This window comes from Felis catus, chromosome A1 (assembly GCF_018350175.1).
Source record: "Felis catus isolate Fca126 chromosome A1, F.catus_Fca126_mat1.0, whole genome shotgun sequence".
In the NCBI taxonomy this organism is placed as follows: domain Eukaryota; kingdom Metazoa; phylum Chordata; class Mammalia; order Carnivora; family Felidae; genus Felis; species Felis catus.
The window spans coordinates 66,455,752-66,527,840 of record NC_058368.1 but is presented as its reverse complement, the minus strand read 5'-3'; the positions used below and the strand labels follow the sequence as shown (position 1 = coordinate 66,527,840).

The 72,089-nt window shown below is 41.2% G+C and overlaps 1 protein-coding gene across 1 annotated transcript; it reads left to right on the top strand.

The window, feature by feature from the left end:
- Window positions 1-33,427: 33,427 nt before the first annotated feature.
- On the top strand, window positions 33,428-68,771 carry DCT (dopachrome tautomerase). Its single transcript, XM_003980474.6, has 8 exons — window positions 33,428-34,242; window positions 43,006-43,305; window positions 45,149-45,249; window positions 45,383-45,549; window positions 47,778-47,957; window positions 49,631-49,766; window positions 62,514-62,715; window positions 66,156-68,771. The coding sequence occupies exons 1-8, from the start codon at window positions 33,852-33,854 to the stop codon at window positions 66,326-66,328; spliced, it is 1,650 nt and encodes a 549-aa protein (XP_003980523.4). The 5' UTR covers window positions 33,428-33,851; the 3' UTR covers window positions 66,329-68,771.
- The last annotated feature ends 3,318 nt before the right edge of the window (window positions 68,772-72,089 follow it).

The following is a 72,089-nucleotide window of genomic DNA, read 5'->3' as shown; positions in this document are numbered from 1 at the left end:
TCTGCCCCTCCCCTGCTCACTCTCTCTCTCTCTCTCAAAAATAAATAAACATTAAAAAAAATTAAAAACAGGGGCGCCTGGGTGGCTCAGTCGGTTAAGCGTCCGACTTCGGCTCACATCATGATCTCACGGTCCGTGGGTTCGAACCCTGCGTCAGGCTCTGTGCTGACCGCTCAGAGCCTGGAGCCTGTTTCAGATTCTGTGTCTCCCTCTCTCTGTGACCCTCCCCCGTTCATGCTCTATCTCTCTCTGTCTCAAAAATAAATAAACGTTAAAAAAAATTAAAAAAAAATTAAAAACAAATTGTGCATGCTCAAATGAAATCACATCTGTCAACACACTTTGTAGGCTAGAAAGCAGCTCTATATGGATAAAGATTCATATTATATGTCATATAATATATACATATAATAGATTTATATATGTATATATTTATGTGTAAACATATATTTATGCATAAATATATGTTTATGCATAAATATACATATTTATTCCTAAATGTATTTATTTATATAATTATAAATAAATATATTTATACATATAAATATATTTTACATATATTTATACATATAATATATACATATTTAGCATTGAATTTACAATTACTCTATCAAGAAAAAATAGCAATGGATAAGCAAAATGTACATATATTCTTGTAATAAAATAATGTTCAACTGTGAAAAGGAATGGAGTCCTGCTATGTGCTGTAGCCTGGACGAACCTTGAAAACATAATGCTCAGTGAAAGAAATCATTCACGGAGAGACTACATATCCTATGATTCGATTCATATGAAATGTCCCAGGTAGGCAAAACTACAGACAGAAAGTGGATTAGTCGTTGCTTAAGGTTGGGACAAAGTAGGGACTGGGGAGTGATAATTCCCCATGAGTATGGAGTTTCTTTTTGCAGTAATGCAAGGTTCTAAACTGTGGTGATAGGGGCAACTGGGTGGCTCAGTCAGTTGAGCGACCAACTTCAGCTCAGGTCATGATCTCATGGTCAGTGAGTTCAAGCCCCGAGTTGGGCTCTGTGCTGACAGCTCAGAGCCTGGAGCCTGCTTCGGATTCTCTGTCTCCCTCTCTCACTGCCCTTCCCCCACTCATGCTCTGTCTCTCTCTGTCTCAGAAATAAATAAACATTAAAAAAGAAATTTTTAATTGTGGTGATAGAGTGACAGCTCCGTGAATGTACTAAAAGCCACTGAAGTGGGCACTTTAAATAGGTTAATTGTACCGTATATGAGTTACAGCTTAGTAGAGCTGCTCCCTAAAAACAAACAGCAGCAATTAGAATTACCAAGGTTCTTAACATGGAACAGGATCTTTCTCTGTACTCATTAAAGATATCTGGGTTCCTCTATTGACAACAGTAGCAGCTCCTTAACAAGCACTAGTAAAGTGCCAGGTTCTGTGGCAAGCATTCTCTGTTTCATTCTCACAACAGTTTTTGTCCTCCCTTTAGAGATATGTAACAAAAGCTCAGAGAGGTTAAGCGACTTACCCTAGATCACACAGCTAAATGAGCTGCCACAGTGGGTTTTGAAGGCAAGCGGATGGACTCTACAACATCCAGATTCCCCGTCGCCTCCAGTGTCTTCATTGAGAGCGTATGTTAAAATGTTTGGGACTCTCTTCTGTTTCTGTGAGCTTTCCACCAAGTTTAAATGGATATGGTTAATCTTATTTAAATATTTACCATCAGAAAATGAAAAAAAAAAAAGAAAAATCGACTTTCGGGGGGGGGGGGGTTAATTGTTCTAGAAAAGCAAAACTCCATACCAGAAATTCCATTTGACCTTACTGCCAGCTGGATACTCTGATCTTGAGATCATTCCAGGAAGTTGTTTGTTTCTTAGACTTTTCTTCCACCTCGATAGAAAGTCGGACCTTCAGACATTATTTAATGCCTGTGTATCCCCATTTTCAGAGGGAAAAGGAAGGTGGGTTGGGTCGGTTAACTGGGGAATCATTCAACATTTTTCTCAGAGTTGGGGTGCCCAATATGGTTTTGCGATGTAACTCGTCATGCATACAAAAGGCTCTCGGCTGCGAGTCCGCTGTTTCTCCATGCACTCGGAATCGCTTTCCCTTTGACGCAGGGTCAGAGGCTGTTTTCTAGAACTGTGGAAGGCCTTGCCATCCGAATAGATTAATTTTGTCATTACCCTTTCTCAATTTCTGTCTTTAACCAGAAAAAAGAGGTTAATTGTGTGCCATTTCTCAGGAGAATGAGGTATCAGCATTTTAATTCCTGATATTTTATGAATTGTGGGCAGCTAATTAAAACTTAAAGATTAGAGGAGCTATTTTGGCTAAGAGGCCATTTGTGGGATTGTGAAATGAAGAGAACAAAGGGCGGTCTTTTCTTTTTATTCCTACAGCTTAAATGAACCTTCAGGCTGAAATAGAGCCTTGAATTGTTTTACGTCCTGGGTACTCATTGTATTGATTCTAATTTTAATTTTGCAGCCAGTGGTGCAGCATCTGAAAGCAATGGAGGGGTTAACGCTGAGATTATTGGGAATGTTAAACAGCAAGATGTGTGTTTGGAGGCTCTATTTGACCCTTCTTGACTTCGAAGAGACATCTTAAAGTCAGAGAGGAACCACTTACAGACTCTGTTAGATGTCCTTAATTGCCATCTCAGAACTCAATGCGTATTTAGATCTTCTCTTCTGTTCTGCCTCACAGTTAACTGTTTGAGTTGCTTCGTGGTAGAGTAATGGACCCGTCACAAGCACTGGGCTTTGTCTTGGCTCCTTTATTATCTGGTTGACTTTCAGGCTCTTCCCTTTCTTTGGACACCTCTGAAATGACCAAAGGGCCAGCATCTTTGGGATGTGAATCAGGTAGTCCCAACCCCACTTTGTGCAGAAAAGAAGGCACATCTTCAGCTGGTGCAGTCCCCACAGACGTGTAGTTTGGCATGTCAAGTGTGGATGGATTTTAGCTCCTACCCACCTCCTGACGCTGTTCCCTTGAGCAGGACAGAACGCACACGACAGATTGCAGTGGCCACGATTCAGACAACTCTTGCCATCTTAAATTCTTCATCCGTGTGCCTCAGTACACTCCTGGATGTAAAATAATTTCTTCTTTCCGAGGTGGGATTAGGTTAGATGAGATTGAGCAAGTGTCCAATGCAAACTCCTTATGTGCAAAACCAAGCTGTGCTTGTCCTTTATATCCCCAGCCTCCTAGGCTGGGGATATAAAGTTTTCCCCTTCAGTCCAAATTAAATAGGCAGTAACAAGGGCTAAGAAATAACCAGGCTGGAGAGTGACAATAAAGCAATGGAGAAAGGGCATTGCATCCAAACAGAAGAGTTTGGGCAAAGACTCTGAAGCTGGAAAGAATCTAGGACATTCTAAGAATTGAAATAAGCCCCACAAGACTGAAGCTTGGGGATTAAGGAGAGGCATGGGGAAAGATGTAACTGCAGGGAGGGCAAGAGGCCAAATCTCGGGGGAGCTTGAGTCCATGCTAAGAATCTGGAACCTTCCCCTATGAGGAACTGGACTCTATTCAGATGCTCAGTTCTAAGCAACAGACATAAGATGATCAAACTAGTATTTTACAGTAGCTCCAGTGGGGAGAGAGAATGGGTGTGGGAGATATACACAGGCTATGGACCCTGCTTAGGCAATGGATGACGTTGAGTCAGCACAGTATAGGTGAAAAGTAGAGAAAAGTGAACAGTTTTGAGACAATGTTGGGAAGTAAAATCAACAGTATTTGGTCATGGATTGGGCAAGGGCATGAGAGAAAAGTCAAGCTAGAGGAAAGAAGGAATTATTTGGAGATGAGGTCAAGGAGACGAAAGCCTAGATACTGGATGGGTGTTCACACAGACCTTGAGTTGGACAGAGGCAGGAGTCAACTGTCAAAGTCTTCAGAGAATGAGGAAAAGTGACTGGAAATTGGAAGGGACAGAAAAGGAAGGATGTTGTTGGTGGGTGGAATAAAACTTAGAGGAAGAGAATTGTCTGGAAGCTGCTTCTAGCCTATGCCATTCTCCTCAGCTCCCCTCCTTCCCCACTTGCCCTCTTGTGATTTAGCAAATGATTACATCTGGGGGAAATTGTAGAAATTACATATTTAGTATGCCTTGAGATATCTTAGTTGCAATGGCAAATGTTTGTACAAACTTTGTTTTTTTGGAACACGTTTTTGATATTGGTTTATTTTGCCTTTCCTCGAATGATCTTATACGTTACTTGGTTGGTAAACATGGATTGCTTTCAAAAGTTTATTCTTTTAAAATGTTTTCTCCTCCTATTACAAATGAGGCAAACCATGAAATCTTTAGCACAAAGAAGCATTGCTTAGTTCATTTAGTTAGAATCATGTGGTTTTCATCAGATGTATTTCTCTTGCGGGCTGCAGTTATAGAAAGGTTTAAGTGTAATGTAGAAAATAGCCTACCCAGCTTTGTACCTCAAGCCTTAATTCTGCCAATTTTCCTCCCCACCCAGCCACCCGCACTTGACCATCATTTCTTTCTACTTTAAGCTAATTGGGGCTTAAATACTTGCCAGCACACTGAATCAGCGGATCTGATTCCATAATCAGGTCCGGTCAATAGTGCACTAGACAACACGAGGCATGGGAGTTGCAGGGGTCACTTGAACCTGGGCCTTGAAGACTGGGTCACACGCCTCATCCTATGCTGTTATAGTCCAGGGAATGCACAGAATCTTCCAGTGACTCAACCCAGCCAAGGGGTCCCAATGGGCCACCTCCTGGGAGCTGTGAACTTTGCTTACCTTAGATTCTGTACTGGTCAGCCCAGCCTCTGCAGGCGGGAGGGGAAACAAGACAGCGAAGTTCGGAAATTCATATTTAAGACAGCTTAAATTCATATGTGGTGAACCCTATCTACCCCTCCTGTTTTAATGGTCTGTTCTGAACACCAAAAATTTTCCCCAGATTCGCATTTTCCTGTCTCTTCTTCCTCAGGCAGCCTGGGAGGTGGCTGTGGCATCCTATCTGCTCTTCTAGTATTTCATCAGGAGGGAGATGGAAGCAGTAAATGCATAGCACAGTAGGCAGCTTATATCCACCCTTGACCTTTCAATCTAGATCAAGGGAAGAAGTAATCAAGGCCATCTTGCTTTATCCTCCAGCCCGACTCCTGGGTGAAATCTTCAGGGTCTGCCTAGTCCCATCTGGTGGGTCTAAGGTCAGGTCGTGGCTTCCCCTGATGGTTTTATCTCCCTCTAATATACCACACCCCTATAATCTCAGGTATAGCAAGTTCTACCCACAGTTTCCCATGTGAGTTCTGAAAAATAGACGGTCAGAGGTTATACAAACTGCTTGGTGTGCTAAATTTGCTCAAAGCTCAGGATTGTTCCATAGATGTCAATAAAACAGTAACAGACCTCCGTTACCTCCCCACATGATCAATTTTGGCCATCTCTGAAGCACTTGGAGTGCAGACGGTAATTTATACGTCCAGGTGGAACGGGGTGCACAAGCCCGCTAACCAGCAGCAGAACAGCGTGTGAACCGTGAAGCAGCCTGCTCTCACCTCAGAGGACTGAAGGAGTGAGACAACGTTGTTTTCGTCTCTGACAGTGCTATATCCTGGGGAGTGACTGGTGCTCATCAGAAAGGCACAGTCCTTCACCCTGCACCACAAATGAGACAAAAGCACAGACATGAGTCAGAGGAGATGAAAAAAAATAGTCTGTTGCAATGTTTAAAGACACGGATGAGATTTAACTTCACAGAGAAGCCAAACCAGTGTTCTTAGAACATGCTCAAGGCCTCTTCCATGCTTTTGCTCAAGCTGTTTTCCTCCGCCTTGCAAAACCCCTCTTCTTGCTTACCGCGCATTCGATCTGCGTCAGCTTCCGCTTCAAATCTTACCACCTGCAGGAGGGGTCCCGGTTACAGCAGTCCACATTTGTCTCTCCGTATTCCGAAGTTCTAATGGGCTTGGAGACCTGTTTGGCCTTTGTTGCCTTAAATGATGCATGTGTTTCTTTTCTGTCTCTTGATTATTTTCAAAGATATATATCTGTATCCCCATACATACAAAAGCATATGTTTAGAGAAATATAATATTCATCGCCACACCGTGCTATACATATCACACAGATTGTTGAATGGATACACTAATAGGGATTATTTAAGATTGGGCAGAAGCATCCCATGCTTCATTAATGTTGGTGAACAAAACCATATTCTGTGTAAGGTTTTGATTTCACTTTAATAAATTACAAGTTATTTGCATGATGTCTGTCTTTAGGTGGTGGTTTTGTCTGGAATAATCATGCACTATTGTTGTTACCCAATTATATTTTCAGGTCCTATACAGAATATTCTCCTTAGTGTTTTTTTTGTGGTATTTCATACAGTCCTGGGCACTTGCTTAAATTTTATTTTATTTGTTTAATATTTATTCATTTTGAGAGAGACAGAGAGAGAGAGAGAGAGAGAGAGAGAGACAGAATCCCAAGCAGGGTCTGAGAGTGCAGAGCCCGACGGGGGGCTCGATACCATGAAGTGTGAGATCATAACCTAAGCTGAAATCGGTCACTGGACGCTTAACCAACTGAGCCACCCAAGCATCCCGTAAATTTTATTGTTTTAAGAAACATGATAAACTTCTTACTGAAAATGACAACTGTGCAGAGAAGAGAACACAGTTTCTGACAGGCAGCAACTGCTCAATGTCTGTGGCTATTATTATCATTGTCGTGATGATGATGATATTTTATTAGCATGCACTTGGCACTAAGTGAGACGCTGGGGATACAGAGACGTACCAGGAATGGCTGTTGCCTTTCAGAAGCTCGTCATCTGATGGGAGAGATAGACAAAAGTAAAAAGACAATATGGCGCCCACCGAGGCATATGATGCAAGGAGACACAGGTGGCTATGAGAGCAGGCGGGGGCCTCCTTAGCCAGTCTGAGGGTTGGGTTGGTTGGGGAGGGCTTTGCAGGGAGGAGCTTGGGAGTCCTGAAGTATGAGAGCTACGCCGGCACAAGGGAACCAGAAGGACATTCCAGGCACAATTTGGGCAAAGATCCAGAGTCTTGGGAGAGTGGGGTACATGGCAGAATCGGTGGTTCAACACAGCTGGAGGAGCAGTGCCATGTGGGAACTGGGAAAAGGCAGGGAAAGATAGTATCCTAAGGGCCTGGGTGACTCCTCAAGGCCACTGGAGGCAGGAAAGGACATTTGAGCGGGAGGCGATTTGCATTTTAAAACACCCACCTATTGTTAGGTGTCTAGCATAGGTTAGAGGGAAGGTAAGGAGCGTGCAGAACGTGCTAAAAGTCTGTGAGGGCAGTGATAGTGGAAATGGAATGTGGTGGGAATCCTGAGGGAAAGTTAAGAAGTAGGAGGGACTACAGTTGGTCCACAGGGTTTGGGGAAGATGTGAGGAGAGCGGGAACCAGGGAAGCACCGTAGGCTTCTGGTCTACTGACTCAGTAGGTATAGACGCGGCCCAGGCAGCTGTAGGAGGAGCAGGAACAGATTTTATGAAGGAGATGTTGTGTTTGGGTTGGGTCTGTGAATCTGAGGTTCAGAAAAGAAGTGCTGGAGAAACATGTTTGAGGGTGATTGGTGTACAGGTGGTAGGAGCCATGAGAAAAGATGGCACCGGGGCTCCTGGGTGGCTCAGTTGTTTGAGCGTCTGACTTGACCTCAGGGTTCGCGAGTTCGAGTCCCACATCCGGCTTGCTGCTGTGAGCCTCTCAGTGCAGAGTCCACTTCAGATCCTCTGTCCCCCTCTCTCTGCCCCTTCCCTGCTTGCGCTCTCTCAAAAATGAATACACATTAAGAAAAAAAAAAGATAGCGACATTCATCAAGTGTGTGAAGCAGCTCTTTCTAGTTGGAATGTAACATAAGCCAGGTACATAATTTAAAAATTTCTAACAACCACATTAAAAAGTAAAAAGAAAGAGGTAAAATTAATTTGAACGATATATTTTATTTAACTCAATTATCCAAAATGTCATCCTTCCAGCACGTGCCCAATGGAAAAATTATTAATGAACTACTTCACATGCTTTTTTCTTCATACCAGTCTTTGAAATCTGGTATGCATTTTACGCTTAACGGCACATCCTACAAAGACTTCTTGCCTTTGAAGTGCTTAATGGCTACATGTGGCAGCCGGCCACTGCGTTGGACAGGACAGGTGTTGAGCACTAGTTTACCTGGGCCACACATTATAATCACTTGGTGAGCTTCTAAGTATGTTGACGCCCAGATGCTCTGAATCCAATTACATCAGGATACCTGGGGGTGGAACCCAGGCATTAATCAGTATTTTATTAAAAGCTACCCAGTGATTCCAATATGAGGGGGAACCAAAGCCCTCACTCTGCAGAATGGCACTGATAGTAAGGGATAGAACGAGGATCTGGAAAAGGGGTTGCAGAGGGGCCAGAAAAATAGGGGGAAACCAGGTCAAGAGTGGTATCTTAGGAAGCAAAGGGAGAGTTTTAGGGGGGCAGCTGCCATTAGTGAGGTTTCAACTGAATATTCTTCACTGGGTTAGCACTGGCTTGCAGAGCATCACCAATGTTCTTGTCGAGAACAACTTAATTTCCATTTATGACAAATTTTCATTGAGTGCCTGCAATGTGTTCGGCCACGTGGGTCCTGACCCAATGGAACTTATGGGGTAGCGGTAATAGTAGACAACATTTTTGAGCACGGACTTATAAGCCGGGCACTGGGTGAAGCACTTTGTGCGCATTAACTTTCTCACTTGATTCCCAAAGCGCTTCTATGAGGTGGAGGCTACTATTCTTCCATTTTATGGATGGGAAGCCTGAGGTCTAGAGATGTTCAGTAAGTGGCCCAGAGCTTTGGTATCACTCAGGGGAGGCCGAGTTATACTGAGGTCACATCCCCAGACCTCAGTGGGCTAAAACAACAAGGATTTTTTTTCTCACGCACGCCGCATGACCTTCAGGAGTGGCTGGGAGCTCTGTTCTGCACTGTCCTCATTTTGAGACCAGGCTACAAATCACACCCTGACTTTACAGCTTTCGGGTCACGGGCCACAGCGGGTCACATGGTCACAGCAAGTGTATGGCGGGTGACGTCTAATCCTACCACATAGGAGAAAAGATCTGGAAATAGGTGGGTAAAGAATACCATGACTGCCCCAGTCAAGAGATGGGAACCACGATTTATACCCAGGCAGGCTAACTCCAGAGCTGATCTCTTAGCACACCGCACAGCCTTCCGCTTGTAGGTAAGGGTCGACCAGGACCATCAGGGACAGAAGTTCACTAAAGCAAGTCTTTCAAATGTTAGAACTCACTTAGATCTCTCTTGGCGATGAAAGATTCTGACATCAATGTACTGCTTGTCTAAGTCAGCCTCTTATCCCCCAACACTATTCAGTTTGCTTTTCCACAATCAGTGTGCAAATGGACTGGATTCGGGACACCGTGAGCAAGGAGCTGGAAGTTGCCATCTCGCAGGTGGATCCGATCCAGTGGCAAAGAGGACGCTCAGAGTTCCTCAGGGAGCTTCTTGGCTGGAAGAGACTTTTAAGGTCATCTAATTTAAGTGCCAGTCCCTGCTTTTATCCTTGTTCTTTGAGGGCTGGATGTCCAGAGTCCTCTGGAGCACCTCTTGGGGCCAGGAGCTCACCAAGTCCTCAGGCAGCCTCACCTGTAATTGGGTTTTGCAGCCACAAAGAGTTTCTTGATAATAAGTTGAAATATGTCTCCCTAAACTTCCTTCTCAGACCACAGTCGAATCCCACTTTCCCGAAACAGCCCTTCACATTTTTAAAGATGGCTTTCATGTTCCCCCTGAGTCCTTCTCCAGCTGGAAACTTCTCTAATTTAAAACACATCAAACTGAAAGTTTTCTTTGTTTGTGACAACATTGAGATTCTTCATACAACTTGAGATGTTTCTTTCCTACTTTCTTCCCTTTCTTCTTTCCTTTTGTCTCTCTTTCCCTCAATTCCTTCTCCCGTCTTCCTCCATCCCAGTGCTAATAGAGTAACCTGATTTAAAAGAAATAAATAAAAAGGGATCAATCAAATAAACGATGACGCCGGTGGCAACTCAGTTATTTCCCCTGCACAGAAGTTCCACGGGGCCCAATGACATCCACCCTGGTCTTTCTCTGAAGCCAGAGATTACCAACAAATGTCTTTTTTCTGTTGCATCTACGCCTACCTCAGGGCTACTGAAGGATTAAAGGAAGTAATCCATAGAGTGATCTGCTCAGTGCCTGATACTCAGGAAGAATAAAAGGTTAGTTATTATGAGAAATAATTAAGGCAATTTTAGACAGCTTCTACTACCAACATAATATACATAATGATTAGTAGAATCACTTTTTCCTCAGATCATTATGAAATGTTGCTTGCGTCATATGTTCTGAACACATTTGCAGGTAACTGAGGTTCGACTAAGTAAGCCATGTGAAAAGCATGTAAAAACATGACTAAAGAGTAGGATATACACACTTTTTCTTTTGTTGATGATTTGTATCAACAATTCTACCATCAGTGATTTGAAGGACAGAGACAAACACCTGTGGGTTCTTGACTCTGTAAAGTTAAAAGAGATTAATTAAAACTGTCTTATAGGGGTTGAAATAAAAACTGTCAATGTAGCAGAAATGCACCCCCTGCTGCCCAAAAGCAGGGTGTCTTTTGATATGGGTGGACAAATATCTCCTAAGGAGAGACTCCTTTGTAACTTAGATCAAAGGTCTTGTACCTGTTAACTTGTGATGTGAGACCAAAGACTGTCAGGACCCCAATTTTAGGATGGTAGGTGGAGTTTCTTATTTTTAAACTCTGAATTTTGAAATAACTTTAGATTTGCAGAAAGGTTGCAAAAGAGTCAGGAGACTTCCCGCATACCCTTCACCCTAGTTTACTCTCGTGTTACCGTCTTGTGTAAACATGGTATAGTGATCAAACCAGGACATATTGATACACTTAATTGACTTGATAATTAGTAGATTATTACACTTAATTGTTACACTTAATAAATTATTTCACTTAATTATTAAACACTTAACTGACTTAATAATTAATAAACAATTGATACAAATATACTCTTGATACAATATTAGCCAATCTAAAGACCTTATTTGAATTTTACCAGTGTTCCCTGATGTCCCTTTTCTGATCCCATATGGCATTTTGTTGTCATGTCTCTAGTCTTTTCTGAACTGTGAAAATCCTGTCTTTCTTTGTCTTGCATGACTTTGACACTTTGGAAGAATACCGGCCAGTCAACCCCCTTATCGTCCAGAAAAAGAAACTAAGACCAAGAGAGTACAATACAGTAAGATAATAGTAAAGCTCTCAATGCACATCTAATTTTTTTTCATAAATAAATTGAAGTTAAGCATTTTTTGGCAAGAATACTACCAAAGTAACCTTGAACTTTATTTGATGGTATGAGTTCAGGAGGAGGTATGTGATGTTTCCATGTAATGTCTTCTTGTTGGTGATGTTAGATTTGATCATTTGTTAAAATGGTATCTCACAGGTTTTTCCAATTTCTTTCCACCCCCCCTTTTATAACTAATAAATATCTTATTTTTAGACTATGTCAATACATCATTTATCATACAATGACTCCTGTGGAATTTGTCTCTGGTTATTTTCTATTCGCATCATTCTTTCTATGTTTATTAATTAAGCTCTACTGTTCCTTTCCCCATGCTTATTTATGTTGTAGGGATTCATGAATATTCATTTTATTCTGTGGGCTATAATACATTACCATCATTTGTTTACTTGCTCGACTTGTTCCAGGTTAAACACTGCAGTCTCCTTCGAGTTGATTCTTCTATCCTTTTACTTTCTGGCACCACAAAATGTTTCAGCTTCTGCGTTTGCTTTTTCTGCTTCAGTGCTAGAGTCAACTATTTACCTAAGAAAGAGCTCTACTTCATTTTAATGGAAAAACCAAGATCTGGATGCTGGGGACCAGATGGAGTTTTAATCAACAAAGTGACCACCAGAGAGGAGAAAAAAATAAGTCATTGGCATTTAGTGTCAGGCAACAAACTGTATGTGAATCCTTGACACCAAGTATAAGTCATCTATTGCTGTGTAACATATCACCCCCAAATTTAGCAGCTTAAAACAACACACATTTACTATTATCTGACAGCTTTTGTGGGTCAGGGAATCTGGGCATGGCATAACTGGGTCCTCTCTGTCAGGGTTCCTATCACTCCACCATCAAGGCGCAGACCAGACTGTTGTCATCTTAAGGTTCGACTGGAGAAGGATTTGCTTCCAAGCTCACGTTTTTGTTGGCAAGATTTGCTTCTTTGTGGGTTGTTGGCCTGAGGGCCTTGGTTTCTTGCTGGGTATAGGCTGGAGACGGCCCTCAACTTTTTGCCACACAGGTCTCGTGAACAAGACTGCTTGCTTCATAAATGGTTCAAGCTGAGAAGGCAATAGAGAGTTCGTTAGCAAGATGGAAGTCAGTCTTTTACAACCGAATCACAAAGTGGCATCCTGTCATTTTTTCCATATTCTCTTCTCTCTGCTTTTGTGCAATACTCATTCTCTTTTGCCTCTGACTACCTAAAACAGCTCTTGGTATCCTCCTTTTCTTACTTCAGAGCTGACAAGAAAAATATTCTACCATGGAAACCAAGATGACACACGACCACATAGATTACGTTCTAGAATTAGCCACATTTTTTTTTTGAAAGGTAGTTTCTACAATGGATGTTTGGCCAAATCTCTGACATTAAATGTGATAATGGCTGCCGTTAGAAGATTAGTAGAGAATTTTAAACTGTTTGCACCTGGCGATAGGGCTAGGGTGTCTACTCTTGATGTGCTATTATCTTTATTTAACAAAGACGCAGAACTTCTGAAGCTGGAGCAGACTTTAGAATAATGCAGAGACCAAACTCCAACTCTCCTTACTCTCCAGATGAAGAAACCGACACCTCGTAAGATAATGGTAGAACTGGTATGTCACAAACCCTAGAAAAGGATAAATCCTGCGTTCTTTCCCCCAGAGAGTACTTCTATAGCCAAAAGGATAATTTGTTCTAAACTTTTAGGTTTGCTAAGGTTTCATTCCTTCATTCATCAAACTGAATTGAGCAGTCATTCTGTTCCTAACACGTGCTGGGGATACAAAGATGAATGAAGCGGTGTCTCAATGCTGATGTAACACAGAGACTAGGGGAAGATGGACACGTGAACGCACCATCTGACAAGAAAAGGGTCTCAGGGGGTGATGCACAAGGTACCCTGGATACAAAGAGAGGAAGCCAATACAAGTCACTTTTTATTGTTTTTCTCACACCGAAAAGACAGATGGCATCTCTTTGGCATGTCACAAATGTTGCATTGGTTGCGTCGGAAGTCCCTATCAGTGGTGCTTATGGGCATTTTGAGTTGGGCAGTCTTGGCTCCTGTCCGTCGAATTCCAGTGACCGGCATCTCCTGGATCAAAAACAAAGTCCCAGCACCAGCGATGGGGTGTGCTGCATTGGCTGAGAAGCCCTGCCTAAGCTAACAGACAACAAGCGTCTACCTGCAGTAACGCGGCTGAGCTCGCTCTGAGAAACAAACAGAAGCATAATGGTGCTTTCCAAATGGTTTGAAGCCCTGAAAATAGGAGTGTAAATCTGGAGCAGATGATTTGGGCTGATGATTAACTACATTAGCCAAACACAAGCATCGCATTCTATAAAAATAGCAAAGATCTCACCATTTTACAGTGGCATGTTCTTAATTCCCTATCTCGCAAATTTGGCTTTGGATCCGGGTAGACTGGTGTTTGTTTTTGCTCTGACTTTGATGAATGAGTTCACTAAGCAAAAACATAAACAACAGAGAAAGAAAATGTTTACCTCACTTATGCACGATCAACGTCACTCATCTTACAGGTATAAAACAAACGCGTAACTCATGGATGATTCTAATAGTTATGAAAGCCAGGGCCTCCGCTAGATAATTATATGAGCAATTTTAAAAAGGAGAATAATGGATATGTATCGTCTCCCAGGGCTGCCATACCAAATGACCACGACTAGGTGGTTTATAACAACAGAAACTTACTCTTTCCTTTTCCAGACACATCCCAATGGTCTGACTCAGGACCTTTGTAATACTGTTTCCTATGCTTGGAACACCACCTCCCTCCTCACCCCCGAGTTCTGATGTTCTTGCCATTGTTCCCACAGCCCTGTCACTTTCTTTATCTCAGTATGTCCATGTGCTGCGGATGCAGGAATCACGGCTCTCCTCTTCTTCATTACTGTGAGCCTGGTGCCTACTGCAGGGCCCAGCGTACAGCAGGTGCTTAGCAAACTCGTTTTCAAGGAATGAATCAATAAGAAGGCAGGAAAAGAATAAGGAAGGAAGAAGAGATGGAGGGGCGGGAAGGTCAAGTTACTTTTATGTACTAGATGTGCTAACTTGTTTAGTTTTCCCAACTGCTGGATCAGATGGGTGTTAGGAATACTATCTTCATTTTATAGATGGTGACAGTAGAGGCTCAGGAAGATGCATGTGTCCAAACTGCTTTAAAACCTTTTTGGCACAATTATTTAGAAAGAAAGAAACTAAAAAATGAATTGTGTGAGGCTGGCCGTGGTAGAAAAGTCTGGAAGGAAAGCCATCAACTGATAATAGGGTTATCCCTGAGTGATGGATTGTGCTACGAAGTTTTTGCTCTCCTTCCTCATTTAATGATTTTTTAAATGAAAGAATATTTCACAAGCGAAAGGCAACTGCATTTGGTCTGGACCGCAGGGGGTTAGAATCATCTCCTATGGAAAGGGGGCAAGTGTGGAACACAGGGCGGGCCAGCGTTGCAAGGAGAGAGTAGTTTCACGTACTTTGTGTTGTGAAGTTTGAGGTTAGACCCAGGAGTCAAATGACTTGTCAGTTCATTTTTGTTTGTTTGTTTCCAGTGTAAAATAGGAATGGTGTTTAGCCACCAATGCTACTCTGTGCTTAGTTTTCAGTAAGAATCAGAAATGTTCTGTGTGTTTCTAATTCCTGCAGCCAGTTTGGCTTTTGAGCCTCCTGAAGAAAATGTTGTTCTTTCTGTTACGTCGCTATCGACAGCCTCTGTTTAGTGCTTCGGAGGGAAAAAGTCCTTCCTCCGTACCCTTCCTGCTTCTGGAATGGGAATAAGTACCTCACGCTTTTAGCTTTCTTCATGCTAAATTTTACTCAGGAGGGTAAATGTACAGCTCCCAAGATTTTCTCCTCTGATTTATTTACTTATGTTTCTTGGACAATTTTAACCAGGGGATTGAACGGATAATCAACAAAGTCCCTCTCATTATGCTGGGCCCGCCTGCTCTCTCTCACTAATGGATTAAACATGGCACTTAGTGTCTGGTAGGGTTCCCTATACACTTATCTACAGGCAGCTCTTGATACGCCAACCTTGGTGGTCTGACTCATCCAACATTGTTCCCTTCCTGGGGGGAAATGAGACTTGTGACTGTCTTGCTGTTGTCCTCTATCCTATGTTTGCTTCCTGAGAATGGGGGCTCTATTTAGGCCTCCAAAAGATAACCTTGTTCTTACAATTTTGGAATCTTCCCATCTGAAAAGTGTAAAGCAGATGCATTAGTCAGGGCTCTGCAGAGAAGCCGAACCAATAGAATGTGTGTGTGTATGTGTGTGCATTTATACATGTAGAGAGATGTGTATATTTCTCTCTATACATTTACACATGCATATACAGATACACATATACATATATCTATATCTATATACACAGTCTCTTATCTATTATCCATCTATCTATCTATCTATCATCTATCTATCTATCATCTATCATCATTTGTCTATCTATCTATCTATCTATCTATCTATCTATCTATCTATCTATCATCTATCTCCCTGCTTATCTTCCTATCTATAGAGATTGTAAGGGATTGCCTCACATGGTTATGGAGGCTGGCAAGTCTAAAATCTGTAGGGTGGGCCAGCAGGCTGAAGACTCAGGAAATAACTGATGTTGCAGTTCAAGTCCAAAGGCCATCTACTGGCAGCATTCCTTCTTGCTCAGCAAAGTCAGTCTTTGTTCTATTAGGGCCTTCAGCTGATTGGATGAGGCCCACCCACACTATGGAGAATAATCTGCTTTACTCAAAGTTCACCATTTTAGTAGAGATACATATTCCTTATTTTTCCCTGGCTTATCAACTGAGGTTGTTTTGACATCTTGTGACATGCTAAAGTGAAATTTAGTTTTAATTATGTTAGCGTCTGCTGTTTCTCTTTACAATTACCAAGGGAGAAGATGGATATAATGGGGAGAAAATTACACAGGAAGCATTTTGTTAAAAGAGTAATTAGAAGGAAACAAGTGAAGCAAAAGAAAAATGCAGTCAATGTGTAAATCTGGTTGGCTCCATTTTTGAGACCATTCTGGTTCTGGATAATTTTCTTGGGTTCTGGCCCCGCTGAGGTCTTTTCTTCTCTTTTCCATCAGATTTTCTAACACTTCTGCAACTTTGAATCATTCCTAGGAGCCTTGGGAGTTTTCATTTGTAAAACTTGGGCATTTAGCTTTATTTGAAATCTAGAAGGTCTGCCTATGTTTTGGCAAACAACAAGCCAACATTTGGCAGGGGCATTTTGGAGCCTGACCCACTGCCCCAAGGTACTGGGGATCATGGTGATCTGGGGTAATTGGAAAACCAGCCTAGGGTGATTTGGCTGGCATACAATTGGCCATTCCATTGAACTGGTAACCTTTGGAAATCCGTGAGCGGTAGAAGGTAGCAGTAGGACTTTGGATTTATATTGGTAACTGACTGCCAACCAGATTTCACACAACGTTGCCATCTTAATGCTTTGGAAGCTAAAAAGGGATGCTCAGCACATCAAATCCCAAATACACCATATGCAAATATCTTCTCTCCTTCACGGCTACTGTTTCTATGCCTTAGCACATTCAAATTATGCACCTTACCACCAGCTCATACTTGAAGGAGATCCATGAGATCTGTACATGCCATTGTAACATCTCTGAGACGGGTGAAAGTGTTGATAACATGCCAGAACCCGTTCCAAAAACAACTAGCATAGAAAACACCTCTTAAGCCCTGATTTGATTAATCTGGATTGCACTTTACAGGGTTCAGAACAAGGTCAGAAGATAGGGTTGGGTAATAGCATCATGTCGTTGAAGGTAAGTGAAGGTTGTTGACAGAATGAATGGAGAAGGAGAAAGGCAGAGAGAAGAGTTGATTGGCAATGCTCAGAGGAATGCAGGTGTGTTATACCCTTCTGGGAGAAGCATGCTATCTAGGCCTTCTTTCATACCACAGACTCACCATGCAAGGTCCCTGGGCCTTTCAGACTAATCTTTGCCTGGATTCTGAGAAGGTGTCATGTTACATTATTTATAAACAGGTTTAAAAGAAAGGCTTAGACAGTGAAACCATGTTTCCCTCTTGCTTTGAGGCATGGTTACATCTTCTATTCTCTACAGCTGTAGAGTGGTTAATGTAGAGTGGCTAACAATACACATTTAATGGAAATATTATACTATCAATGTCATGACATATTCCATTAGAGTCTCATTTTATATTCTTACTTTCTCTCCAAATTTTTGCATCTTACACTTTGACAGGCACTCTCCAACGCACTGAAGTTTACACTCTGGTGTGTTTTTTGAGTTTTGGCTTTAAGGATGAAATCACTTCTTGGGCACTTGTGTGCTCCACTTTTGGGAGTGGAGATGATGCAATCATTCAGGATTGATTTGGAAACATATAACAAAAACATTACAAACAAACACGTATTTCAACACAATAGTCCTACCTCTAGGCATTCAACCTTGAAAATGATCGGAGATGAATATAAAGGTTAATTGATAATGACGTTTGTTGAAGAATTATTAGTAGGGTTGAAAAACTGCAAACAATACTAAGTGTTATAGGGGAATCAATTAAAGCAATTATGATAACATCACAATTATTTATTGTACCGTGAGCTATTGCATAGCCCTTAAAATCAGATGAGAAAGTGCAAATAATATATTGTTCAGTGAAAATAGATTATACTACAGAATGTAATATGATCACAGTTTTGTTTAAAATTATGCTTATTTCCTGAAAAACAATTGAAAGTATAAGTATCAAAATGTAAACCACAGTTATCTTTGAATAAAGGAATAATGGGTGAATGCCTTCTTCCTTGACTTTCTTAATACATTATAACCTTTCTATCGTGAAATGAAGCCTTCCTTCCTAAGAGGGTAAATGTGAGGTCAGTGCTAGAGAAGGCCACACGAAGCCAGATGGCAAAAAGTTAGAAAAGATTTCCTACACAGATGCCTTGATTTTGCTGCACAGGGAGAGGTGGGTGTGCATGAGGAAGGGGGGAAGGAAGGGAAGATCAATGAATAATCCCAATGAGGTGTTCTTGAGTAAGATGCTGCCTAGGAAATCTCCAAATATAAAGAGGAGAAACAAGTCTCGGGGAACCCTCAGTGAAATGTATGAGTCAGACTGCACCTAAAATAGACCTAAAAGAACCCAAACAGAAGGATGGAGCCTGGACACAGGCTGACACAGGAAGGAGACCAAATCTCCAAGATGATGTTTCCTGGGGTCTGTCAGGAGCCGGGATGCTGGGACCCCAACCCCACAAGGCAGGTGTCACGGACTGTAAGACTTACAGGGGCCGGGGGCGCAGGGTATGTGGGGCAAGAACTGGTTGTGAGAGCTTGGGGGGTTGTGGGTGGATTTAATGCGGAGTTCCTGGAGTTCCTGGTCTTTTGGGATGAGCTTGAGATTTGAACTTTGAGGTGCAATCTCCTCATTTTATACCTGTTGGCATCTTAAAAGATTTTTTTTAAATGAATAGACTATTTGTTTAGAGTAGTTTTAGGTTTACAGAAAAATTGAGCAGAAAGTAGAGGGATTTTCCATGCACCCCTTCACCCCGGCCTCCAGTTTCCCCTATCATTCACATCTTACATTAGTGAGGTACATTTATTACAATTGATGAGCCAATACTGGTACGTTAGCATGACTAATGTCCAGAGTTTCCATTAAGGTCCAGTCTTTGTGTTATGCATTCTATGGGTGCTGACAAAAGTATCCGCCATCACAGCGTCATTCAGAATAATTTCACTGCCCCAATGATCCTCTGGGCTCCGCCTGTATTCATCCCTCCCTCTCTTCCCCTGAGCCCCGGGGGGATCTTTTTACTGTCTCCACAGTTTTGCCTTTCCCAGAATGACATATAGTTGGAGTCATATAGTTTATAGCCTTTCAACTGACTTTGTTCACTGAGCCACATGCACTTAGGTCTCTACATGTCTTTTCATGGCTTGATATTTTAAAAAAATTTTTGACCAAAATTTTTATGGATATAGCATGCAGTTTGTTTATGCATACATCTATTGGAGGACATTTTGGCTGCCTCTAGCACCTTTATTTGTTTCTACAGCTTTACTGAGATATAATTGATATATAATGAACTTGCACACATTTGAATCTGACATTTGATGGACTTTTGCGTACCTATATACCAGTGAGACTTGCCAAATTCAAGATAATGACTGTATCTACTACCCCAAAGTTTCCCAATGACCTTTTTAAAAAAATTTTTTTTAATGTTTATTTATTTTTGAGACAGAGAGAGACAGAGCATGAACAGGGGAAGGTCAGAGAGAAAGGGAGACAGAGAATCCAAAGCAGGCTCCAGGCTCTGACCTGTCGGCACAGAGCCCAACGCGGGGCTCGAACTCACGGACCGTGAGATCATGACCTGAGCCGAAGTCGGACGCTTAACTGACTGAGCCACCCAGGCGCCCACCCCCCCAACGCCCTTTTATAATTCCTTCTTCACACCCTTACCTGCCACCCTGTCCCCAGACAAACACTCTGATTTCTGTCACCTGAGGATAGTTTGCATATGCTAAAAGTTTATATAAATGGGATCATACAGTATGAATCCATTTGGTCTGACTTCTTTCATTAAGCACAAGGGAGGGGGAGGCATTTCCCCTGGATTCTGTAGAAGTCTAAATTTCAAGAAGTTGGCAAGTCTCCTGAAAATGCTAATATGTAGCCAGAGATTTGCCTTAATATCAACTATCCCTTCATTAAATATCTCCTTATATTCGCCTTTAGTTATGAAAATAGCCCAAACTGTTTTTTCCTTCCGAGTCATGTTGCAAAAGAGTCTCCACTCTCTTTAGTACAGACACGAAGCATTTTCAGTCTAATACAATGAACCTTCCAAGCGCAGTGGACCCTCCGGATGCTGCCACTTTCTGTGACTGCCATGTTTTGAAACGACTGACATGATTCTGACTGAGGCTTTCAGCCCTTCCTTAGCTCTGTACTTTGATAACTGCAAATTGTGGAAAAGCTTTTTTGTTGTATAATTAAATGGAGAATAACAACGGATTATTAAAATGTGTGTACTATAATTCCAATTTAATTAAAAAGACTATTGAGGAAATGAATAGTGATATTCATCTGGAATGCTAAACAGCAAAAGATTTATTAGCATTTTTCTTAATGGTGAAAACATGAGTGATATAAATTTTCTTCTTCATCCTTTTTGTGTGTTTTTTAAATTTTCTGAAATGACTGTGTGCTGTCAGAAATAGTGTGAAAAAAAATTTTATATCGAACCCCAAATTTGGGCTTTTGATTTGCAAGAAATCAGCACGTTATTTGGAATAGCTCCCATCTCCAACTAACTTGAACCCTAAGGCAACGAGAATCATTACTTATCATCCATCAGTCATTCATTCACTTACTCCTCCAACGAATATTTTTTATTCACTTGCAGGGTGCCAGGCTCTGTGTTAGATGTTGGATATAAAGATGGGGCACCTGGGTGGCTCAGTCAGTTGTGTCCGACTTTGGCTCAGGTCATGATCTCACGGTTCATGGGTTCAAGCTCCATATTGGGCTCTGTGCTGACAGCTCGGAGACTGGAGCCTGCTTCAGATTCTGTGTCTCCCTCTCTCTCTGCCCCTCCCCTGCTCACACCTGCTTATCTCTCTATCTCTGTCAAAAACAAATAAACATTAAAAAAATAAAATATAACAAAGATGAACAAAATAGCCACCCCTTTCCCTCGGAAAGATCTTTCTAGAGTTAGTCAATCAATTATCCAGGTCACATCACTGGTTTGAACAAGTCAGTCAAGAGAGGTGATTAAGATTTCAACTAGGAAGTTGGCCTTGAACGGGAAGGAGAAATGTGCTGCTCCCAAGGGTGTGAAGCCACTGCAATGGAAGTGGCGTTCTGTATGATGATCACGCTGGTGCTTCCATCGGTCAACTGCAAACACCAGGAAGGGCCTTCACAGTGATTCAGGGCAATGGCAACTTCTGTTCTATCAGTGCGCGTGCCCACTCCATGATTCTAGGGATTTTTTAAAGTTAATTTTTACTTTATGCTAATTGTGGATTCCCATGCAGTTGTAAGAAATAATACAAGGAGATTCTATGTGCCCCTTAGCCAATTTCTCCTACTGGTAACATCTTGCAGAACTCTAATACAGTATCACACATCCTAGAGAGTTTAATGCTAGGAAAAGGGGAAAAGAGACAGCTTTGACTCCTCATCAAACTTCAAACATTGCAGGTGCCTCTTCCTTTCTTAGCAGGATTCTGCAGCACTAACTCTCTCATACTTTAATAAAGACCTCCCTCAAGACAGATTTTTCTTTACATCTTAAAACATTTAAATATTTCCTTAAAGGGTTATGTGGCAATCTGGATCCTTTTCTTGGGTGAAGTTAACATGTAAATGTGAAAGAACACCAGGTTCTGGGGACCCTGGAAAGAATAACTTCACGTGTGAACAGTATGTTCGAAGGAAGGAGAGTGATGGAAGGAATATTCCTGAAGGAGATCATTCAGCTGTGCACAGTCTCCAGGGAGCCTTAACAGTGGCAGCCAGAAGGGGATCCAGTCTCCAGCCACTGCTGCGGGGCCGTACACAAGAGAGCGGCTCTTTCTTTTGCAAGAAGACGAGAAGCCACACTTAGAGACTCTAAAGAGTTCAGTTCCAGGCAAAAATCTAGGAGGGGGAGAGAGGGAAAGTGGTTCCAGGAGGAGGCCTACCCACCTCCCAATTCAGAAGGAAGTAAAAGGAAGTCCCTTGGTCTTTCCATAGCAGTGGACATGAAAGCAAGTCAGGAGGCCACTTGGATGCTCAGCGGGAGTTTTAGTTTTAAAGTCACAGTGCATCTTTGTTCTCATTCACAAATGTATTTAATAAATAGTCTTGAGCAGATGCTATCTGTCCATCCCTAACTGTTGAGTTGGCAGAGAGACAAGAATTAAGAGTGACTTTTAAATAGGAGATGCTTGAGACAAAGATGAGAGAGAAAAATTATCCCTATCAGGAAGGTGATATCTCATATTCTACTTATCCTGATTGCCTAGCGTCAGGAAAAAACACTGCACCGTGGACCAGGAGACGGAGGCTTTGTTGCTAACTAGATGGGCAGGCCTTGGTTTTCTCAATGGAGAGTCTTGGTCTATATGATTTTTAAACTTCTTACCCAAATCGATAATTGATGAGAAGATATAGGTCAGAGACCATGGGTAGCACTAACTGTAGAATAAAAGGAGCTCCTGGTACTGCCTGACTCAGGTTCACCTTTACAGAAGTAGGCTCCCCTCCACCCAGTCTGGAATTTTCAGTGAGACTAAGCAGAGTTCAACATGTCACTAGAAATTAGCTAAGGCTTGCATGATGGTGTCTCCCTGACTTCTCTTTAGTGTCTCTTCCCCATCCATGTGACCCACACCAACTCTCCATCTAAACCCAAAAGTTTGAGCATGTGGTGAGGGTGACCTAGTTGTGAAAAGAGAATGAGCTTATAAGCTTTGACGCCCAATTTTACCACTGAATTGTGTCCCCTGTTACCAAACTTATATGTTGAAGTCCTAACCCCAGTACCTCAGAATACACCCCTGCTTGGAAATAGGGCCACTGCGGACCTATTGAGAGGTAAGATGAAGTTGTATTCGAGTGGGGTGGGCCCCTAAGCCAATATACTGGTGTCCTTATAAATACGGGAAATTTGGATACGTATGCGCACATGAGGAGAGGGCCATGTGAAGACTGAGTTGTGTTGCCGGAAGCCAAGGAACCACCAGAAGCTGGGAGAGAGTCCCAGAGCAGATCCTTCCCCGTTGCTTTCAGAAGGAGCCTAGCTCTGCCAACAGCCCGATCTCCAACTTCCAGCCTCCAGAACTGTGAGAGAATAAACTTCTATGAGTCGAGCCGCTCAGTCTGTGGTACTTAGTGTACAGTAGTCAAACAAAGAGGTCATTGGGCTGAGGTGGCTCTAATGCCTTGGTAGTCTATGTGAGCAACCGCAAACCTAAGCCAGAGCGAATGCCTGCAAAAGGTTAGGAACAACCCGTCACAGATAGCCAAGGGGTCTTTCCCAAAGGATGCAACCACATAAGCTATAGTCAATCAAATGATTTCCTTGCTTTGCTTCCGCATTTTCTGTGTAAATGCCTTGTGCCTAGGTCCTGCAGGGGGAGTGCTCCTAACAACTTTCAGTTTGGGGTTTTTGCAATTTGAATCAATGTTGACTCAAATAAACTCTTAAAACTTTTTAAAAGCTTCAGTTTATCTTTCAATAGTTCCTCATGACAGCCATAGCAAACTAATATACCATCTGTGCAGTCTTGGGCAACTCATACAAATTCTATGAGCTCAAATTTTCTCAGTGGAAATTGAAGACAGACAGGGAGGTTGTTTTTTCTTTCATTTTTTTTTTTTTAATATAAGGTGTTGTTTTTTTGAAAGAGAGAGTGCAGAGAGGGAAAGGGGGGCAGGCAGAGGGGAAGATAGAGTCTTAAGCAGCCTCCACACTGAGTGTGGAGCCCAGTGTGGGACTAGATCCCCACGACCCTGGGATCATAACCTGAGCTGAAACCAAGAGTCGAACACTCAACCCACTGAGCCACCCAGTCACCCTGATGTAAGTATTTTTCTTCAATGTACTTTATTTACTCTTTAAGTCTTCACCCTCCATGGTTCCCAATCCCCTTATGCACCGTGACTTTGCTTGTTCAAGTGCAATTTTATATTTCCTCAGGCCTTCAGTGAGGACAACCATGTTTCCACCAACAACAGTGCTCACCCCTCCATCATTTCTGCATCTTCTGCTGAGTTCTGACCTGGCCTTCAGATCACCGCGCTCAAGATGGAATCCATTTCCATGGCGTCAATTCAATAGATTTTGGAACCATAAAAATAATGCTATTATAAGCTTCTTTCATAACTAAAGTGAAACCAAAACTTCCATGAAATTATCTTGTTTTGTCTGTTTTCCTTCTTAGACCAGAACATTTTTTAGAAATGAAAACTTCATAACAGAGAAATTTACATTTAGTAGGCAGCTGTCTGCCATGATTTGTAAGAACATATATATATTTTTTATAGCTCATGAAATGAGTTGGAAGTTTAGAGTTATTCTTTTAGGCTGTGTGTGTGTGTGTGTGTGTGTGCGTGCGCACTTGGCTTATTAAAAGTAGCTGAATTCGTGCAGCTGAGATTAAATGAGGAGGTCATTTTCAAAGAGAATATCAGACAGACATCATGGTTAGATGCTTTTGACAGCACTTATAAAATAATGAGCATAGTATGAAGCACCAGATTCAGGTCAAGTATTTTTTGAAGAAGATTTATTTATTTTTCTTATTTTTAATGATAGCTCATTTTTATCAGCTCTTAAAACTAGTAAGAATGGTTTCAAATTTGGTTTACCCATAGTCTATGTGGCTTATTTAAGATTTGTTCATACATACATTTGTTATAATTGATTCCTAAATTCCAAGGCTAAGAGAATTAGTATACCTATAAACACAACATATTATTTAATTACTCTTGCAGACTCTAAGAAAAAACAGTTCTGGGGCACCTGACCGGCTCAGTTGGAGGAACGTGTGACTCTTGATTTCAGGGTCATGAGTTTGAGTTCCAGGCTGAGTGTAGAGATTATTTAAATAAATACAACTTAAAAAAAACTTTAAAAAAAACACAGTTCATTTCATTTCTAGGTAGTAACATTGCATTATGGATGAGAACATTTTCCATATGCCAAAGTTAGAAGCACTGATGTAGTTTCCAGAAGGAAACATATTATGAAAAGTACTTATAATTAGATTCTTGGATTAAATGTGTGTATGTGTATCTGTATGAATGTGTGTATGTATATGTGTGTACTAATTGATAAATCCTGGGATAAAGATTCAGTGGGGAGGACTTTTTAGTATCCTAGTGGAATTTCCCCCCCACCTTCCTGGTTGTCCATTGAAATAGAGGAATTATGGGCTATTGATTTAGAAGGTAATGGCTCTCCAAATTAAAAATGACATAATAGGTCAGACTTCAGTACAGAAATTTAAAAGGTTGACCGTGGCACCAATGGATTCTTCTATGGAAATAATAGTAATTACAGTCACTTTTTGCTGAGTACCTACTGTGTGCCAAGTTCTGCAAGGCAATTTATATGTGGGGTCACATTTAACCCTTAAAATTAAATATCCAAGATATTATCATCTTGGATTGATGGATGAGGAAGCTGGGGCTAAGAGAAGGTAACTACGTTGTCCAAGGTCATTGAACTAGGAAGTAGCAGGGTCAAGATCAATAAAACCAATCTGGGTCGTGCCAAAGCCATAGTGCCTTTACTACTTACAGAAAAAGTTCCTCTACATAATGCCATCCTCACAAATGCCCATCATTCTAAATTTTTTAACTTAAGATTTTTAACATATGATTAAAAAGATAAGTACTGTATAGGCATGATTCAAAGTTCAAAATGTACAAAAGAACAAAATAAAATAAGTCTCCTTTCTTCTCTGATTTCCCAGCCTTCTAAGCTCCTTTCCCAGAGACAGCCACTCACCTTGTTTTCTGTGTTTATACACTACATTTACACACAGATAGGCACAGTCTCTCTCTCTCTCTCTCTCTCTCTCTCTCTCTCTCTCTTTCTGTCTTCCCCCCAACACCTTCACATGTAAATGCCAGCACAACGAATTCACAGTTATGTACCTCATGTTTTTCACTTGACAATATATTTTGGTGATCCTTCTAGGGCCCAAACAGTCTTAATCACACATTTATAAACTCTGGTGGATTTGTTAGTACTAGAGTTGTCCAGAAGAGTTTACATCAGCCTGTATAATTTCTTGCAAATTTGTAAGTGGTATTTGCTGGGTTTGATAAGAAGTGCGCAGGAAAGGGAGTGATTCCCTTCCTTCCAGAGATCCATATTTTTATGATTTTTAGTTTATTTATTTTGAGAGAGAGCACACATGAGCATGAGTGGAGGAGGGGCAGGGAGAGAGAGAGAAAGAGAGAGAGAGAGGATCCCAAACAGGCTCTGTACCACCAGTGCAGAGCCCAATTCGGGACTCAACCTCACAAACCACAAGATCATGACCTGAGCCGAAACCAAGAGTCAGATGCTCAACCAACTGATCCACCCAGATCCCCCACAGATCCATATTTTGAAGGAGGAGTAGCTATATTACCTACCCAAGTAAGTCATTAAATTATACAGGTACACATTAAAAAATCTAAGTTGAATACCTGTTACCAGGGTGAAGGATAAAACCCAAAGGATAAAATAGGACTTGGAGGGCATCAGTGTGCATAACAAATGAATATAAAGATGTGCAATGCAAAATCTGAAATGAAAAGATGTGTTTGATGTATAAACACAGCCTTAAGGAAAGACTATCCAAAAATGCACCCAGTAGGGGAAAACTGCATCCCACTGAAATACCAGAAAGCCACACAGCTCATTCCTAACCCTTAATTCCTCTGAAGAACAATTTACACCACCAAGAAAAGGAAAGCTCTTAGATGTAGAAAGCAAAACCCTTATCAGGACAGATGCCCAGCATTTAGGAAACCATTTGGACACAGGGGAAAAAATAATCTCTTTCCTGCATGATATGGCAGCAGAGAATAGATCAAAAAGCTTTGGGTAGAGGAGTCCAGCAGGGACTATAAACTGGGAGGATTTTCACATTCGGAGACATGCCGAAAAGAGCAGGCAACTCACTGACAGGCAGAAGAAAGATGCGAATAATTTTTCTGTCTTAGCCTTAGCAACAGCTCTAAAAACATTTACAGACCCACTGGATTGCTTACCAGGCTTAGAGACATGTGTGCCCTCCTCCTTTGAGTGTATGAAGCAGGCTTGCATCCTATCTGCAAAGTTTTGCAAACCCATCCTGCCCCATTCACTCACAAACTCCCCAAGCATCTGATTCAATTCACTTCCAGGAGCACACACGGAATCCTTCTCACACGCAAGCAGGTTCTAGGGGCCAAAATGCAAAATGGAAATATGTAGAACATTCTTTTCACTAAGATGCTTCCCTCTACTGTAAAACAAATTGCTTTTTAATAAGTCACTTTCTAGTTTCAGATTACTTAGCTCTATGATACACAGCCTCCTTCCTCTCTACTGGGTTTCAGAACGTTTCTTAGAATAGTCCTTGATTCTATGGCTTCCACTAGCTGTAAATGATCTCAATTTGCCCATGAGATATCTCCTCCTGGATTCTGCTCTTTGGTTTCCAGCAAAGACTTTTCCTTTTGTAAATAAGGCAATATATAATTACAGCTATGCCCATGATGTGACAACGTCTTAGCTTATCTTGGCTTGGTCCTTAGATTTCTGATTACTTACACCAACTTCTCAGGAATTCTTGGATTCTTCTCTCACCCCTGGTTTGCTCACAAAGACTTGGCTGCCTGTTTATTACCTTTGGACTTACACAGGAGTATGTGTGCATCTATCTATCTATTTATCTCTCTCTTTCTCTCTCTCTATCCTATATATATACACACATACATATATATATATACATACATACATACATATATATATGTGTGTATATATATATATACACATACATACATATATGTATGTGTGTATATATATATATATATATACATACATACATATATGTGTGTATGTGCATATATATATATATATAGTTTAATAGAGACAAAAGTGAACTCTTGCATTTTGACCCTGTTACAGGCTGAACCTGTTCTGTCGAAATTAACATGTTGCAACCCTATCCCCAGTACCACAGAATGTGACTGTACAAGGAGTCGGGGCCTTTAAAGAGGTAAAGTGAAAATGAAGATGTTGGGGAGGGTCCCAGCCCAGTCTGATGTGTGTCCTCATGAGAAAAGGAGATCTGGACACACAAGGAGACATCAGGGCCTGTGTGCACAAGGAGAGACCATGAGGCGAGACAGCGAAAGGACAGCCATTTGCATGCCAAGGAGAGAGGCTTCAGATGAAACCAGCCTGGTGGCACCTTGGTCTCGGACCTCCAGGCTCCAGCACTGTGAGAAATAAATTTCTGTTTATTGCCAATAGAATGCGAGCAGAAACGAGCGAGGTAGTGGCCCATCACTGACTTCTTTGTCAGAAGATGAACAGTATCAAGGGAGTAAGGAAAAGATTCTCCTTTACCCTGAGTCCTGTGGGGGTGGGGGAAGGGGAGGCATTGTGGAGCATAATTAGAGCTGATGGGTGGTAGATGTTGTTTCACAAGCCAATGAGATTCTTGAGGTCTTAACTGCCACGTGACTTAGCTTGGGCTAACAGATACAAAATTGATGAGCGATATAGCTGCTAAAGCAAAGCTCATGAGCTATTTTTTTTATGTTTATTTATTTATTTTGAGAGAGAGAAAGTGAGAGAGCAAGTGGGAAGGGACAGAGAGAGAGGGAGAGCAAGAATCCTAAGCAGGCTTCATGCTGTCAGCGCAGAGCCAAATGTGAGGCTTGAACGCGTGAACTGTGAGATCATGAGCTGAGCCAAAATCAATAGTCAGATGTTTAACCGACTGAGCCACCCAGGCGCCACCCACCCCATGAGCTAATCTGTTAGTCGTCTTTACTCAGATTGTATCAGGAACATTGATTTAACTTATGGGAAACATGCATGAAGAGGTCAAATGGCAAACTGAATTTTCCAGAAAAAAAGAGTACAGGCTAATGGGAGGATTTAAAATTAGGTCATATGAAGGGAAAATGGAAGGAACTGAAGAAATGTGGTCTGAAAAAAGAGAATATAGGGACAAAATTCTATGGAAAATGGACTGGACCCATTCTGGGGGGGTTGGGGGGGGTGGGTTATTTCCCAAGGGCTTTTGATGGAAACATTGGTGAAGGAAATCTTCACTATTTATATTCAAATTCAAATTATGTTAAATTCTAAATATGAAATAGTTATTAAAAAGGAAGAATTTCCTAACCTTTAGAATTATTTCTTCAACAGATGTTGGCGAGGATGCAGAGAAAGAGGATCTCTTTTGCATTGTTGGTGGCAATGCAAGCTGGTGCAGCCACTCTGGAAAGCAGTATGGAGGTTCCTCAAAAAACTAAAAATAGAACTACCCTATGACCCAGCAATTGCACTACTAGGCATTTACCCAAGAGATACAGGTGTGCTGTTTCGAAGGGACACATGCACCCCCATGTTTATAGCAGCACTATCAACAGTAACCAAAGTATGAAAAGAGCCCAAATGTCCATCGATGGATGAATGGATAAAGAAGATGTGGTATATTTATACAATGGAGTATTACTCAGCAATCAAAAAGAATGAAATCTTGCCATTTGCAACTATGTGGATGGAACTGGAGGGTATTATGCTAAGTGAAATTAGTCAGTCAGAGAAAGACAAAAATCATATGACTTCACTCATATGAGGACTTTAAGAGACAAAATAGATGAACATAAGGGAAGGGAAACAAAAATAATATAAAAACAGGGAGGGGGACAAAACAGAAGAGACTCATAAATATGGAGAACAAACTGAGGGTTAACGGAAAGGTTGTGGGGGGGGGATGGGCTAAATGGGTAATGGGAATTAAAGAATCTACTCCTGAAATCATTGTTGCACTATATGCTAACTAATTTGGATGTGAATTTAAAAAAATAAAAAATAAAACAAGTTACTAATAATAAAAAAAGAACTGTTTCTTAAAGGGATTTCCTTCCTAGAGGTGTTTAACCAGACCCTGGTGATGGATATCTCATCAGAAATAGTAAGGGGGGAATTTGTTGTTGGTGGTGATGTGGTGGGGACCAATGGTGGAGTGTTAGATCGGACATTTTTAGCAGTGTAGCAAATCTTATAAGGAACTTTTAACATGACAGTGGTATTTAGTAGTCTACATTTATTTTATATAGTCATAACATGTAACTTGTATAAAGCCAGTCACTATAATGGTGAGACTCTTCTAATGAACATAAAAAAATTGAAGTGAGCATAATTACTCATCAACTGTTATCAAGTAACTTCTCTTTGCCAAGCACTGTTCTTAGCATGGGGGAAAGACAACATGGCTAAGTTTCTTGCTCCCCTGGAATTTATACCAGAATAGAAGAGACAGACTGTCAGCAAGTAAACCAATAAGTTCATTTTAGATAGTGCTAAGTGCTCTGAAGGAAAACAGTGCCAGGTAGAGTAGGTGGCTGGATGTGGACACAATAGAGTGAGAGGGTCCTCTCTCACATCCTAACATATGAGCTGAAACCTGGGTGACAAGGAGGACTGTGAATAAGAACATTCAAGGCAGAGGGAGTGGCAGAAGAAAGACCAATGTGGAAACGAATGCAACATGGTTGAATACTAGAGTAATTGCTGTGTTCTGTGATCGCAGAACAAGAGGGAGAGAGAGGTGGGCAAGGCACAGATCGTGGAGGACCTTACAAGCCAGTTCTTCTCGAACTGTCCATGGTGAAGAACTTAAAAAATAGTTAAAAAATTTTTTCAGCCACAGGCCAACATGCAATCCAACGTGACTAGTCTGCAGCCTATGCTACCAGATCATGTCCACGCAAGCTTGGCAACCCCCTTACTAGACCTCCTCTTCAATGAGATGAGTCCACTGATCACGTGCTTGAACGTTGTGCCAATGCCAAATTGCCATGATAGTTTCTAAATGCTGACTCTCAATTTCTCTCCTTATTATATTTATTTTGGTGCAGACCAGGAACACATGTTTGTGGATACATGGCCCACCCTTTGATTAGTGCATGGAAAGGACCGTGGAGTAAAATCCTTATGATGACCTTGGATTTTACTCTAAGAATCCAGAACCACTAATGAGATGGTGGTGGTGCTCTTGACTAAGGTGAGGAGGACTAACGGGGAAGAAAATTGGGTGGAGAGAGCAAAAGTTTACTTTGAAACGTTAAGTGAGAAATGTCTAGGTCTCCGAGTGAGAGACCAAGTAGGAAGTTAGTTATATGAGCCTGGGGCTCCCAGTTGAGGTTAGGGCCAGAGCTGTAATTTTGGGGAGTCATGATAGCCTGTATTTAAAGCCACAGACTAGGTGAATTACCTAGCAAACATTGTTATGAAAGAAAAGAGAGCCAAAAGCCTAGGCTTGGGGGCATTCCCATATGGGAGTTGTTGATTCCATCAGCGACATTATCTAAGAACTTTGAATCTGATATTTTTGGAGCCAAGGCATCACAAAACACAGAAGGGAATCTCAAAGTGGCACAATGCTGACATGAAGTGGGTCAGTAGGTACACATGGAATGAATAAATGAGTTCAACAACACCCTCCCAACTCTGAGATATTGCAATTCTTATGTTATTCAAGTTTCATATTCATGACATAGAGGGTTGAAGAGTGGTCTCCAAGAAGTTATGTCCATATCTCAGAACCTGTGAATGTGACCTTATTTGGTAAGAGGGTCTTTACTGATGTAATTAACTTGAGAATGTCAAGATGAGACCATCCTGGATTATCCAGGTGGGCTCTAAATCCAATGACAAGTGTCCTTACAGGAGACACACAAACGAGAGGCACAGACAGAAGAAGAGGGGCCATGTGACAACGGCAGAGGTTGGGGTGATGCTGCTTCAAACCAGGGAAACAAGAACGGAGGCAACCGCCAAAAGTTGGAAGAGGCAAGAAAGATTCTCCTCCGGAGCCTTCCAAGAATACAGCTTCATCAACACATTGATTTTGGACTTCTGCCCTCAGAATTATGAGAGAATAAATCTGTTATTTTAAGCCACTATGTTTGTGGTAAATTGTTAAGGCAGCCCCAGGAAACTAACACACATGGAGTCCCTCAGCTGACTCAGTTCCAACATTTCTTCAGGAACTGTGCTTTATTCTAACCCTGCGGTTTTCTACTGTGGTTGCACATTAATATGGCTTAGAGAACATATAGCAAATACTGCCCTGGCCACACCCTCAGATGTTCTGCTTCCGTGGGCTCGGGTGGTTGGCTGGCATTGGTGTGTAGTCAGAGATGAGAACTGCTACTTAGTCACAATGTCAAGGGCATGACACAGAAATACACAGGGGAGGAACATCTATACAAAAATTGTTTTAGGGGCCCCTGGGTGGCTTAATTGGTTATGCGTCTGACTCTTGATTTCAGCCCAGGTCATGATCCCAGGGTTGTAGGATTGAGCCCTGTGTCTGACTCTGCCCTGAGTGTGGAGCCTGCTTAAGATTCTCTCTCTCTCTCTCTCTCTCTCTTGCTCGCTCGCTCGCTCCCTGCCCCTCTCCCGTGCTCTCTCCTTCTAAAAAAAAAAAAAAAAAAAATTAACCTTAGGAATTTTCTTCGGAACGTTCTGTATCTTTATGCCCAAATATAAAGTATTCTTAGAAACTGTCTGAAGCAGTGTCACATTGGCTGTCTACACAGACTCTTAGGGCAGCAAGTCAGTCCTGTTTCCACCACTAAGGGGTAAACAGAGGCTCTAACAGTAGCCATCATTATTGATAGGATGCTCCCCTCGCTGCCCTCAGGAGCACGGGGGAGGCATTGTGTTCTAGGTTGAAGTTTGACAATGCTTAACTTTAAGATAAATCAAAAGCTGCCCCTTGCCACCCCTGGCTCCAAATTGTTCCACTGCCTTCCTTACAATCAGATCATTATAATTTTGAATTTCTGGTGGCATGCTACTTTGTGTAATTTTTCAAAATCTGCTGCCTCGATGTGCTGAATAGGAGAATAGTACATTCTTATTTGGAGGGAAGAGGGCCCTTAATTGTGGAACAAAGCAATTCCTTGTACGTCAGCCCTAAATAAATGTTTCTTTATTTCTGAAGTTGTGTGACCTCCTGTAGTGGTCTTTCCAGCACGTCAGCGAGTAGTCAGGAGTGAATTGTAGTTAGCTATGCGCGCTTGTCTGTAAGGGCCTTTTAACAACAACGAGGAACTCACTGCATCTACTGACTCCCCGGGAAGTCTGAGGTCACAAGTTTGGCCGGGGCACATGAGCCCAGATAATGAAGATGGTTTTGCCCTTTTGAGACAAAGCCAGCAACTGTATGGACTTCATTATGCACTTCGGGTCATGTGCTAACAATGAGGGTTTCTCTAATACTAATCCCCCTAATGATGGCTTCTCCCAGCCCTTACAACAAACCTCACAAGGCCCCGTGGTTTGGCAAGCCAGATAGAATAAAGGCAGCACGGTGTTTGGCTTTTGAACTGAGTTCAAGGCAATTAAAGTTATGGGCTAAAGAGGAAAGGAGGGGGTTTAGAAATACCAGTATAATAAGTAGGATGACTGCAGTACCCCGTAAATTAACTCAATTAGACAAAGCCCGATTTAACGGGGGAAAGATGGTGAGAAGCGCTACCCTCATTAAATCTGGCTGTTAGAGGTGCTCCGAATGGCTTTAAATTTGTTTTAGCCGTTTGGATCATATAAAATAGTCTGTGCGTGTGCACGTACACACGTGTACACACGTGGGCTCTGCGATTTTTGTAGGTATTTTTTAAGGAGGAGAGCGCCAGAACGCCAAGCAAAACAATATCAACTCCCTCACCCTCAAAACCAAAAACCAACGGAATGAATGCTCAAGGGCTTAAGAGTGGAAGACAAGGAGAAAGGCAGAGTAGAATCAGGGAGTGGACAGCAAGAGCGGGTTCTTCTGCTGATAAAGCCATGAGCCCCCTTGGGTGGGGGCTTTTGCTCGGTTGCCTGGGCTGTGGAATCCTGCCTGGAGCCTGGGCACAGTTCCCCAGGGTCTGCATGACCGTGAACAACCTGGTGAGCAAGGAGTGCTGCCCGCCACTGGGTGAGGACCCGGACAACATCTGTGGCTATCTGGAGGGCCGGGGCCAGTGCGTGGAGGTGCAAGCTGACACCAGGCCCTGGAGTGGTCCTTACATCCTACGGAACCAGGATGACCGAGAATGGTGGCCAAGGAAGTTCTTCCACCGGACCTGCAGATGCAGAGGTGAGGCAGGTGGACAAGACGCGGGCATGCTCTGAGCCGGGTCAGGGGACCCCAGGTGGGAAGGGAGCCCCTTCTCAGAAAGAGAAGAGGCTCTTGGAAGTGTTAGACCAGGCTTTAAATGGCCGGCCAAGTTTGTTTTTCATAGGCAACGAACTGGGTAAGACTGATGTCTTGGTTATATTTTTCACACCCTCTAGGACATCTAGTTATAGAAACCAAATGAATATTCCATGGGCCAAGCCTGGTTATGTGAACTCATGCCAACATGCCATTGGCTTGTCTGTTGGAAGGGGAAGCTAACGAGCTCCAGAGTCAGCTTTGAACCTCAGAGCAAGTCCTTTCAAGATTGGTTTGGTGGCCTCTCCTTCTGAAATGGGTTTGCGCTTGTAGAAGAGGGGGTGGGTAACCTTGGCATCTAGAAGACAGGAGTCAAAGGCAGGTGTTCCGCAGTCCTGGTCTCAGTGTTTCTCACGTTTTGAACGGGGCTCAAGCAGAGTACATCTTGCTAGCTAAGGTTATGCTTGGGTTGTCACTTGGGCAAAGTTGGAGGGATGTGGTGGGACCGAGCTTCAGTGAGCTGGGGGAGGAGAGTCATAAAATAACAATGGCTTTTTCTGCTCTTGCCTGGGTTGGATGTGGGCATTTCAAGATTTGCCCCGTGTCCCTCTTTCAGACCTTGGTCTCTCTTTTGACTCATTTCTTTGAAATCTCTGGGCATTTCTTATTCCTCTGGCTCTTCTGAGCCTTCCCAAATCCTTTTCAGTAGTGCCTCTCTGTGTTCAGCAGCCATGCACAGCGGTGATAAACACTCAAAGGCTGGCAGGGCATTTGAAACACAGAAAACACAAGTGGTAACTTTAGCAAAGCCCTTGGCCACTGTTCTACGGCATCCAGCTGCATAGGAAGCTTTCCTTTTTATTATTATTTCTCACTCATGTTCTCATATGATGCTGGCACATAGGAAATACAGATAATTGAGCTATGCAGGAGCATAAAAACATAAACTCAGGAAATGTACAAAGGACTGTGATGTCAATGTAGGAATGATGTTAGTTTTTCTAACTTGTAAAAAATTCTGGCTGTACACATCATTTTGTAGCCATCTTGCTAATTCTGTGATTCAAAGCAACCGTTAGGTTTGCCTCTGGTATTCATTGTGACAAAAGTTTTAAATAGCATATTGAACATATACGATCCACTTTTTTTCTAAGCTAATTGAGCATTTGCTTCTATAGACATTATTTCACGGATTCTCATGGCCTTTGTCTGAGAAGCAGCAGGTTTCATATTACCTGTGTGATTGAAACCACACTACATACTAACTTCTTTGTCTATGACTCAAAAATTCTTCTAGAATACTTATTTCTAGGCCAACCAATGATAGAGTGGCACGGCTTACAATGGTTGGGCATCCCCATTTATAGAATCTGGGAGCAGAAGCTTTTAGGCAATCACATATAACTCTTACTTCTTCTTATCATCATCTACTTTATATTTTTGACCTGGCTAGCAAGTGTTTTGTTTTGTTTTGTGTATTGTTTTTTTGTTTTTTTTTTAGGGGGATGGAAAGGACAGAGAATGGCAGAATAGAAGAGGTAATTTTAATTTCCCTTTCCAGAAGAAATGCCTATAACTAGTTCTCCGGAAGTGACAGGAAATTCGGGTAACAGTGACCTGCTTCCTACCATAAAAAGAGATCTCCTGCTCTGAGGAGGATGAACATATGCCTGAGAGGCAGTAGGTCAGAAACAGGGTTTGGCCTATAAGTCCAGACAGTAAGGATATCACATGTCTGTAGACCAGTTCAAGGAAGCAGTTTTCTCAGTGTGTATGGTCTTTGTTTCCTCCTCCATGATTTGATCTGTGTAGACTCATTGAGGACCATAGCTCTTTCCATATGAACGTTGGATGGCTCCACTTATGTTAGCCAGGCCAAGTCCTAGTGGCTGAGCTGGAAACCAATTTAGTATAAACAGTAATCACCATGTTGTGATGTGTCATGAGTCCCAAAGCTAGCCACATGACCTTCATTCAGCTTATTCTCCCCCCAGAGTGAGTTGCTTGTCTTCCAAGGGAAGTTTTTGTGGTTTGGGAGGCAGTCTTCAGAATCTAAACCTAACCTTGAACACCCAAAAGCCCTCCTCTCTGGTATCCTCATAGCTTTTTGTAAATAGGGATCCTGGGATTCTTCTAGGTCACTCAAAGGTTATTAAAAAAAGAGATGTAGTTTAGCTATGGAAAGCGGTCTATTGATGACCCTGAACTTTGTTAATGCAATGGAAAATTAGATGCATCATTTACCTGTCAATGGACATTTAGATTTTTTCCACATCTTGGCTTTTGAAAGCAGTGGTGTAATAGACATGGGGATGCTAGTATCTCTACAAGATCCTGATTTTCATTCTTTTGGATAAATATCCAGAAGTGGAATTACTGGATCGTATGGTAGTTCTGTTTTTAATTTTTTGAGGAAGCTCCATATTGCTTTTTCCACAGTGGCTGCACCATTTTGCATTCCCACCAATAGTGTTCAAGGATTCCAATTTCTCTGCATTTTAGCCAAGTGGTACATACGTCCAACTGAATACTATTCCGTCTTAAAAAAGAAGGAAATCACACAATACGTGATAGCATTGATGAACCTAGGGGGCATTATACTAAGGAAATGAAGCAGTCACAAAAATACAAATGGGCTACTATTCTACTTTTGTGAGGTATCTAAAATACTCAAATTCATAGAATCAAAGAGTGGAATGGTAGTTACCAGGGGCCTGGGGAGTGAGAAACAGAGAGTTACTAGTCAACGGACACAAAGTTTCAGTTACGCAAGATGAATAAGCTACTGTACCACATTTACCAAGGGTCAACAATAATGTACTGGACACCTAAAAATGCGGTAAAGGGTGTAGATTTCATGTTAAATATTCTTACCCCCATAAAATAAAGTTAAAAAAGAAAAAATACCCCATAGTCTTCACGAACTCGTAGCTGGTAGATGATATTAACCCAGGAAAGAGAAATAAAAACAAACTCTGAAGGGGGAAAAACCCCTAAATTATGTGTTCGAGTTCTCTGGAGAGAACTTCTCTATTCTCCGTAGGGATACATGGAAACCAAAAAGTTGCCAAATTTAGTGGTGAGGAAGAGCTGAATTTCAGGAGAAGATGGCGCTAGTTTTTCACCTTACGAGTCTTAGAACATAGCAATTGCAGCTGTGTGTTTGGACTTTTGGAAAACATGCACAGCGAATAGTTTTTGAACTGTTGTCTGAGAGCTTCTTGTTTGTACAAGAGACTAAGTACCTCCATTTTCCAATCTCTAAAATGGGGATAATGATGAAACCACACTTGTAAAACCTTTTTGAGCTCTGTAGATGAAAGGCTATATGTGAGCATGAAGTATTGTTATTAAAATAATAGAATCTCTAATTAAAAGGAATAGGCTATTTAGAGCTCCTTGTAAATTCACTAATCGGTGGTCTTTAAGCTTATTTAGTCTAATGGCTTTCTGAGGTTGAGCTGATACAGTTCATGTAGGAACGTGCATGGCTTGGTTTTTCTAACTCTCCATTTTTATCCCAGTCCTAAGTAGGTCTAGGACTTTGTCTTTTTAAATTTAATTTTTGCCCAAGGACGTATTCAGTGGTAGATAGATTGGTATCAAGGGACCCTTTCATTTTTTTTCCCCTCTCCATTTTCCAGTAAGATAATGCAATCTTTTCTAAAAGGCCCATCTTCTTCTATTTTTTGCTGCTGCTATTGGTAGATTAGGGGAAAAAATGAACTCAGGTTAAACTGATGTAAGAAACCACTAGGGAATCTAAATTAGAAACATAAATATTTTGTGTGCTGGGCTCTCCCGTTGTTTCATTTTTCAGTTGTCGTCAGCATTTTAACGAATTCTTTAGACCGGGTTTAGAAGCTCAAAACATCAAAGGGGTCTGACTGCAGAGCTTTGGGAGATATGCTGGAAAAGGAATTTTTTTACTGAATACATTTCTGGGTTATAGGTGAGCTCAGATGCAGACAGATGCTTTCTTTTTTTACTTATTGGGGTACAGTTGATACATAATATATTAGCTTTAGGTGTACAACATAGTGATCCTACAGTTGCACAGACTACAAAATGAAAGTTAATACAATAACGTTGACTATATTCCTCGTGCTGTCCATGACATCCCCATGTCTTACTTATTTTGTAACTTGAAGTCTGTACTTCTTAATCCCCTTCACCCATCTCCCCCCTCCCCCCCCCACCCCAATTCTTTCTTATTGGGAAAATTAGGACCTCTGTGTTGCTTTTCAGAGGCAAGTATGGCTTTGTAATAAGAAACGTCTTTGCTCAACATAATTGTGAAACAGCTCTGGTCTCCTGAGTCAGAATTCATCATTTTGTCTTTTGTGTTCTGTGGTGTTTGGGTTGTTCCTCCGTTTTCACTTTTCCCGTAGTTAGACTTGCGTTGGTGTTTCACTGCGCACACGTCCTTCCTCTTCCCCCCCCCCCCCCCCGTTTTATTATTTACTTATTCCAAGTTTTTGTTTAAATTCAAATCAGTTAACATACAGCGTAGTATTGGTTTCAGGAGTCCGACCAGTGATCCATCACTTACGTACGATACCCAGTGCTCAACCCAAGTGCCCTCCTTAATACCCCCCACCCATTTAGCCCATCCCCCCAATGTCCTTCATCTCCTGAATGGTGGCATTGTACTTTATTTGCATTTGTATCTCCCAGTGCCTAATGTTTTTTATGCAATTACTCATTGATTCATTCATTACCCGCCCAACTGATGTTTATTTAGCACCAGTTATGCTAGACCCTTCAGGTACAAAGAGGGAAGAAAACCCAACATGATTTTGAAGGTGCCCGTAGTGTAGTGGATGGAGAAGACAGACAGGAAGACAAATAGTTCCAATACTGCTTGTTAAGTGGCATCTACTAATAATGACACTTAATATAGAACTTACTCTGTAGCAGGCACTGTTCTAAGTGCTCGATATATTAACATGCTTGCTTCCCATAAGAACTCTATGAAGTAGAGCTCTTATCCCAGTATGACAGGTCTGGAGAAGTTGAATCCAAAGTTACAAAGCATGGCAGCTTCTCTGAACATACCAAGTTGGGAGCCCAGAGAGAGGCATGCTGAGTTCTGCCTGCCCTTTAGGGAGTAGGTGTTAATAAATTATCTGTTGAATGAAAAATGGGGGAGATAATTAGTTATTGATAATTTTGTTTCTAGCAACCAAAAATAATTGTGGTAAGGGAAGTGCAGGAACATTACAACTCATGGCATAAGTTATGAATTACTCAATTTCAATAAAACTCAAAGACAAGTTTTACGCATTTAAATGTAGAAATGTCTTGAATTATTAGAAAATTTAGGTGTGTTATTCCTTAGCATTTTGAAGGAGGGACTCACTCTCCTATTGTAAAGCTGTGACTACATATTCATCTCCAATCATCTGCCTATAGGGGAACAGCTGGAAAGTTGGGTTTTTAGTATTTTTTGGATGCAGTTTTTTCATTCACTCCTCAAAAGATACTCTAATCCTGTGAGTGTTGCCAGAGAAGGTGATACGTTTTAATCAAAGGTGTTTTGAAACAGATCTACAATTTTAGTAGGTACCCTAGGGGAAAATAACCCTGGAATATGTTGTTTAGCATCTGGGACTATACTAGTTGCTCAATAAATATTTATAAGTAATTTGTATTTAAGAGCTTCACTCTAGTAATTCGTGTAAACTTTAACTTCACTTGACAATGTAAATCTAACTTGTAAATTTAATTGAAACCATTCAAAAACATGTTTTGGTCTTGGGACTAGTAGGATTTTTTCTTTTTAGTATTTTTTATTTATGTTCTCATACAGTGTTAAAACATACAGATAAGTGAACTATGAGAGCATAGACAGGATATTTTGTATGTTACAAGGAGCATAGAACCCAAATAAATTACCTTAAGAAATTCTTCCTACTTATAATATTTTTAACAACATTTTTTTTAACCATCAAAAAATGCATTGTGTAGGGGCACCTGGGTGGCTCAGGGGTTAACTGTCAGACTTCGGCTCAGGTCACATAGCCTGCTTTGGATCCTGTCTCCGTCTCTCTCTGCCCTTCCCCCACTTGCACTCTCTGTCTCTCAAAAATAAGTAAACATTAAAAAAAATCCATTGGGTTAATAGAAAAGGAGGCCTGTGCATTTTTTTCTTATGCAGCACAAGTGCTAATCATTTTGTTTCATGCTATTGTAAATTTTTCTTTTTCTTTAGAAATTCAAATAATCCTCTCTCTACTATGGTCATACTATTTTTTACTTACCTCTGTTTTGGTATTTATAGTTCATCCAAATGATTTACCGGGCCTGCTTTTCCTTTTAATCCAGAAGGATAGGGAGAAAGAGGAAGAAGAAATTTTACGTGTATTAGATTATTTACTACATGCTTCATACGCTTTTTTAAAATTATTTTCCAAAAGAAATTCAACTTTATTGAGGTATGACTACAAATAAAAGTGTACAATTTTTATTTTATTTCATTTTGTTTTATTTTATTTTGTTTTATTTTATTTTATTTTATTGAGAGAAAAAGAGCGTGAGCTGGGGAGGGGGCAGAGAGAGAGACAGAAAGAGATAGAGGAGTGGGGGAGAATCTTAAGCAGGCTCCACACTGAGCGTGGAGCCCAACAGAGGGCTCAATCCCACAACCCTGGGATCATGACCTGAGCTGGAATGAAGAGTTGGACGCTCAACTGACTGAGCCACCCAGGTGCCCAAAAGTGTATGATTTTTAAAGTGCACATTGTGATAATTTGGCTTTGTATTTTTCTTATTTATTCAACAGTCATTTTGTACAAGGCCAGCCACAGGCTTAGACAGCAGGATAACTGCCTTCTAGCGGCCTGTCTCTGAAGCAAGTCAATAGTTGTGATAAATGCAATGAAAGGGGAATATGTGGTACCAGGGTTGCTCAGTGCAGAAACACCTGACCTTGACATGTAGAGTCAAGGATGACCTCGTAGACCACCCGCTGTGAGGCTGAAAACAGTAGTAGATAACCAGGCAAAGAGGAATTTAAAGAGATGATGAGGGAAAAGTGCTGCAGTGCTGCGGGTAGGAAGGGAAGCAAGTAAAAAGGTCTGGGAGGACGGGGAATAGGAGGGGGAGGAGGGGCAGGGGAGCAGAGTTGGTCTCCCACATTAATGCTTTAACCCCTCTAATGCCCTGGGAGATAAGCATTCTGATCCCCTTTTGCTTCAACATTTTGCTCCAGAAATATTACAACATTTACCCTCTAATTTACCACCACCTAGGGAATGAGGTGTTGGTCATACCAAAGGCAATAATCGAGGCTAAAAAGGGCAAAGTCAAGAACAAGCTGAAATAATTTCAACTGTAGATGCTGATTGGAAAACTCTTCAGCTCATAGGACTAGTACTCATTCCCTGGGTTGATAAAGCAGAGACATTTGTGCCACAGATGGGGAGCCCTGCAGTGATTTGCACGTCTCGATATCATGGCAGCTAATTCACCTTTATGACCTGCCAGCCTCCATTGATTTTGTCTTAACTCTGTCTCCTTTGTGAAATAAACCAGCTTTGTTAATGTTAGATTTCACCTGAATTCCTGGCAACCAGCTTATTTATTTGGGTTCTGCCCTGAGCTTGGTGTGTATTCCCTTCCTTCTCTAAATCAGTGAACCACTCTGGGTCGGCCCATCTGTGTGTGCCACAGGATAGCGGGGCTCAGCAGCGTGCACGTGTAAGGTGGGGTTCAGTAGCGTGCATGTCCGAGATGGTTGTGCAGCCTGGGGGTGGGGGCGTGGGGGGGACACGGGGTGGGGGGACGCCTGCATGAGAGGAAGGAGAGCTTGGAGGGAGGAAGGGAGAGGAAGGAGAGCTTGGAAGGTGGCACATGTGTGTTAGTTTGTTAGGACTGCAGTAACAGAGTGCCACGGACTGGGTGGCAAACAGAAACTCACCGTCCCGACGTCTGGAGGCCCAAAGTCCCAGGCGTTGTCAGGGTTAGATTCTTCCGAGGTCTCTCTCCTGTTTTGTACGCAGCTGTCTTCTCCCTGTGTCTTCATATGGTCTCTCTGTACCTATTGCCGTCTGAATTTCCTCTTCTTACGAGGACACTAGTCGTGTTGGAATAGGGGCCACCTAATGACCTCATTTTAACTTAATTACCTCTTTGGAGACTCTAGCTCCAAATACAGTCATCACTGAGGAACTGGGGGTGAGGACTTCAACTTATGGATTTTGAAGGGACACAGTCCACCTGTAACAGCATGTGACGCCTTTCATATTCTGTTTCTTTGCTGGGAGCATTTCTTTTTGTTTGTTTGTTTTGAGAGACAGAAAGAGGGTGCACGAGCACGCATGTGAGACGGGGAGAGGAAGAGACAGAATCCCAAGCAGGCTCCAAGATGTCAGGGCACAGAGCCCCACTTGGGCCTTGAACTCATGAACCGTGAGATCATGACCTGAGACGAAACCAAGAGTCAGAGGCTTAACTGACTGAGCCACCCAGGCGCCCCTGCGGGGGCTATTTCTACAAAACTCTCTAGCACTCGGTTCACTTGGAGATAGCAACATTTCAAGAGGAGAATAAGGGAAGGAAATCGGTTTTCCTTGCCTTCTTGTAAACACCTTCAGTTTCTCCTCACTATCCCAGTGTTCAGATTCAGAAATTTCTTCCATGTTACATAAACTGACTTCCTCTTCTGTCTCTCCTTTTTCTTTTTTTCTTTTGAATATAAACCAGGACATTTTTATGGGTACCACTGTGGATTCTGCAGGTTTGGCTGGACCGGCCATGATTGCAACGAAAGGAAACCCCTGGTTGTTCGGAAGAATATCCATTCCTTGACTCTTCAGGAGAGAGAGCAGTTCTTGGACGCCTTAGACCTCGCAAAGAACACCACACACCCTGACTATGTGATCACCACACAACACTGGCTCGGCCTCCTGGGGCCCAACGGGACCCAGCCACAGATCGCCAATTCCAGCATTTATGATTTCTTTGTGTGGCTCCATTATTACTCTGTGAGAGATACATTATTAGGTGGGTTTTCCCCTTAGCTTAGGGTATATTCCTATAGGTTTGGGGCTGGGGGTGGGTGGGCGGGAAGTAATCAGGCAGGTGAATTAACAAGAGAACAACCTTTAGGGAAAGGTTAGGCTTATGAAAGTCATCAGATTATCAAAATGCTGCCTGAAGTTGGGATGGAGCAGTTTCTACCAGTACGTTGGCTGACTTTCGAAAACGTTTTCTCCTGGAGTTCGTGTTTTGGGTTCAAAGTCTAAACTCTCCTCTGTGAAGCTATTTCCCCTCAAAGGCAAGAGTTGGTGGAGCGGAGGAGGCAAATTCCTTTTGATTCCAGAAGAAAACATTCTAAATCTGGCCATGGAAGCCCTCTCTGACCTTTTTCTTCAAATTAGAGGAATTAACTGAACATGTGCTAAAGCACATGACGCTTCTCTGTGCAGAATTAGAGTGTGCGGAGAGAGTGTGTTTCATTAAACTCGCATGTGTTAGTCTTTAGACTTTCGGATCATCATCATTCATGGTGCCCATAATATGGTGTACTCCAGCTGGGATTGAGTCAGTGAATGCCGCAGACATCAGTACATTCCAGGGGGGTGTGAATCCATTCTGAGTTCTGCTCGGTGCAGTTCTGAAAGATTGGCTCTACCTATCACCCCCACTTTTGGGGTCCCTGGTTAGGGTCAGGGCACATGAAGACATCAAGTTCACTTTGCATAGTCAGATTCCCATGGGAATTGCCTGTCTTTGGGTTTATCACTGGTTCCCTATTGCTGGATTTTGTGTCATTAGTTTGGGGAATATTAAATTGCGTTCTGAATTGACACACTTAAAAAGGATGATGTAGCCATCATCCGTGACAACCATTCTTTCCTCAGTGTGAGTCCTTTAAAATCTTGCTCTCGGGTAAGCATTTGTCTTTCTTTATCGATAGATAAGGAGGCTCTTCTGGCTATAAACCTGTGTAGTTTTCCTGTCATCACTCTGAGGAATTTTTGCTTTATGAAAGAGTAGTCTCTCTGGAGGGACAGAAGACTGTAATTTCTGGTTGGATCTAGGAAGTAAATTTATATTTGTGTCTGTTCCGCTTTCTGAAGTTATGATAGGCACTTTGAAAAAGAACTAAAGTTAGCTAAAGTTTCTACATAACCACTAAAAGCTGTTATGAAAGACGAAGAAGCATAGAACAGGCAGTAAGGAGGTCATTAAATTGCCTGCAGCTTTTCACGACAATTGGCAGTTCCAGTGGCCAGCCAAATTGGTTTGGATGTATTTCTCTCTCTTCTAGTCTTGGTGACCATGCTTGTCAGCTAGTGGTTTTAACTGATCAATGGCTGAGGCGAAACCCAAAAGAACGGAAAGTTCTTCCCAGTTTCATAAACGCCTGAATTAGGACTAAGTGCAGTTGAAGTTACTTTTCTATTAATTAATCCCTCCCTTATGAATGTGTGCGTTTATAAGGAACAGGTTGATAAATGTCTTTTGAAAACGTATTTCATTGAGGGCTTCGTGGTCTATTCCTTTGGATACCTTTATTTCATCTTAATGAAATGTTGCTTAAAAATTAAATATATGTCAGGGCTCTCAAAGCTGAAAGTGACCTGAATTTCTCTCGATCTCTGTTGACAATCAAACTTCTGAGAGATGAAGGAGAATTTATCCTAAAAGTGTTAGTTGCTTCCGAAATTGTTCTGTTGTTGCTGTTGTTGCTCTCAGAGGGATAAATGATAAAACCAAACAATTTTTTTCAATTAAAACAGCATGGACTTATTGGCTCTGTAGACCCATCCCAATGGGGTAAGGGTTTGACATTTGAACAATTCTATTCCACGATCTTTAGCATGTTTCCCAATTGCTTTAGGACCAGGGCGCCCATACAAGGCCATAGACTTCTCACACCAAGGACCTGCCTTCGTTACCTGGCACCGGTACCATTTGCTGTGGCTGGAAAGGGATCTCCAGGTTGGTCAAAACTATGCATTGGGTACTTTTAATTTTGCATTTGGTCAAGACCCATAACAGTCTTTGCTTTCCATGCTTTCTTGTTGTATTTGATACTATGAGTTAAATAACTAGGCTTGCCCTTTGCTTTTAGCGCCTTATTGGCAACGAGTCCTTTGCTTTGCCCTACTGGAACTTTGCCACTGGAAAGAACGAGTGTGACGTGTGCACAGACCAGCTGTTTGGGGCAGCAAGACAAGATGATCCAACTCTAATTAGCCGGAACTCAAGATTCTCCAGCTGGGAAGTTATCTGTGATAGGTAATGGCATATATACCTGCAATGGAAATACAGAGACCACATTTTCTTGTGTCTGAGAGATGGAGAGGCACTTTATATTTCTATTTCTAATGTGTGTTGAGTTCTGTTTCCGTGTTGCTGAAAATTATTTTCGTGAAGGAGGTAGGATTTTTAAAAATTCTAAGCCCCTTAATAAAAAAAAAATGCAGGTATGGAATTGAATGTGCTTGGTCATAATTTCTAGATCAAGTGTTTTCTTCTTTTTTTTAAATGTTTATTTATTTTGAGAGTGAGAGAAAGAGGGAGAGCACGAGCAGGAGAGAGGCCCAGAGGGAGAGATAGAACCCCAAGCAGGTTCCACACTGTCGGCGCAAAGCCAGATGCGAGGCTCAATCCCACGAACTGTGAGATCATGACCCAGGCCCAAATCAAGAGTCAGATGCTCAACCAACAGAGCCCCCCACCGCAGGTGCCCCAGATCAACTGTTTTAAAATTAGAAGTAGTTTCTGCATTCAGCCAAACATTCTTAAGCACTGATCATATTCCAAGCAGCGAAATAGTACTGGCAATACAAGGATGGATAAAAGAGCTTCCCATTTGACTATGGTTTTATGTTTACAAAGGCAGATCGTGTGTAAACAAATTACAATACAGCGTGAAAAGTATCATGATAGGTATAAGTGGAAAGCCAAGAAGAGAGGCAGGGAAATCCTCTAAGATGCGGAGGCACAGACCTTAAGCACATGTAGGGTGGGGTGGTGAGTGTGTCCTAGGTGGAGGGAACATTATGTATGAAGCTATAGAAGTCTCTGGAAGCAGTCTGGTATGGCTGCACCATCGGGCGATGGTGAGCTGAGAGGGACCAGGGATGGGGCAGGGGAGAATGATCTCTGAAATACTGAAGAACACATAAGCAGATGAGCAACCTGCCACCCATAGGGAACCCTGTCCTCCATGATCCCTTAGATTGGTTCCTTTTCCCTGGCACACATCTCAGGAAAAATTCCCCACAAGGCTCTTCTGCCTTCCTTTACTCATCTGTTTCCTCCAAATCCTCCTGTTTTTAACCAGACTGCTCTAGCTCCCCCGCCCTGTGTCTTTCTCCTGCTCCATGGCATCGAGCTTCCTTGTCAGCGCCCCCAGTGTGGGTGTGCACGTGTCTGCAGGGGTGCAGGTCAAGCTGGCAGGGATCCTGTCTCCTCCATTCTGAGCTTTTCCTGCAGCCCTGTGGAGAGTGCCCTACCACATGCAGGGATGTAAGAAGTGCTTTTTGACATGATGCCATAATCCCATAAAGCCCCATTTCTCATAGCTCCTTGGGGAATTAATAGGTGGTCCAATCAAACACATTTAAGGAATGCTGAGTTACAAAGGTTTTACATTTTAGAACATTTCTGAGACTTTCCTATGGAAGTGTACTCTTAGAGGGAGCCTAAACTCACCCAACTCTGACACACTTACTTCACAGACTGTGTCACAGGCACACACTTGGGAAATGCTGCCTTGGAGGCCTTTCTGCCTTGTTTTTCGGTACTGGCCTCTTTCATCCTCACGTGTGCGCTGATTCTATTCTCACAGACCCAGGACTATCCCCTTACCCATTAAAACCCACACAGAAACATCTTTGATATTTTATCTCCTGCAGTGAAATAATGCTCTACTGGTGGAATTCTAGGCCACAACAAACTTGTAGAGTGTAATCTTTTATGGGTGCGGAACCTTCTCAGCCTCTGTGTTTACCACATAGCTATCCCTGCCATCTTGGAACACTTTCTCATGCAACTTTTTTCTTAATATCTCTCCTCTACCTAGTTTTGTCTGTTTTTACTCCGGTGCCCTTCATTTGCCTTCAGTTTGCCCAAAATGTTCTCCTAGCCTTATGCAGGCATTTCTGCCAACACTAGCTTAGCTGGGTATAAAACAGGTCACCCTGCTCTCTCTTCAGTTACTCATCATTCAAATGCACCTCCTAGGAGGCACCATCTTGCTTATAAATTTTCATACTTTCCAACGGAACGGTACTTTATCTTCATATATATATGCATATTTTATGCATCTGGTTTTTTGAAACTCTTTAATCCGTAATTACTTTTGGAGATAGTACTTTTACCACATATTTTTGACCCTTGTAAGGTAACTATAATAAGATTTTATTATGACTAAGTTTTTGCTTGGTTTGCTTGGCCCAAAGTTATGATAGTAGCCACAAATTAAAACATACTATTTTCACTCTCCTTACAACCCTTAGCCTAGATGATTATAACCGCCGGGTCACCCTGTGTAACGGAACCTCCGAAGGTCTGTTGAGAAGAAATCAAGTGGGAAGAAACAGTGAGAAATTGCCAACTTTAAAAGATGTGCAAGACTGTCTGTCTCTCAAGAAGTTTGACAATCCCCCTTTCTTCCAGAACTCTACCTTCAGCTTCAGGTTGGTGCTCTGAGCTCTGTTAGACTGGCAGTTTACAATATTTTAGATTTTCATGCCTGTGGTTGTAATGAACTGGAAGGAAATCCAGTGTTGGGAGTCATTTACAAAGCTAAGTAAGGGCTTGATGAGCAAGGATAACAAGGAGCCACTGTTAGGAAACTCATCATCCACCCACTCTAATGGGTAGTGTGGTTTTAATATCTTCTAACTTAGCTATTCAAAACCATCTTTTGTATTTCTAATTATGGCACATATATAAGCACTGTCTTCAGAACCAGGGTACTTCATTAAATATAGTATTTAAAAACATTTGCTCGTGCTCTTTCTTTTTCTTTTCTTTTAAATTTATCAGCCATAGACCATAACAGTGAGGTCTAAGATCTCCGAGGAGTATTACAGACTAAATTCAACTCAAATTATAGCACAGCAATGACATTACAATACTTGAAATTTAAAGGCCAACTAATAATTCTCTCCCTCTAAAAAGACTTTAAGAATTGTAAGGAATAAGTACGGATGTAAATAAGATTTTAAACAAAGATGAATGGGGCTCCAAAAAGGCACGGTGGATAGATTCATGGTCTTCCAAACCAGGGTCTCTCTAACTGTGTGTAAATTATACGACCAATGTGTTATTTGGGGCTGGACAGGAGTAAACTGAATGTAAATGCAGAGGCTGTGCTAAGTGCAGCAGAGCTCAGAGTCTGCGTTGGCATTAGACACAGACCTCAAGTAGTGTCCAAGGTCATGTAAAGGCTGACACCTAAGACGGTTTGAGAAGGAGTATGCATTCATTTTTTTTCCTGTAGTAAACATGCTGTTGAAATGGAGTGTAATCTTTATAGATTTGAGTTAAAGGAGTGGTTATCAAGGTGTGGTGCCTAGACCACCATAACGGGCATCATTTGGGAGCTGGTTGGAAAGACAGATTGTGAAACCCAGCCCACACCAACTGAACCAGAAACTCTGAAAGTGGGGCACGAAATATGTGTTTTTCTTCAGTGATTCCCATGTACGCTTAAATCTGAGGATCCTTGAGTTAGGATGAAGACAATTTGAATTTCCTACAAAATGGGGAGGGGAAAAAGACAAGGGTAAGAAAAATTTGGAGATATGTTTTGAAGACTGAATATAACTGATCACAGACCATGAATCTATCCATCATGCCTTTTTGAAGCCCTATTCATCTTTGTTTAAAATATGATTTACATCCATACTTATTTCTCATTCTCAAGCCAGAGGTCTGTTTAGTTGAGAAATGGGAATATAAGATTTTATATTAATTCAAAAAATATTTCTGATCACTGGCCATGTGCTGGGCATGGTATTGATCCCTGGCAATAAAAATCACAAGAAAACACAGTCTGTGTCTTCTAAGAGTCCATAGCCTGGCATGGGAGACAGATATGAAGGTAAAAATTGGTCATACGGTACATATAAAAGAGGTGTAATCCCACTACTGAGCAGTGCAGTAGTAGCAGTGATCAAGAGTTCCCTCCCCTTATTAAGATCATTATTAAAGGTTGGGACGAAGTTGCAGTTAATGAGCTGTGACAGAGCTTCCCCTTTCCCTGCCCCATCTCAAGTTAGAAGACTATTATTTAGGTTGGAAACGATAAAAAGAGACCTTTGTCAATCGTGACTCTCGTTGCTGACATATTGATTTCTCTCAGGAATGCCCTGGAAGGGTTTGATAAAGCAAACGGGATCCTGGACTCTCAAATGATGAGCCTGCATAACTTGGTTCATTCCTTCTTGAACGGGACAAGCGCTTTGCCACACTCTGCTGCCAATGATCCCATTTTTGTGGTATGTTCAAAGGCTCAGAATAGATGGAAAATTTTCTAGATAATACGTTGGATGTATTTGCTTTTCAGAAAGATTAAGGTTTCGTGTGTATGTGTGTGTGTGTTTTCTCTGTGTGAACATTGGGATGTATTCATATGTGAATTCATTTTACTCTACACCACACAGGTGGTTATATGGCATTTAAAGTCTCCTCTTTAGAAACCCATGCTTTAGAGATGATTAGCTTTGGAATGACCCCAGACAGGAGTTTATAGTGCAGAGGTGGATTCATAAGTTAGCATAATGATATTATAAATCATATCACAATTTAGCATAATTTATATAATAAATTAGTAACATGGAAATAATTTTTCAATGATCAGATGAGTGGTGTTGAAGATGAATGGTGGGACCACCATGACCCTTGCATGGAACCCAACCACTTGGCAACTTCGGAGCAGCACACAAGTCCACGGCCCTGTTTGGCATTTGGTCCTAGGCCCCCTGATTTTGCAAAGCATTCTGCCTATAAATGAGCTGCTCCTTTTTTTTTAAAACTATTCGGTTTTTTTTTAATGTTTATTTTATTATTTTTGAGACAGAGAGAGACAGAGCATGAATGGGGGAGGGGCAGAGAGAGAGGGAGACACAGAATCGGAAGCAGGCTCCAGGCTCTGAGCCATCGGCCCAGAGCCGACGCGGGGCTCAAACTCACGGGCCGCGAGATCGTGACCTGAGCTGAAGTCGGACGCTTAACCCACTGAGCCACCCAGGCGCCCCTCCCAACAATTTTTAGTAATTGAGAGAGCAGTGGCAGTCGCTCGTATTAGCCAGGAAAGGGCTAAAGTTCATGTTAGGTATTTTGCGGTTTGGACACTGTTCACTTTTGTCTGCACTCCGACACTGGTGCAGAATTGCCTTGGTTTTGTCCTGATCCATCACGGAGGGTCACAGGGTGACTTTGTCTGATGTTGATGTCCCATGATTGTTCTACCTTCGGCAGAACACCCGGGCCTCCCTGATAGTGCCAGGTCAGCTCAGGTTGTCCAGAGGCTGCTTTTCCGCCCCTCAAGTACAGCTTGCCAGCGTTGGTGTAGAAGCTTTAGACATCTTACACATTTGTATCTCAGCTGCTGAACCCCTAAAGCAGTGTCTCTGCTTTACAGATACTTAACTGACCATCTACTATTTTAACCCCGTCTTCAGGGTTGTGTGTCCTGGAGAGAGAGTTTCTAAGCAATTAGAAGAAGAAATTTCACCACCATTCCTTTTTTATTTTGCCAGTGCTTTGAATTTAAACTCTTATCTAGTATAGATTGTATGTTGTAGCAATAACTTTATGTTATTTTTTTCCTAGAGTTTTTCTCACCTTAGTATTAATCTTAACAATGGGTCTTAGTCAGCTCAGGTTGCTGAGTTCTGGAGGCTGAAAGTTCAAGTTCAAGGTGCTGAATGATTTGGTTCCTGGTGAAAGCTCTCTTCCTGGCTTATAGACCACTGCCTTTTGGTGATGTGTACTTAAGTGGAAAGAGAGGCAGTGAGCTCTCTAGTGTTTCTTCTTATAGGAACACCAGTCCCATCCTCTCAGGGCCCCACACATACGACCTTATTTAACGCTAATTACCTGTTTATCGGTCCCATCTCTGAATACACATTGGGGGTTAGAGCTTCAACGTATGAATTTGAGGGGGCCGTAATTCAGTCCATATCACAGTGTATCCTGAAACCATCAGTTGATAGCAGTTTGTTTTTCTGGACTCCTGGAAGGCCACATGGCATAGTCAAAAGAACAATGGATTGTAAGTCAAGTAAGTTGTCTTTAGTCCTGAATTGTGCAACCCTGGGAGTCTTACTGAATTATATGGAGCACTCTGCAAAGTGCAGGTCACGGGGCTCGATCCGGTGTCGGAGGAGGGTGTGCTCATTAATGCAACACTTAATAGATTAGAATAATATGAAGCTGCTTTAGAAACTGCCAAGTACAACACAACAGTTATCGTAAAATAACAATGTGTTTCATGGTTGTTTCTGGGAAAGAATTAGAGAACTATATGTTGGCTTTGAATTGCTAAACCTTAATTAAGGTTTTTTATCTTGTTCTCCAGAGCAGACAGTTGTGCCCTAAGGCAATTTTACTGACAAGCACAAAGTCAGAGTTATTTCAGAGGTGATTTATTATTTTTACTCCACCCAAGGTACAAAAAAAAAAAGGAGATATGAAGGAGGGTAAAGGTATAGCTCACAATGCTCTAAGCTTGCATGATGGTGTGAGGGTCTAGATAGCTTTCTGGCTCCCGGATGGATGAACTCCTGGCAACGGTGAGTTATAGGAGATCTGGATACAGAGCAGTGGATGGAGCTGTTTCTTTTCCCCAAAAAGCGTTTCTGCCCTCATATTTGTGTGTAGGAAAACACGAAGGGGTCATCAGAAATGTGGACTCTTAGTCCCAACCTCCAGCAAGGTGGGGGCTTCTGTTTAAAGCCTCCACAGCTGTCTTCGCTCTTCTGTAGGATGCTTGCCTCATTCATGGGTTCTGACTTGATATTTCACATCATTTTTCCGGCTCTTGTCTCAGCCATCAGCCTATGCCAAGGAGTTCTTGTGTCTCCCTTCTCTGGTATATAACTTCACATCTCGTTACCGATACTGTATTTCTCTAAATAAGATTTTATAGAGCATACGTTTTCAACAGTATAATGCATACACACTGTCCCTATTCATGAGGAAAAATGCGACACCACTCCTTACCCAGTACTCCAAAATGTTAGGGGGAGAACGGCAGAATCTTCTGACTGATTACGGATTATACACCCCCACATGACCTTTCTCTCCTAGTAAAGGAAATAAAGGCGATGCTGGTAATTTGCTTTTCAGCATCCTAAGTTTCAAGGATTGTTACCTCTTATCTCCTTCTTTGGAGGATGCCTAGTAAGCATGTAGGGCTTCACTCACTTTTCTGTGAATAGCCCTATCGATAGCACATGTTTTAGGGTTTGCAGGCCAAATGATCTCTGTTGTAACTACTTCACCCTGCCACTGTAGTGTGAAAGCAGCCATAGACAGTACGTGAACGAGTGTGGTGTTCTAATAGAACTTTATTTAAAAAACAGGTGGTGAACTTCGTTTGGCCTACAGGCTTTTAGTTCACCAACTCCTGCTCTAAGGAATTAAATGTCCCTTCTCTGTAGGACTATCTCCTTAGTCTGTTTCATTCCTGCTCTAGCTGGGAGCTCACATTATGGCTTTATGGATGAGGAATTCTAATTCTGTGACTTACATGTGGCTCAAAGTTACTAGATGTTTAATCATCCTTATCTTCATTACTTTTACTACCTTTAATATTTAAAATTCTGTTTTTCTTTGGTATCTGTTGTCATGTGCATGTAAATAGACAGAAAGCCAAAGCCTCTCTTTGCAGGCACGGAAGGAATAATGTTTGGGCATGAGTTCCAGAACTCACAGTTTCTTTAGGCTACTTACCTAGGGTTTCATGTTGAAGCCAATTCAGCCTTAAGTAATTTTTTCACATATTGAAATCCAGGTTAAAGCATTTCAATTAAAAGAGTGATAGCTTCTAGAATTTCAAATTCATGAGGCAATTTATGCAAATATATTGCATACCACACTTATTAAAATTATTTTCATGAAATCTCTTCAAGCAAGAGAGGTACAAAGTTGTATGTGATCACAATAAAGAGTAAAAGATATAATGTTAAAATACAGGAAAAAACTCTGAACCAGTCTCTGAAGTTCTAATAATTCATAAGGTAATTGACGGAAATGCACACATTTATCATGGAAAATAAGATTAGGTCACGGAAATGCTAAGTAGTGCTGTCTTCAATACTGAATTTAGATATTATCTAAGCGGCGGGGTGGGGAGGGAGGAAATCCAATAGACCCTAAAGTTAAGTAGCTGAGTTACTTGCCAAGAAAGAAACTATGTCAGAGACTTAACGTTTTCTTCCCAATTTCAAAGCTATTATTCGTAGGGCTGCATTTGGATGTTCTCCTTTTAGAAAGGTACATTTGGCAAGCACTAATACTTTCAATTTCAAGTGGCTGGGGGATTCATAGGTTGCACATACAATACTCACTGCACAGCTCATGTGTTTGTCACCTTATACACTGAAAATTCTACAGGGGATAAGATGTATAAGTAGTCTTATCACCATTTGCGTTTCTTAACAGTGAGTAATGGTTGCGTAAGATAGCTCCATTAATTTAGGAATATAAAGCAAGAAAAGAGAAAATGAGTTTCCCCAAACAAAAATCTAATGGACCGCATGAAGTTAATTCCCTTATTAATGGGTCATTAATTAGGTCATCATGACCTAATTAATAGGTCATAACAAGTATGAAATGTTTCTAAGTTAGTATGCGTTTAGTTAAAAATTTAATTTAATTTTTTATTTTTATTAAAAATGTTTAATGTTTATTTATTCTTTAAGAGAAACAGCAAGCAGGAGCAAGGTCGGGGGAGAGAGAGAGAAGGGGACAGATGAACCAAAGCAGGCTCTGCGCTGACAGCACAGAGCCCGATGCAGGGCTCGAACTCACCAACTGTGAGATGATGACCTGAGCCAAAGGCAGATGCCTAACTGCCCGACTGACTGAGCCACCTAGGTGCCCCTAGTTAAAAATTTTAAAAAGATGTATATAGGACATTTTGCTTCTCTCTTCCCAAGAGTGAAGCACTTAAAAATGGATCCATTTAATTTATCTTTCTTATGAAAGAAAAATCATAATTAGGCTAATACCTTGAGTATTTAAATTATTGTTGTTTTATGTCAACTTAAAATTTTTTTTTTTAATTTTTGTTTTCAACGTTTATTTATTTTTGGGACAGAGAGAGACAGCGCATGAACGGGGGAGGGGCAGAGAGAGAGGGAGACACAGAATGGGAAACAGGCTCCGGGCTCTGAGCTGTCAGCACAGAGCCCGACGCGGGGCTCAAACTCACGGACCGCGAGATCGTGACCTGGCTGAAGTCGGACGCCTAACCGACTGCGCCACCCAGGCGCCCCAACTTTAAATTTTTTAATAGCTTATGATTCCTAATGATTTATAGTTACAGAAATATTGGCAAAAAAGTTTTTACATGTCCATAATTCCATCTCAATTTTCTGCTTATTTCCTCTCATAGTCTATGTTTGCACAATTGCAGCTATCATGCACACATTTTAGGTTGTTACATAGTTTCCTAAATGTTTTCATTTAAAAATTTAAAAATAGATAATACTCATAAGAGGTTCAAATATAAAAGACATGAAATGAAATGAAGTCTCTCTAGGCTATCCATTATCATTTTTTCCTATTCTTCCAGATATATTTTATGAATATACAAATATGTTATCTGAATGGTAGCATACTATAAACATTCTGTGAATTCATTTTTTTGTGTTTTTTTTTCCTTTCCTTTTCATTTTTTATACTTATTCTAAATTTTTCTGTATCCATTTATGAAGGGCATTCTCATTCCTTTTTTATGACTCTATTGTATTCTACAGTGCAGATTTATCCTGAAATTTTTCACCAGCTTTTTATCGATGGGCATGTAGGTGGTTTCTAGTCTCTTGCTTTGCAAGCAATGCTACAGTGCATGAGCATGTAGGGTAAGTGAGAACAGAATTGCTAGGTCAAAGATTAAATAAGTGTATTTGAGGGGTGCTTGGGTGGCTCAGTCGGTTAAGCGTCCGACTTCGGCTCAGGTCATGATCTCACAGTTCATGGGTTCAAGCCCCACGTCAGTCTCTGTGCTGACCGCTCAGAGCCAGGAGTCTGCTTCAGATTCTGTGTCTGCCTCTCTCTCTGCCCCTGCCCCGCTCACACTCTGTCTCTCTCTGCCTCTCAAAAATAAATAAATGTAATAAAAAATAAAAAAAAAATAAGTGTATTTGAAAGGTGACTAGATATTGCCAAATGACCCTCCTTAAGGTTGGATAATTTTCCCTCCAACCAGCTATGCAGCAGAGTAGCAGTTCCCCAACTCTCTCTCATTAATCCAGTGTGCTATTCCACTTTTTCATCTTTGCTAATGGGATAGGTGAAAATGGCATTTCAGTGAGCTTTAATTTGCATAATGAAGTTCAGAATCTTTTCATGAATTTACGTTCCCTTTTGTGATCTATCTGTTCTTGTAGGATAATGACTTTTGGAAAGACAAAAAAGAACAACTAAAGGTTCATAAGAGAATTAGTGAAAGCGATCTGTTCTCTATGTAAGTCAGTAACAAAATACCACATCTTCTTCTGACATTTTAGTTGTCCCATAAATCGAATTCTCTGTTCATACAAAAATGTAGTTTCCAGGTTTCACTAGGGTTTGGGAAGTCACTTTGATCATTGACACCACACCCAACGTCTAGAACAGTACCTGGCACTAAGTTGGTGCTTGGTACGTTTTGTTAGGAGACTGTTTACATTGCTAAGCATCTGTTAATGTGCCAGTCTCTATAGTAGGCATCATGCAAACACAATCTCTAACTACACAAAACTGCGTGTACTAGACTGCCCTCCTCATGTTAAATATGGGGAAAACGAAGGTCAGAGAGGCTAAAAAAATGTGTACAAGAGTGTATGAACCAGTAAGTGGCTGAACAGAGATCTTTAGATAAGTTTCCTACTCAAAAATTTCCCCAAGTTCAAGGAAAAATGAGATAAAAACAGAGAAGGAGGCAGACCATAGAGATGCTTAAATATAGAGACCAAACTGAGGGTTGCTGGAGGGGTGTTGGGTGGGGGCAGGACTAAATCGGGGATGGGCATTGAGGAGGGCACTTGTCAGGATGAGACTGGGTGTCATATGTCATGATGAATCACTAAATTCTCCTGAGACCATTATGACGTATTTGTTACCTAGCTTGGATTTAAATAAAATTTAAAAAATGCTATAGAAAAGAAAAAAAATTTCCCCGTGTTGAGTCTTCTAGCTACAATCTGCTTTTTGTCAGTTTAGACAATCTTAATTTAATCCTTTCACAATAGCTTTTATTATAGCTGAGGAAATTTAGTCCTGTTAGATCATGTTAATAGGAATTAACACTAATTGGTGAAAGGCAAGTTTGAATAATTTCGCTTGGCTTTTGAAAAGAGAGGGCATTGGTTTTATCATGATTAAATGTTCCAGTTTTTAAAATGCTACATTTATTTATACAATACATGTATTTTTAAACGTCTCAGATAAAGTCACTAATTCGTAAGTAGTGTAACATCTTGGTGAGTTTTATGAGAGCCGAGGTATTGGTGGCTGGCCATCCACTTGAGCTGGGCCTCCCAGGGTGGCAGGATTTCTATTCGCTCAGTCTGGGAGATAGTTTGGCTTTGGAACTTGGCAGGAGCTAAAAGGTACCTGAAGAAATTCCTTTCAACTCTATACTTTATACGGATAAACCCATGCTCTATTGAGAACTCAACCTATACTGAGAAATGAACTATATGCACTTCATTATGGATGAAATTAAGTAGCATAATGGCAAACCACATTTCTATGTAAATCTAAGGTGGTTAGACCATTGATGTGGGTTCCTTTCTCCTAGTGCTTTCGTGATCCCTTAGACACGCATGCCCTGGGAGTACCTCAGTTCTTATCTAGAATCTCTTCTAACATCCCTGTGGTTCCCTCTTTCCCACCTGCTTATGACATACAATGACTTCTTTTAAAGCTGTCGTCCTGATAGCAGAACCTCTTGTAGTCCTCTGTTTGCATGTGTTCCAAGTTTAATCCTTGAAATATAAGCTTTCTTCCTCAGGGGCTCAACTGATAGTTCTTTTTTCTTTAATTGAGATATAACTGACAGGTAGAATTAAGTTAGTTTCAGGTGTTCAACCTAATGATTCAATATTTGTATATATCACTAGACAGTCACCTCAGTAAGTCTAGTTACATCTGTCACCATACATAATTGATATTTCTTTTTAAATACATGCTTTTAAATAAATTATGCTATATATATTCTAAGTACGCTTATGTATACTGTGCATACAATGCTATAATACAAGTATATGTGGACTATCTACGGGACTCCTTCAAAATGCCCGAAGATGTCTTCCATTCTGTCTGCTCAGGATGCAGTGAGAGAGTGGCTAGGGAAGGATAGGGAGAAGACGTATGAGCAAAATGGAAAACACACAACATCCTGGCTGAGCACTGCCTGCAAGACTATTAGTGCTGAAATGTCCTTTTTTCTTATGACTGTTTCTTGTCTCACTAAATGTGCTGCGTATGGCCTATCCGCCTCCTTGTGGCACAGCGTAGTCTCAGTGGAAGCTGGGTGTTGTTGAACTATTTCATGCCTGTTACATATGGTTTCTTTAGGGAAGTGTGAAACCAACATTCTGATCGCATATTGCTTCAGATTCTTGCTAGAACAAGGCAAGAATACATACATATTATCATAAAGTCGTAAGCGGGATGAGATCTCGTTTTTTTAGGAATTACAATCAGGAATTCTCTTATTTAGAAATTCCGACCTAACTTTTATTTTTTCTTAAATGTTTATTTATTTTTGAGACAGACAGAGAGACAGAGTGTGAGCAGGGGCAGGGGGTAGGCAGAGAGAGATGGAGACACAGAATCCGAAGCGGGCTTCAGGCTCTGAGCTGTCAGCACAGAGCCCGACACGGGGTTCCAACTCATGAGCTGTGAGATCATGACCTGAGCCGAAATCAGCTGCTCAACCGACTGAGCCACCCTGACGCCCCCCAACCTGACTTTTTATTTGTGCCTTCTACCCTAAGTTCTAAATTGGAACCTCCCATATGAAACTCAGGGTCTATTGTGTGACTTCCGAGGGATTACATATGAGTTCTCAGACGAGCAGAGCATTGTCACAATAATACTCACTTTGACCATGACTGATGTCTTCTGGACATCACCAGCACCAGTGTGCTGGTCTTTGGTGACGTACCAGTGTCTTTGTGGTCATTGTGGCAGGAATCCGAACGTGTAGACATCTAAGTGAAGGTTAGGTTTGATAGTAACTTTATCCTCCAGTGATCCCAAAAAAGAGAAGCCTTCCCTGTATTTTATCCCAGTTTCTTTATGTCTATAAGCACAACAGCCGTTGATTGATTGCTTTCTTCTGCAAGGGTTGCATTTAAAAATTTTTACCTTGAAAGCCCACAGAATCACATTTTCTTCAATACCGCCTCCAAGGTGAAGCTTTTTTCTTCCTGTACCTATCCTTAGTTTGTTGGAGCAAGAGAGACTAGGTTTGTGTACCAAAATTTGTAACCTCATTTCTGAAACACTCAATTTTATCATTATTGTTTTTTTTATTTTTAGAGAGAGAGAGAGAGAGAGAGAGAGTGCAAGTAGGGGAGAGGGGCACAGGGAGAGAGAGAATCTTAAGCAGGCTCCACACTCAGTGAGGAGGCCAACACAGGGCTTGGTCCCATGACCCTCGGATCATGACCTGAGCTGAAATCAAGGGTCAGACAGTCAGCCAACTGAGCTGCTGAGGCACCCCTGAAGCGCTCCATTTTTAATTCGGAAATATAGCTATGTATCTCCGTAGCAGACATAAGGCGATATCAGTGCACTGTTAGTTTACTTTTGCTTTTGTTTGTTACCCTCAAATTACATTTGGCCCTTAAAGAGAGATTAACGGAGCTCACTTTTAATTCGTGTCAAACAAAGATACTATTAGCTTCTCAAGAGCAATTGAAGGCATCTTGTTCAAGAACAATGTTCACAATTCTAACAAAAATACCTATTCTACAGCTTGCATGACTTCTTATTGTGGGGGATGTTATTGCTTGTGGTATTGGGTTTATCGCATTCTTTGCATCTCATTAGCACACACTCGCCTGTTTTTACTACATTCTATAAATTGGCTACTCTGTGTATAGCTCCTACTAGAGCATTTATTGTATAATGTTTTTATAGCCCTGCTGAGACCTATAATCTCTCCTTATTACTTTTCTCCTGTTCTTTTATCTCCCCAAATTATGAATTGCTGCAGAGTCTTGTCTCCTCCTTAATTATTTACACTTTGCACTGGGTGAATTCTGGTGCTTTCCAAGAGTTATTTGCCTCTTGCAGTACTGAATCTGGATCTTTCCATGTCTTGAGAATCCCTTCTCTCTTTTCCTAATCACAGTTTGATCTCTGACTTGAACTCAGTATCTAAAAGCTCGAGATATTGTGTGGCTTTCTTTGCAAAATGCACTCTGGTACACCTCTAGATACTTTTTCTATGTATCACATAGGGTTTGGTTCAGCTGCTTAGAACAGAAAACCTGTTATAGAAGTCCAAGCAAAAAAGAGGATTATTTTTCTCTTTATGTAAAAGAGCCCCAGTGGCGGGCAGTCCAGGGCTGGTGTAGTATCTCCACAGTCATCATGGACCCTTCTGTCTTTCTGCTCTACCTCCCTTGGTGAGTGACCTCTTTTCCTAACTTTGTTAGTTGGCTGTTAAGATGCCTGCGGCAACTTCAACCATCACATCCATGTTCCATGAAGCAGCAAAGACAAATGGAAAGGGAAAGGGGGACACTCTTAAGCTGAGACCATGACCTTTAAAGAACTTTCCTAGAAGTCAGATCCAGAGACACCTAGTTCAATCTCAGGGATAATTTGATACATTGCTTCACTCAAAATACAAAGCAAGTTACAACGGAAGAAGAGGAGAATGGATGTTTGGTAAGCAACCAGGAGTGCTTGCTGTCCTTAGGCATTCCACCCCTACTGCGTGGGCTCCATACTTGCAGTGAAAGCTGTGTTTAAGCCTGGCAGGCTCCCCAGGTTACAGCTAGAGGAGGAAGCACAACGTCTCTCCCTGGGAACCTTCTAACCTTATCCGGAGTTCCCAGGACATGAGGAACCTTTTCAGGGACCTACACCAAAGCTAACACATAGTCCTTTTTCCAGGGCTGATGCCCCTTCTCAAAGATGACTTTTTCTAAACTCTACTTGTAGGAAACATTGATCATTTGCAATATCATGTGTCTTCCAAAGCTGTTGCTTTAAACTTTACGCCTTTATTTCTTTGAAACTTCAATTTTGCTACTCAAAGCTGAGACTTCAGAATTCACAAAAATCTTTTATCTCTGCAAAAGCCCGGCCTGGGTCTTAACATTTGATGTTTTTGTTTCTTAAGATGATTGTCTTTGCCATGAACTGTAAAAAATCCATTCAGGGAAAAAAACTATCCCTTGAGTAAATGACTTGATTCCTTTAACTACCCTCTGTGTATCCATGTGAGACAATACAGGCAGAAAGTTCTCGCTGTTGCCTGATAGGGACAACTAACCACCAGGAACCTTGGGTAAGATTTGAAAATGTTATTGACTAAATTAACAACAGTAACATAAGCCAGGAGGGCAATGCAGTTAAAGGTGCTAAGTGCAGAGAGCTATGAATTCAGACTGGGAGCCATGAGGGAAGATACTCGAGGGCAGGAACCATTGCATTGGTCCTTGATGAACCGATGTCAGAAAACAGATGAAACAGCATTGCAAGCTGAGGAAACAGCACCAGCTAGAAAGGGGCCTGTTTAGTTGAATTGTACAAAAGATAAAACTACTTTGCCCGGCACAGTCTTTAGGCAACAACTTCTTATTAAACATCACCTCTGTCCAGGTTGCATGCTAAGGTCATGCTTCAAAGGTAGAAAGACCTGATCTCTGACCTTTAGGAATTAAGGGTCTTATTGAGGAAAACAGATAAATAAGTAACAAGTTATAGTAAAATTTGGCTAGTGTTCTAATTGGAGTACAAGGAATAATGGTGGTTGGGTGAATGAATTCATTTAATAAGCATTTATTGGAATAAGTACCTCCCTGCGCCCATGTGACAGGTTCTCGGATGATAGTCACTTGGGACCCAGGGGAAAAGAAGGGGACAGTGTCCATAAGTCCTTGAACTTACAGTCTGAGAATAAAAAGAGGAACCCAGCATAAAGGTTGAACTGAACTCTCACATTTATGTCCTGTTGCAAAATTGGGGCTATAAATGTGGAAACTTTGCTACTAAATATTTTAAAACATGAAATAATTGCTGTATTTGAAAAGGACTTTAATAGCTTCCTTGAGGAAATAAAAATGAGCACTGTGCACATCACAACATTTTTTAGATTCTCTTTTGCTAGCATAACACCCAAAATCCAAATGAGAGGGTTACAAAATGAGTATACAGAAGATTGGACCTGGTGAGAATAATTTGAAAACCTATTTTGAAGATTTTCTTCTCCCCTTCCCTCCTCTCCTTCCTCCACCTCTCTCCTTCTCTCCTTTCTCTCTCTCTCTTTCTTTATTCCTTCCTTCCTTCCTTCCTTCCTTCCTTCCTTCCTTCCTTCTTCCCTTCCTTTTCTTTCTTCCTTCCTTCCTTCCTTCCTTCCTTCCTTCCTTCCTTCCTGTCTGTGTTGCAACATCGTTAAACACAGCCTCTTTCTCTTCTGTTAAAACCAAAGCTTCTGAATATTGAGTAGGATATTTATCTTGTCATACTTGCCTTTATTCTCAACTTAATAATTAACACTTATTTACTGAAGGCATCAGATGTTCCCAAATGAGTGTTAAATCTGCAAATGAACTTTCGTTTGTTCACTGACAAAGAGGTTTATGATCCTGTTTGGAGAGATGCCATGCAGCCTTGAAAACTGAATTAAAAATATCAGTGGTTATGCCACTAAGATAAAGTTGGGTATAAAGAAGTTCCTCATGTCAAGAAGAACACCATTCCATTTTAAAGAAAGCTCCAATCTGATTGGCCTGATTGGAACAGACAGGTCAATGTCAAATGCCATGTGTCCAACTGTCTTGTAGGTACTTCATTCCTTTACTGATGCCATTTTTGATGAGTGGATGAAAAGATCCAATCCTCCTGTGGATGCCTGGCCTCAGGAACTGGCGCCCATTGGCCACAATCGGATGTACAACATGGTTCCTTTCTTCCCTCCCGTGACTAATGTGGAATTCTTTTTAACTGCAGACCAACTTGGCTACAGCTATGCCATCGATCTACCAGGTAATGAATGCAACTTCTAAGTGGGTAATTCATGCATCTTCTAAAGAACTTTTCTTTCTTTTTCAAAATATGAACCAAGACCTTACACTGAAGTACTCAGGTTTGGTTAAGTCAGTTGGCAATTTTCTACTATATATATATATATATATACTTAGCAAAATGTGCCTTGGAATGACCAATTAACCATCAGAAAATGGACTGGTTGGATGACTGAATTAATAAATAATAATATGTAATAAATAAGTAATCTGAATCAATAAAATACCGGCCATGGTTTGAAAGGTCTACCCAATAAAATCAAAATGCACTAGGCCCATGTGGACAGGAATTAGCAGGACTTAGCCGTCACTTAAAGAAGGGCTGCGTGCAGGGTTAGGCAAGTGCAGTACTTGCCCTGAGCACAGAGTTCAAGGGGAGACCGAAAAAATTCAGGAATTGAGATAAATAATAATGCAATGCAATATTTTTCAGAAATCAAAGTTAATGCAAAAAAGATGAGTACACTATCAAAATTGTATTAAAGACAGGATTGTGTTGTTTGTTCATCCACTCCTGCATTATCTTGTGACAACACCAATTGCTTCCAGTTAGCCCATATCACCCGTGCTGGGTGGGTTTGTGAGATTGATGTTGGCCTGCCAACACATTGGACTACATGGGGCTTCACCTGTGTTCTTCATCACCGTTCTTTAAGTCATGTTTTTAAGCTTCAGATTTTTTATTAGCTTTTCCCACTTGGTTCAGAATATGGGAGGATATTTTGATAAGTGTCTATACACAGGCACCTATTTTTCTATTTGCTGAGGCCCCAGTATGGCGCCACGTGCCATTTAAACCATCTTAGGACAGGCTGAGAGAGAAAAGGTAAAACAATAAAAAAATATCTTACTTTGTCAAGAATCCCCCAAAACACACAGCCCATCTGCTGGTGAGTTTTCCCTGTTTGTGTCTATTTCTCTTCCCTAAATCTCAGCCTACAGTGTAATCACAATGACTTCTGAGCTCACATCTCTCTCTGACTTCAGAGTCTTTCAGGCCCTGGAACCTGTCCCTTGTTTTTCCTTCTAGTCCTGCAACTTTGCCTACTTGTTCTCCTTACTTATTTGAAGTTTCCTTTCTTTGGACAGCTGAGATATCTTTTTGAAACTTCATTTTTTTCTCTGGAATTGAACATAGTAATAATCAAAAAGTTTGGGAGGTGCATTTGCCCGTTCTTCCATTTCCTCTGACATCAGCTAATTAACAGGTATAGATTGAGAGTCTAAATATGCCCAGAAGGCATTAACTCATTAGAAGACACAAATTAACGTTTCACTTAATGGTCTGACAAAGAAATTTACAATCCTCTCTGAGGAGACATAACTGTAACCTAAGGTCGGAGAAGGGAGTGGAAGATTTGGGAAAGGCTTCTTGAATCAGATTCAAAGATGTGGGGGATCTTCTGAAGGTGAGGTGGAAAGAAGGGAGCATTTTCAACTGAAGAAGGGCAGGGACAGAGCTGTGAAAGGTGCAGTCTGTATAAAGGACTGTGTGAAGACGCTTGGTCGGAGAAGAAGGCTTGGGGAGAAGATTACCCACATTAAGTTCGGATCTGATTACTGGGGACCTTAAAAGCTAGGCAGAAACCACAATGAGATGCCACTTTCCACCCATTAGGATGGCTATTACAGACAAAGCAGTAAATAACCAGTGTCACTTAGGCTGTGTGGAGTAATTGGAACCCTCCTGTACTGCTGGGGGGAATGTAATGTGGTATATAGCTTCTGCGGAAAACAATATGGCAGTTTCTCAAAAACTTAAGTATCAAATTACCATATGATCCAGCAAAGATTCGAAAGCAAATACTCCAACAGCTATTTGTAAACCTCTGTTCATAGCAGCATTACTCACAATCGACAAAAGAAAGAACTCAATGTCTACCCAGGGCTAGATGGATAAACAAATTGTAGCACATGCATGCGATGGAACACTACTACTCAGCCTTAAAAAGGAAGGAAATCCTGTCATATGCTATGACATGAAGGAATCCTGAAGATCTTATGCTAAATGAAATAAGCCAGTCACAAAACAGCAAAAACTGTATGATTTCACCTATATGAGGTATCTAGAGTAGTCAAATGTATAGAGACAGGGGCTGGGGGCTGGGGGATTGGGGAGATATTATTTCAGTTTTGCAAGGTGAAAAATATCCTGTGGATAGATGGTGGTGAGGTCACACAACAGTGTGAATGCACTAACGCCACAGAACTGAGCATTTAAAAATAGTTGTGATGGTTAAATACATGTCATGTGTGTTTTACCACGATTTAAAAGAACGATCATTTTTTATGCATGAGCAAAGAAATGGCAGAATAAAATCTGTGTTTTAAGAATAAGGTTCTGGCAACAGATGCTGGATTGTAGCAGGAGGAGAAAAATTACCAACAATCTTCTTGGAGAAATTGCTTCAGGGTGAGTAGGGGCCATCTGTGGAATTGGAGGAAAATCCTAGAAGGAGGATTTTACATTTAGGCAAATGCAGGATGTAGAGTAAGAACCCGGGTCAGAGAAATCGAATTTAAGAATAGCTGGCCAATGAGGTGCCTGGGTGGCTCAGTCAGTTAAGTGCCAGACTTCAACTCGGTCATGATCTCACCTTTCACAAGTTCGAGCCCCGTGTCGGGCTCTGTGCTGATGGCTCAGAGCCTGGAGCCAGCTTCAGATTCTGTGTCTCCCTCTCTCTGCCCCTCCCTCCCTGTCTCTCAAAAATAAATACAAGCAATAAAAAATTAAAAAAAAAAAAGAATAGCTGACCAAGGAGAAGGGGATTTTTAAAGAAATGACAAACTGGCAAAAGTATATTAAAATGAAATCCATTAATTTTGTGGAGAGTGCTTATAAAATAGATTTAAGTCAAGTATTAGATTTATTATGTGGAAGATTCAGATTACATTCACAACTATTTAAATGGGCACAAACTTCATCTGCTTCTGCTATTGAATGTCTCCTGTTATAATAGCCAATCTGACCTGTCTCACACATTTATCATCCTATTAACAGGTAGAGAAGTAGCTGAAACTCTCCATTTGAGGGCTGTATATTTTGCAGTTCCCCAGATACTATTTTAGCATACACTTTAACAAATGAGATTCTAACTCACGAAAGTAGTTATATACTTCCTTGGAGGGTTTATTCTGTATAAATGTTTGTCGTAAGAAATTTAAAAATGCAATCAGCTGTACGTAGATAATCGAATGCCATTTCCTCAAGAAAGACAATTCTGGATATGACAAAGTGTTGGTGGGGAAGGGAAAGATAAATTTTATCCCGGCCGGTAGAGTTTTGCTTTATCAACAAAAAAATGCACGTGAAAAACAAATTGGTGTATTCTTTTCTTCTCTAAGAATATTCAGCTGATGAAAATCCCCATTGTCAACCCTTCTTTTCTGCTTTTATTGCAGTTGAAGAAACTCCAGGTTGGTCCACAACCCTCTTGGTGGTTATGGGAATGTTGGTGGCTCTGGTTGGCCTTTTTGTGCTGCTGTTTTTCCTTCAGTATAGAAGACTTCGAAAAGGCTACACACCCCTGGTGGAGACACATTTAAGCAACAAGAAGTACACAGAAGAAGCCTAGAGGGCTCACGCCTTTCCCTAGAGAAGCGGCCGTAGGACCCTGCCGATGTACAAACGAATCCTCGCTGTCCCTCCTTTAGTTGAAGATGTTTGACACGGTTCTTCCTATTGTAGTGATTATCCCAAACACAGAAGACGCTTAGCTGTAGTTGCTGGTTTACTTGTTTAACAGACTCAAACTGGAATGTTTGAGGCTATTTCTCTCACCAAACTAAGGTAGAGCTAACAATTTATGGTATCTGATAATAACTTCCACACTGATTAAGCCTCCTCATGTTCTGAGAACACACACACATGCACGTGCGCGCACACACACACAATTGATAGAGTGGGTTCATTTTAATTTGCAGGTCAGTGTAATTTGAGACCTGGGCAAGATCGTGGTTTGATTTTTTCTTAGCCCAAGTGTCTTCATTTGTAATGGGGTGGGGGTACGGGGGGGCAGGTGCTTCCTGAGTCTCCATGAGTTTAGCTCTAAACATCAATGCTTTTAGGTGCCTTCCTGATTGTCTTTCTGAGGCCTGCTGTGTCTTTTCTTCTGTAGCCTTTACAATGTGCTTGAAGACCCTATTTTCCAAATAGGATGGAGAATGACTGACTGAATGAATGAATGATCAGTTTGATTCTCTTTCGTAAATTAGACTTTCCAGAATTTGTCAAAACCTGCAGTTCTTAACAGTAGACATATCATGAGATTCCATAGCTGGATAAACATTGATCCTATAGTGATAAATAGATGAAGGGTTAAGTTATAGAGTTTCCTAATTAATATACTGTTTTAAGTCTACTAACAAGTATAGAAACACTTCTTCGAGGAAAGGCTGTCTGGAAAAGGCTGTGAGGCTAGAATCCTGAATATGGGACAATTTGATTAGAGTTTCATTACTCTGAGGTCTCATTTGGCTGATCCTGAACGAATTACTTTACCAAGTAGCCTCTCAGATGAGAAATTATTCATGTATAATGCCGTTGGTTTATTTTTAAGAGTTGACTTTAGATTTACTAATGCTGCGCTGTACTGACAGTGACCTATGGATGCTAATCAATTAAGTCTTATCATTTTAAAAGCAAACCATTCATACAAAATGCGACAATGCAGAATTAAATGGTTGTGTTCCACTAAGTAATCATTGTATCATGAGACATAAGAATGGACAATCTTTACTAAGATACACAGACTTACCAAGATGATCCCTACTTCTGAGAAGTTAACAGTTACTGAGATTTCAAGGTAAATTTCTTCTGCTCATATCTGGCACCTGTGCTTCAGGAGTGAGGCCAGAGTTCTAGAAGGTAGCCTGTGTGTCCACTCATTTCAACTCCTCTTTACTGGAATGGATGTGTGTGAAGAATGGGTGGGAAGAGGACCCTGGAGCTAGATACTTTCTACATAGGGGGGGTGTGGTGCTAAAGGGTGTAAGATTCATCAAGACGCAGTGTTATCCCCTGGAATGAGACCATGAAAGCCAGAGAAATGGACAAGGCCCATTCTGAACTGAATTTGAGCCTGAATATACCTCGTAAAGCTACAGGTATATCTGAGAGTGGGCTCAGCACATGAAAATCAAGGTAGCCCAGGGTCCTTTGTGGACCTTTTCTAACCACAGCCACACATAGATCTCATTCCTGCCTTTAACAGTATCTATGGAAAATTCCGCAAAGTTTCATGAACGTACTCTAGTCTGGAAGGTTTACTCTCCGAACTTGGGGTTGTTGAGGAACACAGTTTTACATCCTGTTTTTAAGCTAAAAGAGAAACGTTAAAATGAAGACATAATTGTGCATGGTAGGTGTGTTTCTGAAAAGTTACGTTTAAATCAATGATATGTTAAAAGTACCAGGGGAAATTACTTCTTATAGATGAACTATATGAATAATTCTACAAAGCAAATAACCACCTCTAGCTTACTTTTCAGGTACATCAGAATTTTCATTCATCATATTCCCACACGATTTATTTAAAGCAAGATCTATCTGAGGTAGAAATAGAGGGTAATCACTTACACTTAGCTACTTTTATCTATAGTGAATGCAACTTTGTACAAACATTATGTTTTATAATGTCTTCCTAAGAGAAACGATTTCCTAATTTTATAGTTCATAGAAGAGGAATAAAATTTTCTAACATTTTCTAACATCACAATAAATCAATGATGAATGCCTTTTATGAAATTTAAAGGTGGAGCGAACTTGTTGGAATGAAAAAGTTGGTATTTACTTACATTGAATATTATGCAAATAAAGTCAGAAAATACCAGGAAGCATTGTACGGTTGTATTTCTCAATGACAGTGGAAAAACTCCAACCTTGAAGAAAATGAATAGATCACTGTATATGTTTCTATCCTCAGTATTAGAAAAATTGTATGTAAATGAATTATGGTTTCGAAAGAAATGCTTTTATAAAGCAAACATTCAGAAGTGAAATTAAACCTAATAACTACCTTTCCTTTGTGAATGAAACTCTCTTCTAATTGTAAAATTCCTCGCTATTAATTTGTGTTCTGCTTAGGATTTAACATTGTTAATTGTAGTAATCCTAATGAGTAATTTTAATCTCATATTAACAAGAAGTAAAAAAAATTATTAAAGAGAAAAATGAAAAAAAAAACACGTTGTTTTGCAGACTTTTGTCCATCTGTTGGGGGCTATTGTTTTTTAATTTGTGAACGTCAATTCCCATCTTTTTCGCACTCAATATACATATATTGGAATATGTGTGTGTGAGTGTGTGTGTGTGTGTGTGTGTGTGTGTATAAAATACATAATAACTACTTCACTTTTGAAAATAAGTTCTTAAACTGATGTTTCTACTATCGTCTGAGTTTCTCAGCAATTGCTACTTCTTGGCTCTCAATTGCAGGGCTAGAGAAACCAGACAGCAGCCTACTCCCAGGTGACGAGTTACATTCGATGTCTCCACAGTCTAAAGACTGATCTTGGGGTAAGGTAGGGGAGTAGGGTGGCTACTTGAAGTCACTGACTGGGGAGGCAAGGTCCTGCAGCAGCTAATTTGCTGATCCTCTTGCAAACTTGCGATCATTTTGTTGGGGACGCAGAAGAAAGGAGTTAGAGTCAGAGAAGTATGTGGTGTTCGCTTCCATGTTTAGAATCTAAGCTTCTAAAGGTCAGGTTGGATGCCTCTCTGTTCAGCTTCAGTGCCATTGTATCAAAGCGCTTTAAGTGCTCAGAGAATGTGGGTGGTTAATTGATACAGGCGCATGAAGAGTCAGTTCGCTCCCCAGTGGGGACGTAATTACTCTCCTCAGTGCAATGGCAAAACCCCAAGTTGACCTCTTCCTATTTCTGCAGAGTCTTGCTCATCCTGAGTGCTCTATAAATATTTTTAATGAATAAACTGTTCTCAAAGTAGAACTTTTCATTCCGGGCCTCTGGCATCTGTTTTAACATGTGCCGGAGAAAACGTAAGATAGTGGGATCTTGAATCCCTGCCATGAAATTAATAACAACCTCTCTTTCAGATTCTGAGTTGTACATATGCTGTATGGAACTTTATTCCATCCAACCCAATGCAAGGGAACACTTTCAGCTGTATTTTCTTCCCCCCACCGTTGGCAGGCCCCAATTCTACCATTTACAGGGACAAGGATAGAAAGTGAAGACTTCGTGGTATCATTTTAGGGCCTTGGACTATCCCATGTCTTAAAAGCTTTCTTTCAGCCGAAGGTGTTAGTGGCCAAATTAGTGCCTTTCTTATGCAGACAGACCCAGGAGCTTGTGCAGAAACTCCCCAAAGATGGCAGGATTACTTTGACTTTAGCAACAATGGCAATTCAAGCTGAAGATAACCACTGTGAATGTAATTACGCTTTGGCAGGTAGTTTAATGAAATCTTGAAAACAACATGCAAGAAAATGGTGAGGAATGGGATAAGTTAAAGTTTTCTAAAAGAAAACAAAACAAAATTCAAGGTTCCTGTTGAAGACATGTACGTCTCTCCATTTTCATCAAGATTATGTCCATTTGGCAGAAACCGTTAACCCACTTGTGTTATTTGCCCCACCGACTCAAGTCAGACTTCATGAATGTAATTAATATGACTGAATTTGGCCGTTTCTCAAGCCATTCTCTGCTATAACTATCACCTCATCTCCCACATGGAATTGTGCTCTGTGTTGTAAACAAGGCCTCATAGAAAGACTTAAGCTTGTCCTTTATTAAAATAGTAGATATTTCACTGCCAGAGTACCCACTCTGACTACTCATTCACTTTGTATGTTATTAAGCATTTCTGAATTTGTAATTAGCAGACCATCCTGATTAACAGCAAAGTAGAATTAGGCTGACAACAAAGCAAAAACTGCCCTCTTGTGTTTTATTAGAAAATTGCACTGTGTGGTAAAGTCCTAGCTTTTTTTTTCTGTACTGTGGTTAATGGCCTGGGGTGGGGAAAAACAAAACAAAACAATCCAGACGCTAAAAGATTTGCCATGAATTCAGAAATCAGGACAGATAAAGCACAATATTTAGAAGGAAATTATTTCCTGTGGAGGCAAGGTAATGATAATTAAGGCTCTTAGAATTTCCCTTTTAACAGATTTTGAAATGTTAAATGTTCAACAGTAAACTATAAAAGTTTCAGGGAACATTTCAGCTGCTGGGCAAAATTCTTTTATGCTTGTCAAACATATACAGGGGATATTTTATCATTTATCATACAATATGATTTATAGGATCATACTACAGCTGCAGGTTGGGGAAATTTCTTTTTCAATTAAAAACTGTTACCGAGAAGCTGGTAAATTTTGGAAAAGGTGTTAGGGGTCTTCTGAAAAAATACTGGATCAATGAATTGAAACCAGATGTAAATATTTGAGTTTGGGTGAGGGTGTGAACAGGGTCAGGAAATATCCTTCACTGTGGAAAATTCACTTTTCAAGACTAGACTATTGGCACTATGGCACCAACAGCAAATACTTATTTGGGTGCCCACAAGTGGCTTAGCTTATATTAGGTGATTGAAAAAGGGACTTAAGTAGTAAAGAAACCAAGCTTTCTTTAATTTTTTTTCAGTGCTTACTTATTTTTGAGAGACAGAGCGTGAGCAGGGGAGGGGCAGAGAGAGAGAGGGAGACACAGAATCTGAAACAGGCTCCAGGCTCTGAGCTGTCAGCACAGAGACCCATGCGGGGCTTGAACCCACGAACCGTGAGATCGTGACCTGAGCCGAAGTCGGACGCTTAACTGACTGAGCCATCCAGGCGCCCCAAGAAACCAAGCTTTCTATCTAGTTTTGTAAGGCTTCCCCTTCCAGTATGTATACCCAGGTAAAGATTAAAGGGAGAAATACAGGGCAAGGCTTCCCCCCACCCCACCTTATTCTGGGTTTTGTTTACATGAGAAAAGTGGGGGTCCAAAATTTTTCAGCTGAATCTACCCGTTTTCTCCATCTTCGGTGGTTCTCTCGAATGGGGATTCCAGACACAGTGATGGTAGCTGTTTTTATGGGGAGTAGGAAAAAGGCAAAAAACAAAACAAAACAAAACTGCGGAGTCAGATTTGATACACTTAGAAAGCTGCCACAGGATGAAGGCTTCTCTTGAAGGGAATCATTAATATGTGCCCCATTGATAAATACGTTATTATATGACACATGTTGCTGGAAACCTAATTCTCAAAGCAGCAAATTTATTATTAACGTTTCCACTGAAAGCTTCGTTTCCAATACTTTTATTTGCTTCTTTAAATAGCAAGCTTTGACTTGACTGTTGACAGTGATCCATTCTTCTCTTCTTAAAAGAG

What these genes read in the sequence shown, in the direction of transcription:
- DCT (XM_003980474.6), top strand. Translation starts at nt 33,852, where the DNA reads ATGAATGCTCAAGGGCTTAAGAGTGGAAGACAAGGAGAAAGGCAGAGT. An exon ending in TGGGAAGTTATCTGTGATAG is followed by an intron (nt 45,550 to 47,777) that starts GTAATGGCATAT and finishes TACAACCCTTAG; the next exon opens with CCTAGATGATTATAACCGCC. An exon ending in CTATGCCATCGATCTACCAG is followed by an intron (nt 62,716 to 66,155) that starts GTAATGAATGCA and finishes CTTTTATTGCAG; the next exon opens with TTGAAGAAACTCCAGGTTGG.